The 59,713-nt window shown below is 48.0% G+C and overlaps 1 protein-coding gene and 1 pseudogene across 6 annotated transcripts; both read left to right on the forward strand.

Annotated features, from left to right (window-relative positions):
- Positions 1–31,674: 31,674 nt before the first annotated feature.
- Positions 31,675–32,241, forward strand: LOC124091171 (translationally-controlled tumor protein-like; annotated as a pseudogene).
- Positions 32,242–38,449: 6,208 nt separating this feature from the next.
- P2ry2 (purinergic receptor P2Y2) lies at positions 38,450–50,513 on the forward strand. Of its 6 annotated transcripts, none has more exons than XM_046441899.2 (5): positions 38,450–38,821; positions 44,550–44,704; positions 44,887–45,048; positions 45,773–45,934; positions 48,787–50,513. In XM_046441899.2, the coding sequence occupies exon 5, from the start codon at positions 48,791–48,793 to the stop codon at positions 49,919–49,921; it is 1,131 nt and encodes a 376-aa protein (XP_046297855.1). In that variant the 5' UTR covers positions 38,450–38,821; positions 44,550–44,704; positions 44,887–45,048; positions 45,773–45,934; positions 48,787–48,790; the 3' UTR covers positions 49,922–50,513. The 6 variants fall into 6 exon arrangements, with proteins under 6 accessions (XP_046297855.1, XP_046297856.1, XP_046297854.1 ...); XM_046441900.2 differs by having other exon boundaries at positions 38,450–38,792; XM_046441898.2 differs by lacking the exon at positions 44,550–44,704.
- Positions 50,514–59,713: the final 9,200 nt, after the last annotated feature.

The raw sequence follows: 59,713 nt of genomic DNA on the forward strand, positions 1-59,713 counted from the left end.
AGATTATGAATTCATCAATGGATTAATTCACAAATGAGGTCGGAGCCCTCGGGATCCAATCACACCCCCAAAGCTCCACCTCTGGCCATTGTTACCTTGGGGATAAAGCCTTCAACATTTGAGTCTTTTTTTTTTTTTTATTGGTTGTTCAAAACATTACAAAGCTCATGACATATCATCTTTCATACATTTGACTCAAGTGGGTAACATTTGAGTCTTTAGGGGACGCTCCAGACCCAAATCATAACACTAACTTTAAAAAAAATTATGACCATTCGCATGGGTATGAAGTGGTTTCTATTGTGGTTTTGATTTGCGTTTACCATATGACTAATTATATCAAGCATCTTTTCATGTGTTTATTGCCCATTTATATATCTTTTTCAGAAAACATCTAATCAGATCTTTTACCCATTTAAAAATTGAGTTGTTCATCCTTTTATTATTAAATTTTAATAGTTCTTTATGTGTTTTATTTTATTATTAGTTTTGGTACCAAAGATTGAACCCAGGGATGTTCAACCACTGAACAATATCCTAGTACAGTTTTTATTATTTATTTATTTTAAACATTTTTTTATAACTTTATTTAAATTTTTTTTATGTGGTGCTAAGGATCGAACCAGTGCCTCACATGTGCTAGGCAAGCACTCTACCTCTGAGCCATAACCCCAGCCCCCCAGTTTTTATTTTGAGACAGGGTCCCACTAAGTTGCTCACTAAATTGCTGAGGTTGGCTTTGAACTTGAGATCCTCCTGCCTCAGCCTCCTGAGTCACTGGCATTATAGACATGCACTACCATGCCTGGCTATATATTTTATTTATTTATTCATCTATTTATTTTTTTATTTTGGTACCAAGGATTGAACCCAGGGTTATTAAACCACTGAACCACATCCCCAGCCTTTTTAATTTTTTTTTTTTAATTTTGACACAGGGTCTCACTAAGTTGCTTGGGCCTCACTAAATTGCTGAGGCTGGTCTTGAACCTGAAATCTTCCTGCCTCAGCCTCCCAAGGTACCAAGATTACAGGTATGTGACAGCATGCCTGGCTCTATATATTTTAGGTACAAATCCTTCAGATAAATGATTTTAAATTCTTTCTCCTTTTGTGGGTTGTCTATGTTCCTGATCATATTATTTGAAGCATAAGGGGTTTTTTTATTTTTTATTTTGATGAAGTCCATTTTATATTGTTTTTGTTTTGTTTATTGGGCTTTTGGTGTCCTCAAAATCCACTGTCAAAACCAATGTCATGGAGATTTACCCCTATGTTTTCATCTTCTTCTTTCTTCCTCTTCCTCCCCTCCCCGCTCCTTTTTTAGTACTCAGGATTGAACCCAAGGAACTCTACAAGCTATATCGCCGGCCCTTTTTATTTTGTATTTTGAAACAGGGTCTTGCTAAATTGCTCAGGCTGGGCTGGAAATTGTGATCTTCCATAGCTTCATGAGTAGCTGGGATTATAGGCATGCGCACCATACCCAGTTTCTTTCTTTTTTTCTTATTTATTTGTTTAATTAATTATTTATTTTTTGGTGGTACTCAGGATTGGAACCCAGGACTTTGCTCATTCTAAGCAAATGCTCTACCACGGAGCCCCAGCCCCAGCCCCAGTACTCTTTAATGCCTTTTTGTCTTTCATAGTACTGACATCTTTAAAGAGTTGAGGCTAGTTGTTTTGAAGCATGTTTCTTTTTTTTTCTTTTTCTTTTCTTTTTTTTTTTTTTTTTTGGTACTGGGGCTTGAACTCAGGGGCACTTGACCACTGAGCCATATCCCCAGCCCTATTTTGTATTTTATTTAGAGACAGGCTTTCACTGAGTTGCTTAGCACCTCACCATTGCTGAGGCTGGCTTTGAACTCTCGATCCTCCTGTCTCAGCCTATGTAAGTTAATGCAATAGTTTGATTAATAAAGCTAACACTAAAACTCACAGTAGCAGAGTCCAGTTTTGTGAGGCAGTATATAAGTTAGCATTTGATTATTTTTACTAATCTGTGGCAATCCTTCTGCCTGGGCCTTCTGAGTAGCTGGGATTTACAGACATGTGCCACCACACCCAGCCTCTTCTAAGAGTTTTGTAGTTTTGACTCTTAAATTCAGTTCTTTGATACTATTTTTTTTCATGGTGCTGGGGATTAGAACCCAGGGCCTTGTGCATGCAAGGCAAGCACTCTACCAGCTGACCTATATCCCCAGCCTTCTTTGATCCATTTTGAGTTGCATTTTGTGTATGGCTTAAGGAAAGAGTCCAGCTGCATTATTGTGCATGTGGTTGACAATTGTCCCTGTAACAGGGAGTAGAGAGGATGAGAACTGCTCGTCTCTGCCCCACCCAAGGAGATATTATAGCCTTTGATTGTGAGCTATGAGCAGAAGAATACTGTGTTCCAGCTGAAGTGGAGCTTCCATCATGCCAAGCTGGTGGGCTGGGGCACAAAAATGAGTTGTGGCTCAAATACTGATGACACTGTTCTTACTGAGATTTCATAGATTTTTCTCGAATATTTGCTGAATGCCCTTAGGGCAATTCCAAGGGAACAGACATCCATATAGATATATAAGTATATATGTATAATTTTTAAAATTATAGTTGTTTCTCTCCAGAGAGGGTCTAGTGGGTTTGCAGAGGTCCTCACACTGCCGTTCCAGAAACTGTCTAACAGTTTTTACCAAGTAATATTCTGTTGTGTGTTTCCACCACTTGTTTATTTATTTACCCATTGATGGACATTTGAGTTATTTCCCATCTGGGGCCACTACAAACAAAGTTGCTCTGCACATTTGTGTACAAGTCTTTGTTCAGTCATATTCTCTCATTTGTCTTGAGAAAATACCTAGAAGTGGAAGGGCTGAGTTACATGGTAGGTTTGTGTTTAATTTTTTAAGCAACTCCTAAACTGCTTTTCAAAGTGATTACACTAGTTTACATTCACACTAGCAGCATATATGATTTCTAGTTGCTCTGTATCCTTACCAACACTTGGTATGATAAGTCTTTTTAATTTTAGTCACTCTGATAGATGGGTAGTGGTATTGCTTTGAGGTTTTAATTTTCATTTCCCTAATAGCTAATGATGTGTTTTTCATATGCTCATTTTCTATCCATGTATCTTTTTTGGTTGTTGATGGTCACAATATCTTTTTTAAAAATTGTTTTTAGTTGTAGTTGGACACAATATCTTTATTTTATATATTTATTTTTATATGGTGCTGAGGATCAAACCCAGTGCTTCACATGTGCTAGGCGAGCTCTCTACCACTGAGCCACAACCCTAGTCCCTAGACGCAATATCTTTATTTTTTAATTAATTAATTTATTTTTATGTGATGCTGAGAACCCAGTGCCTCACACATGCTAGGCAAGCGCTCTACCCCTGAGCCATAACCCAGTCCTGAGTGATTTGTTTTCTTATTATTAAATTTTGAGAGGGAAATATAAATTCTTTTATATACGTGAATTGCAAGAGTTTCTCCCAGCTGATGGCTTGTCTTTCTGTTCTCCTAATTATGTCTTTCAAAGGGCACTGTTTGCTGACTTTGATGAGGTCAAATTTATCAATAGCTTTCATTTATAGATCATGTTTCTGATATTTTAATCTATGAAATCTTTGCCTAACTCCAAGTCACAAAGATTTTATTACCTTTTTTCCCCCTTTTCTCTCTCTTCCTTCTTTCTTTCCTTTGTACTGGGGAGTGAACCTATGGGCGCTCTACACTGCACTACAACCCCAGCACCCCACAGTTTTTTGTTTGTTTTGTTTCGAGAGGGAGTACTAGTGATTGAACTCAGGGGCACTCGACCACGGAGCCACATCCCCAGCCCTATTTTGTGTTTTACTTAGAGACAGGATCTGACTGAGTTGCTTCATGCCTTTTGCTGAGGCTGGCTTTGAACTCCCCATCCTCCTGCCTCAGCCTCCTGAGCCACTGGGATTACAGGCATGGACCACCGTGCTTGGCCCCACTTTATTTTGAGATGGGGTCTTGCTAACTTGTGGAGGCTGGCTTGAAATGCTTCTGCCTTGGCCTTCTGAGTCACTGGGATTATAGGCATGTGCTATTGCACCCAGCATAAAAATTTTATTTTTTTGTTTGGTGTTCCCTCTTCCCATTTTTTTTTTTTGGTTTGCATTGTATACATGATTTTATATCTTGCTTCCCTCCAACCCCAAAAAATTCTTTAAAAATCTCAAATCTATGGAAAAAATGATGGCACTATGAACACCCATGTGCCCTTTGCCTTCATACATCAGTTGTTAACATTTTGCCATAATTGCTTTATCTCCTTGGAAACTTATTCCTCAAACATTTAACAGTAAATTGCAGGATTTCGTAACACTGATTTTTTTCCAGGTTTAAGCAAGCTGTCCTGGAAGTGTCCTTTTTTTTTTTTCTTTTAATTTTTTTTTTTTTTTTAGTTGTATATGGACTCAATGCCTTTATTTGTATTTATGTGGCGCTAGGATTGAACCCAGTGCTTCCCACTTGCCAGGCAAGTGCTCTGCCACTGAGCTACAACTCCAGCCCCTGGAAATGTTCTTTAAAAAGTAGTAACAAAACCAGGCACAGTGACACAAACCTATAACCCCGAGTGAGGGAGAAGGATGGCAAGTTTGAGCCCAGCCTTGAAATTTAGAGAGACCCTGTCTCAAAATAAAAAACATAAAAAAGGACTGGGGACATAGTTCAGCGCTAAAGTGTTTGCCTAGCCTGTGTGAGTTCAATGGGTTCAATCTCTAATACTACAAAACAAAACAAAACAAAAAACAAATAAAAACTGTTCCCTTTCCTTATTCCAACCCTCATGACCAAGAGCCATTCGCCTGAGAGGTGGAAAGGGAAGAAACAAGAGTTCAGATGCCCCTGGGAATTTAGGATATGAATCCCTGATTTCCACAACTCCCAGTCCAGGGGTCACTTCCTGCCAAAGAGCCCTCTTCTGGGAAGCTGAGGCCAAGGTCTCGTGGTGATCTTGAGGCAGCTGGGCCTTCTCTGGGTTTAGCTGGTAGAGAACTAATGTGGCTGTTTGGCTTCTCTCCCAAAGACGGTTCATACCTTTCTGGTGGTGACTTCTCTGTTGTGAACAGGCTTGGTGCCCCTCCTTCTGACACCCCAACCCTATTCCAGTGACTTTGGCCTGGAACGTGAGGCATTTCTCTACCAGCCCTCCTTCCTTCAAAGCCTAGTGAGTATTCCTCTACCTCAAGTCTTCCCGCACCCGGTCCTGCCTTTGGAGTCAGGCTTGCCTTCCAGGCAAGGGAGGTCAACAGTGCCATTTCACAGATAAAGACTCATCTTAGTGCACTGGGCAGAGTCAGTGACCCCGAGTTAGGGCAGAGCCAGAGTGGTTCAGACCCCTGTCTCCACCTACCAGGACACATCAGAGCCCTTGTCTGCAACTCTAGCAGCCTGTGTGCACAGAGGTCAGATCTGCTGTCTGCTGTATCTGGGATCTGTATGCCCCCCCAAACCCCATCTCCATGAGTCTAGATCCTCTCTTACTTCAGAGTCCAGACTGCTGTGGAACTGCCTCCTCTAGGAAGCCATCCCGACTGCTACTGAGAGGGACTGCTCTTTTTCTGGATTCCCCCATGCCCTGGAGTCAGGAGCTGGACTCCTCTGCCTGCATTTGGCACCTCACTCCAAGTTCCTAGGCCGTGGTCCTGCACGCTGGTCCTTAATCAGCTTCATGCATTACATTTAGTGTTTTGTGTTAATTTATTTATACTATATTTCTAATAACTTTTTTGTTTTTCCTTTCTCTTCTTTCATAGTATTTTTTTTTCTATTCATGGATGTCCACATTTGTCGAAAACTTAGGGAAGAATAAAAGTCATTAGGGGCTGGAGTTGTTGCTCAGTGGTAGAGCACTTGCCCAGCACGTGTGAGGCACTGGGTTCAATCCTCAGCACCACATACAACTAAATAAACAAAGGTATTGTGTCCACCTACAAACTAAAAAAAAAAAAAAGTCATTAAAATTGCCACATATCATCACATTAACATTTTGATAAATTATGGTTCTTCTTTAAAAAAATATAACAGCAGTTGGATGTGGTGGCACATGCCTGTAATCCCAGGGACTTGGGAGACAGAGGCAGAAAGATCACATGTTGAAGGACAACCCTAACAATTTACCAAGGTCCTAAAAAACCTAGCAAGACCCTGTCTCAAAATAAAAAGGGCTACAGATGTAGGTCAGTGGCAAAGAGAGCCCACTGAACCAGTTCATTCCCCAATACCAAAACAAACAAACAAAAAAACCCAACTAACATTACATCAACGTTATTTTCCCATGTTATTAAAAATTACATGGGACACACACACTTTCTAAGATGGCATGAATCAAAAGGACAGATAATAACAAATATGGCAAAATGGAGCCTTCATACACTGCTGGTGGGGATGTAAAATGAAGCAACCTCTTTATGAAACAGGTTGGCAGTTCCTCAGATAATTAAGCATAGAGTTACCAAAGATCCAGAAATTTCACTGCTAGGTATATATTCAAGAGAAATGAAACAAATATTCACATTAAAACATGTACATGAGCTGGGCACAGTGGTGCCTGTGATCCCAGAGGTTCAGGAGTCTGAGGCAGGAGGATTGAGAGTTCAAGGCCAGCCTCAGTACCTCAGTGATGCCTTAAGCCACTTAGCAAGACCCTGTCTCTAAATAAACTATTAAAAAGGGCTGGGGGGCTGGGGATGTGGCTCAAGCGGTAGCGTGCTTGCCTGGCATGCGTGCGGCCTGGGTTCGATCCTCACCACCACATACAAAGAAAGATGTTTGTCCGCCGAAAACTAAAAAATAAATATTAAAATTCTCTCTCTCTCTCTCTCTCAAAAAAAGTGTGGGGGGGAGCTGGGGACATGGCTCAGTGGTTAAGCACCCCTGGGTTTAACAACAACAACTTGTACATGAAGCTGGGCCCAGTGGTCATGCCTGTAATTCCAGATAACTACTCAGGAGTCTCGGGCAGGGGAATTAAAAGTTCGAGGTCACCTTGGGCAACTTAAGTGAAACCATATAAAATCTAGCAAAAAAAGGACTGAGAGTGTAGCTCAGTGGTAACATGCTACAGGTGTGAGGTTTGGGATTCAATCCTTGGTACTGAAAAAAAAAAAAAGTCAAATGTGAACAGTCATAACAACATTGTTCAACCCAAATGTCCATCAACTAATGTATGAATAAATAAAATGTACATACAATGGGATGTTATTCAATCACAAAAAGGAATGAAGTACTGGCACTGGCTACAACATAGATGAATCTTGAAAATATTATGCCAAGAGGAAAAAAGCCACACATAGAAGATCATATGTGATATGATTCTATTTATATGAAATATCCAGAATAGACAAATATATACAGACAGAAAATAGATTTATGGGTTGTGGATGAGGTTTGGGGACAAATGGAGAGTGACTGACAATGGTTGTAGAGTTTTGTTGGGGACAATGAAAATGCTATAAAATTGATTGTGGTGATGTTTGCAAAACATGGGAAATATAATAAAAACCATTGAGTTGTACACTTTAAATGAGTGAATTATATGGTATGTGAGTTGTATATATCAATAAAGCTGTTATAATTAAGAACAAAAAAACAAAACAAAAAAAAACCAAAAAACACTCCATGTCCCTAAACATTATTCCTTTGCACAACTGCATCATAATTTATTTAGATTTCTATTGTTGGAGTTTTATGTTTTCTATTAGTTCCTTTGTTTCAAACATTTCCAAAATACACAAGAATGACTGGAACACTATAATGAACCCATATACCCATCACCCACTTCTACAATTATGAACACAATTTTTGCTTTTGTAAACATCGATTTAACGATCATTCTTGTGCATAAATCTTTGTCCACACTGTTTCCTTCTATTTATATTGAATTTAATTCCGTTCAAACCATTTCCTCAAATCTTCACAATGCCTTCCCAGCAGGCCCTAGGGGTGTGATGAATCAGATCAGCCCTCCCCATACTGTTGAGGAGTTCCGACTCTGGTGGGAGAGGTAGATATCCCACTGGAGCGACCAGAGGGTTGGAGGCTGTGTAACTGCAGAGGAAGGGAACCTCTTGGAGGAATCAACCCAGCCTGGCCTCCGACTTCTCTACCCCAGCCCTGCCTTTCTCTCATGCTGCCACTAGGGGGCGCCAGAGCCAGTCTTTCACAGACTCTTCTGGAGCTCTCAGCAGCAGGGAGTCTGGGTGGGGTTGGGTTCTCCGGCTCTTTGGGTGCCCCTGACATGGTGGTAGCCCTCTTTTAGCCTCATGTGGAAAATGAAGGAGACGGATCCACCAAAGTGCCAATCCAGATTCCCACCATGAGCCCACTCTCATCTGTGCAGGGTTTTGGGTGGCACTACCCAGCATCTGTTTCTAGAGGGTCCAGGAGATCCTTCCCGGTGCCCTTCCACTCTGTGTCCCAGGAGAAACTATGGTCCACCCAGGCACTTCCCACTTTTTACAGAAGCCTACAAGAGGCAGCTCATTACCTCCTAGAAGTGATTTGGGTAGCAAATTTTTCTGGCAACACATGGCCAAGGGTAAGGATGGGTAAGGAGCCTGCCTAGTGATGCCTCATGGCTGCCCACTCTGGGAGCCAACCAGGTGAGAACAGCCTCAGGGAGACGCGGGTCCAGCAGCAAAGTCAAGACTGTGGGTGGAGGAAGAGCAAATGAATCAACAGGAACTTCCAAAGGCCCAGATTGATATCCGGCACAGCTTTGGTCCCCCAGGGGCAAGGCCTGGAGGACTACGAGTGCTGCTGTGTCCAGCATAGCTGAGGGCTGAGTCAGGGTGTCTGCTTTCCTGAGAGAGCTGCTCCTGAATAGGGGTGTCTCCTGGCTCGCAGCCTCTCCTATTGGCCGAGGCAGGGGGCCGGAGGCCAGGCTCTGTGCTCTGTTCAGAGGGCAGCTCCTGCCTGGGTACTGTCTTAGCTGTGACCCCAACACTACTCTGGGCCTTGTCTTTGCTTGTCCCTGGCCCTGTCCAGGGTGCCTTCTCTTAACCCAGTGAGCTGACTGTAGCCAGCCAGGGCACCAGACACTCCCCAGATGGCAGGTCAGTTAATTCACTTGGGGAAGGAAGGGCCATAAATACACTCAAGCACCTACTGTGTGCCAGGAAGGCCCAGGTGGGGCACTTTGCACCCACCCACCTTCCTTCCTTCCTTCCTTCCTTCCTTCCTTCCTTCCTTCCTCCCCACCCCCATTCTCTCCCTCCCTCCCTTCATTTCTTTCTTTCTTTCTTGACTAAGGCCCGGGTCTGTCTGATTTCTATTTTCTCTTTCTATCTGTGTCTCCTTCCCTCTTCTCACCCATGGAAAGCTCCCATTCTGAATCATCATGTCTGACTCTTAACTCGTCTGCTCTATCCACGCGGCTGCTGTCCTCCTGCATCACCAGAGTTTATGGAATTGCACATATGCTCACAGCTCACATGTACCAAGGTGCATGCACTGATAGATATGGGTGCAAATGTATATCTCAGCTATGACTGCAGCTTATCAGCTGTGTGACCTTGAGCAAATCACTTAGCCTCTCTGAGATTCAATTTTCTCACCTCATTGGAGTTGTTAAAAGAATAAATAAGATATCATGTATAAGGTGGGCATGGTGGCACACACTTGTAATCCCAGTAGCTTGGGAGGCTGAGGCAGGAGGATGGAGAGTTCAAAGCCAGCCTCAGCAAAAGCGAGATGCTAAGCAACGCAGTGAGATCATGTCTCTAAATAAAATACAAAATAGGGATGGGGATGGGGCTCAGTGATTGAGTGTCCCTGAGTTCAATCCCTGGTACCCCTCCCCCTCCCCCAAAAGATATCATGTACAACATTCTTAGAACCTTGCCTAAGCATAGTGCTCAATAAAGATTAGGTAATTTTTGTTTGTTCTTTTAATTCTTACTATGTTTCTTGGTTTAATCTCAGCACTTTCAATTGACTTTTTTTTTTAAGAGAGAGAGAGAGAGAGAGAGAGAGAGAGAGAGAGAGAGAATTTTTTTTTTAATATTTATTGTTTAGTTTTCGGCGGACACAACATCTTTGTTTGTATGTGGTGTTGAGGATCCAACCCAGGCGAGCGCGCTACCTCTTGAGCCACATCCCCAGCCCCAATTGACTTTTTTTTAAGGGCTAGGTATTTTTCAGTTTTATTGATGTTTATTATTATTGTACACCTTGTTTACATTTAACAAACCACATGCAATATATACAGAGGCACAAGGTTGGCATTCACACCTACAAACACCTTGTTTGTGCTTGTGTCTGGTCCAGGCTAGGAAATGAGTTTCCTACTCAAAGTGTGGTCTGCAGACCATTCTGGGCTCTTGTTAGAATTTTTTTTTCCTTTTTCTTTTTTTGGTGGTGTTAAAAATTGAACTCAGGGCTGGGGATGTGGCTCAAGCGGTAGCGCGCTCGCCTGGCATGCGTGCGGCCCGGGTTCGATCCTCAGCACTACATACAAACAAAGATGTTGTGTCCGCCGAGAATTAAAAAATAGATATTAAAAAAAAAAAACTTTCTCTCTCTCTCTCTCTCTCTCTCTCTCTCTCTCTCTCTCTCTCTCTCTCTCCCCCACTCTTTCTTTAAAAAAAAAAAATTGAACTCAGAGCATGCCGGGCAAGTGCTCTGAGGTACATCCCCAGCTCACTTGTTAGAATCTTGAAGAATCCCACCCCCACCCCAGACTTTCTGAATCAGAATCTGCATTTTAATAAGATCCTCAGAGCATCCAGGCAGAGAAGAGGGAAGGGAGCAGAGCTGCCATCCTCAGGTGGCTAGGTGGCCAGGAGGGAGCTGGCTTAGGTCCTGTTCTGGTGTCTCCAACCTGCTCCTGTTCCAGGCTGATACACCTCCCAGCTCCTCCTCCTCCACTCTTGGGAGTTGGTGCTAAGTGCAAGTTCATCCTCCTCCACCTTGGGAGGACAGGTGGTCCCCTCAACCTGTCCTAGGAGGACATAAATAGCAAGGTCACTCCCTGGTCCTTTCCAGGGTTCTGAAGAACTAGGGCTGGGAGCTACCTGAGGGCTCAAGCAACTGGAAGGGTGCCTCTTGCCTGTCATTGGCCCTCTGACATGTGTTTGTACAAGCCGGTGGCTCTCCCCACCCAGCATCATGACAGGTTACCCCAGAACTCTGGCTGACCTCGCCCATCTTGAGTGGGGTGTGGGCTAAGTCCCTTGGGGCTGTGAGAGCCCGAATCCTGGGCCAGATCCTTGCTCCCTTAGCCTTGGGGCTAATTTTAGTGCTGCCTTGACAGCTGCCTTGCCTCGGCCTGGGCCAGTTCCCAGCCACTCAGTACTGGGGTCAGCTGGGGTCTCAGAGGAGTGGGCCAGGCCCGCCTCAGCTTTGGCTGCAGGAGATGAAACTAGAATCCTTGTCCCCCATCCACCCTCCCCACTGTCTGAAGAGTCCTCCCGCAGTGCTGACCAGTGCATTGGGATGGGAACCCGTCCTGCTCCTAGCCTGAAACACTCTCTGAAGACAGACAAGTGCAATCCTCCAGAGATGCCAAAGATCAGAAAGCTTAGGACAGAAAGGGCCCTGGAAATCCTTCCAGCTCAGCACCTTCCCTGAAGAAGGGGAAGGTCAGAGAGACCAAGATGTTGGCCCAGGTAACACAGTGAATGATGGCAGAGCTGGTACTGGACCCTAGGCCTGGTGTCCAGCGGGGCTCTATGCAATGTGCCCTGTGGGTGAGAGTGTAGAAGGCCTGGCATCTCAAACAGCCCAGGAGGGCAAGCTCAGGCTTTGATGGCTGTCTGCCTGGAGGGGCAGAGAAGGGAGGCTCCTCCTCAGGACCCTCCCAGAGGCCAACCCAATGAATGTTTCTTGAACCACCTGGCTGAGCCCTGCCCAGGAACAGGAGCGACACACCTCGGGTAGTTGACAGGGAGGATTTTAGTCTCTGTGGACTCAGAGATGGAAGCTTGCTCTGTCACCCATATTTGGGTCCCTGGTTTCCTCCTCTATGAAATGGGTCTAGAGACGCATGTTCACAGACTGGATAGAAGGGATGGAGGGGAGGAGAGCAGGCTTCCAGCTAGAACTCAGGGTGTGCTATGCCCACGCAGGTGGATATGCTGCCACCTGGCTGGGCCCAGGATCCATTCCATGGAGAACCTAGAACCCTGGCAGCTCCCGTAGTCTTTACCACTTTGCCACTCCCCGGTGATACTGCAGGAGGAAAGAGGAACAGATCTCAAAGCCAACCTGAACAGAGGGAGGGGCAGCACAAGCAGGGGTAGGGGAAGCCATGGTTTGGTTGTCTTTCCCCTCCTCCAGCCTTTGTTCCCACTGATCCCTGTCCAGCCTTTCTCACTGTCCTCTTCTTCCAAATCCTTCCCACCTTCCCATCCCTCATCCTGCCAACTCCAGATGTCCCCTGAGCTACCTCACCTGGGAGGGTGGAGCTGGGTGGAGCATTGAGCGCCAGGCAGTGAGTTTCATTTAATTTTCCAGAGCTTCCTCTCTGTTCCTGTTTTTGTCTCTGTTTCTCTGTCTGTCTGTCTCTATGCAGTACTGGTGATTGAACTCAGGGCCTTGCACACACTAGGAAAGTGTTCTACCACTGAGCTACATCCCCCAGCCCCTTAAAAATTTTATTTTGACCAGATACTAGGGAGGCTGAGGCAGGAGGATCGCAAATTCAAGGTCAGCATGGGCAATTTTAGCAAGACCATGTCTCAAAATTTAAAAAAAGTTTGTAGAGTGCCCTGGGTTCAATCTGCAGTACCAGAAAAACATAAATTATTTTGAGACAGAGCCTCACCAAGTTTCTGAGGCTGGCCTTGAACATCAATCCTTCCTGCCTCAGCCTCTCTCAGCCTCCCAAGTAGCTGGGCCACAAGGCCCAGCCAAAGTCCCCTCTCTTCCAATCACCAGAAACTCCTGAAGGCAGGGCTGTGTTCAGTACTCTGGGGGCAGCCCCTAGAAATTTGAGCTCAGAAAACCCTAGATTTGAACCCCCAACTCCACATCTGTTGGTGTTACCCTGAGCCAGACAGGGTTCTCTCCATATCAGGTACCCTGTCCTAACTCACACGGGCCAAGCCAGGCATGGTGGTACACACTTGTAATCCCAGCATCTTGGGAGGCTGAAGCAGGAGGATTGCAAGTTTGAGGCCAGCCTCAGCAATTTAGCAAGGCTCTAAGCAACTTAGCAAGACCCTGTCTCAAAATAAAAAATAAAAAGGGCTGGGGATGTGTCTCAGTGTTAATTAAAGTGCCCTGAGTTAAATCCCTGGTACTAATAACCAAAAACTAAAAATAACTCATACTGGCCTTTGAAGTCCTTTATGGGATTCCGTGAGTCCCACAGTCCTCATGGTGCCTTGGTCCTGTGCGTGCAAGTGGAACTGTGGATGAGCGTGTGTGTGCACATACCGGGCTCTGCACATGGGTGTCACTCAATAAATATTTAACGGCACACCTCAAATCTTTTTGGAACAAGCCATGAGTACATGATTAAACAATTTTGACTCTCAAAACACATATGGGCACCCTGCAAAGTCTCGTTTGTCTGGCGTCGCTAGGCAACAATATGATTCCCACAGTGAATTCTCCAGATGACTGGGGAATCCTGAAGATTGTCCAGAAGCAGGCATTACAGGTGTGTGTGTGTGTGTGTGTGTGTCTGCCTTGAACCAACATGGGAGCTGGACAGGGTTCAGCCGTCAGCAGAAGGGTGATGTGAGGTGAAATGACAAGGCTGGCAAGGTCCCTGGTCATGAAGACCTTTGGGTGCCAGGTCAAGGAGTTCTAGACTCGATCCTGAGGGCAATGGGGAGCCATGGAAGGGTTTTGAGCCGGGGAATGATGAGGTTGGGTTGGCTGTGGTAGGATCCCTCCCTGCTGCTGCATGAAGTGTGGATGGAAGGCAAAGGGACAGGGGTCAAGAAGCCTGTGCTTCAGAGGTTCAGGTGGAGAAGATGAAATACAAATGGAGGCAAGATTTGGAAGGTGAGCAGGACACAATCTGCAGGACATCACAGGAAGGATCCAGGATTAGTGGAGGACTGGATGGGGGCAGGGAGGGAATGAGGGGAAGCTGGGTGATTCCTGGCCAGGTGATCAGCTGGCTGGAAGTGCTCTTGCTGAGGATGGCAGAAGAGCAGGTCCAGAGAAGATGAAGAGTCTGGCTCTGGACACACCTGGGAGAAGCATTCAAAGGAGATAGCAGGACTGGTTAGGGACTGGGACCAAGTAAGTCAGGACAGATTTGCTCTGATTAACATTCTCTGGATGACTTTATAGTGTCCCAAGGACCCTGAGTATAGCCCCTTAGGCCCTGACCACCTCTGGTCCTCAAGACAGAGAGGACATGAACTTGGGCCCCAGAGAAGGACAGAAAAAAGAGAAAAGGATCTGACCAGGGTGAAAGGAAGGGTCTGGGGCACCACACTCCAGATTGGGGAGGATTGGCTACACAGAGGTCTAGGGATGGAAAGCGAGGAGGAAGAAGCCCCAGCTGGGCTACACTGGTAGTCCTTAGAGACCAGGAGACTCACAGCTGCCATTGTACAGATACAGCCAGTCTCCAGGTGCATGGTGGGAAGCGTGTCTGCGCTGTGGGGACTGGGTATCGGGTAATCAGTCCACACAAGGTGAAAGGTGGTAAGGGCAGCCTCGTTCAACAAGTGCTTATTAAGCCTCTCCTCATGCCAGGCACCGTTCTGTGATCCAGAGATAGTGATGAGGATTATGTTGTATGGAGACGGACAGTCACAAAGCAGTGCCCAATGTGGTATCAAGAGGGGAAAGTGAGGTGGAGAGTCAGAGCAGGCTCGGAGTTGACCATCTCATCAGGGAATGAGGAATGGCACCTGAAGAAAGAGCCCTGCGGGCCTTAGTGGCTGTGAGATTTTGATCCAGCATCTCCCCACCCTGCCTCAGTTTCTCCATAGGGAGTCTGGCTGGACCTTCTCTGAGCACCTCTACAGGCCTGGATCTTAAGGGAGCAGCCCTGCCCTGCCCTGCCCTGCCCTTGGCACCTCCCCAGAGCCCAGTAAAGCAGAAGGAGCACCGGACCTTCTTTTGGCACTGCACCAGATCCACCCCAGCAGGTGCAGGAGGTGACTCACCTGAGGGTGTTAGGATCCGGGAAACAGCTCCAGGTGGGAGCGGGAACCTAGAGACTTCCCGCCTTGCCTCACTCAAAAATGCCCCAAAGTGTTGGCTGGGCAGGCCCTGGCCCTTCCTTAGAAGGCCCCCACTGAGAGTCCTTCTGCTTTCTGGGAGGCCAAAGATGTAGAAGGGCCTTGTGCATGCGAGGCAAGCACTCTGCCAACTGAGCTACATCCCCAGCCCCCAATGCAGATAATTTATTAAGAGGTACCCAAGGACTTGCCGGTGCCAGATCCTTCTGGGCCTCTCCCTCCGAGGGGGTAAACAGAGAGGGATGGGGCTAGAAATCTTCACTATTCCTTGCAGCTCTAATTTGTTGTTCTGGTGAGTAAATTGCAGCAGGCCCACAACCTCAAAGGTTTCCCTGGGGGCTCCAGGCAGGAGTGAGGCAAGATTCTGAAGTGAGGAGTTGGGGGAAGGGTTGCAAGGTTTAGTAAGTGAAAATACAGGATGCTCTGTTAAATTTGAATTTCAGATAAGCTATGAATAATTTTTTAGAAGCATGTCCCAGTTATTACTTATGCAAAGGATTTATTCAGTTTATCTAAAATTCAGATTTCACTGGGTGTCTTTTACTCTAGATGAGGAGGTGATCGGAGCTGAGGAAGGCCCTAGACTCTCAAATAGCATCTTGCCACCTACCTTGCTGCCTTCTGGATCCCTTAACCATGGACTTATCCTATGCTTTGTGGGAAGGTGGGGGAATGAGGGAAAGAGAACTTGGAGTTGGGGACAACAGAGCTGTGCAGACAAGCAGAGAGACCCCAAGGCCCCAGGAGACAGCACCTGAACTGCTCTTCAGGGCATCCAGCTAGCCTCATGGGCTCCTGCCCACCCTTCCAGCAGGGCACTGACTCACACCACTCCACACCCTCCCCAGCCCTGCCCTCCCCTCCCATACAAACTCCAGCCACAGCCTCCTCCAGGAACCCTTCCTTGGCTCTTCATTAAAGTCCTGACTGCCTCCTCTGAGTTCCCAGCATGCCATCAGTCAACCAGTCCTGTCACAGAGCCATACAATTAACTGACCACCACCCGCTTCTATAACGGGCTCTGGACACTCACAACAGTGCTCAGGACTGACCCACCCTGCCCTCATGGAGTGCATAGTCTAGTGGGGAGACAGACATACAATCACAAAGCGGGGAGGTAGCCATCCTTTCACAGGGACTGACTGGCCACGTGACAAGGCCTCACGTGGGTCGGGCGTATTCTGTTTATTCGGGGCCCAGCACAGATCAGGCTTCAGTGACTACTAGCTGAGTAAATGAAAGTTGAGATTGAACACAGCTAGAGGGCTTGCCAGAAAGCTGTCCCCACGAGGGACAGGCACTGAAGAAGAAGGGCCTTCCTGATGGAGAGGGACAGTACAGAAGAAGGCCTGGAGTGTGCTGTGAGAGACAGGGCAGAGGAATGGCTGGCACAGAGGAGGATTCTTGGGGATGAGGCTGAGCAGTCACCATGCAGAGGGCCTGAATTAGGCAGTACTGGCTAGACACGGGGGGCTTGGCCTCCTGGCATACCATTGTTTGTGAGAACCTGGCTGCCCTGCAGATTCTGCATTTCCAGAGGCCAGGGTCTAGATCTTCCTCTCATCCCCACCAGCCCTGGGCTGAGAATTTGATGGGCCGATGGAGAGCCGGTGGACAGGAAGTAACACTGTAGCTGCACTCGAGATACCAGGAGGACCAGTCACACCACATTGTTGTCACTTATGTCTGGATGTTGCTGAGGGCAATTTTATAGGCAATCACAGAAACTCTGCAATATTAGAAAAAGTGAGTGGCTTTCTACTCTATTTGGAAGTCCCTGTGGCTTGAGCATCTGTTTGTCCTGGCCCCTTCACCAGCCATGGTCTGGGACGGTGCAGGGACAGTGACAGGGCCATATCCACCTACCCTTCACTGAGTCTAGGTGATCCAGGTCCACTACAGACACCATCTCTAGTGCCCAAATGAAAGAAAAAACTGAGGCTCAGAGAATTTAGTTTGGGTGTTAAGAAGTGGCTAAGCCAGGATTTTACCCAATTTGTCCAATGTGGGAGTTTCTTCTGTTACCCTGAGATACTCCTATTTTTTTAAAAAGTGATCTCTGAGATATTACTTATTTTCAGCACTTAGAAACTCAACCCAGATTTATCTCATTTTGTTCTTTGTCGCTTCTGTTGCAGATGTCGTTAGAACTGTTACTTGTCTATAAACCTCTGCAGTGGCCTTTGTCCTAAAGCAGTAAACTGTGGAAGGAGGGAAGGAAACAGGAAGACAGGGATAAAGCCAGCTCCTTCTGGACTTCACTGGCACTGTCCCCGGCCTCCCCACCCTTCCTGCAGCCCAACGCCCTGCTCTGAATCATGTGGCTCCTCAGCACTTTGGGGACAGCTGGGACTGCACGCACACACATCATTCCTCTGAAGTCAGGCCCACCCTCCCCCACTCATCACCTCCACCTGGTCCTGGAAGCGCTTCGTTACCTCCAGGTACTCAACAGCCCAGAGCCTAGGCTACCACAAGGCAAGATCCTCCCTGGGCTGGCGGTGTGTCATGTCTCTCTTGCTAGACTGTATCTCAGGATGGGGATCTTCATCCTCTCATTTGTGTGCCAGCTACAGTACTGGGCACCAGGGTACAATTAGGGCATGAGCACATAATGGTATAACTGTAGCTGCTCTGAGTCATCCAAGGACATCACCACACTGGCCTGAGTGAGCCACCCAGGGCTCCTCACAGCTCTTCAACTAAAGGGCTAATGTCTAGCACACCAGAGGCTCCAGGAACTCAGAACACATTGGCCCACATGTTGGGCCTCCTGGACTCCCCTGGCTTCTCTAGATGTATGCCTGGTGCAGGGCAGGTCCTAGTTGGGATGGATATGGGTCATTTTAATTACCTTTGGGTACAGACATGCACAAGACCTTGACAGCCACTCTCTGATAGTCTTCTTACCCATAACCTTCAGTGTCAAGTTTGTCACCTCTTCTTTATCTTCCATTGGTTCCAAGATCCAGCCAGTTCTTTCTCTTGTTTCTGGCTTCTGTGTCTAATAGCCACTAATAGACCTGTGGCTTTGGTGGCAGGTGCTACTTCCCTGAAGTCTGAAGACTTCTCATCAGCTCTGTCCAAGAACCTTGACAGACACCATAAGCCTGTTTAATTCTTGTCCTGGATACAGTCCAAGTTCATTCCCAGTTCTTAGCTCATGGGCAGAGTTGAGATCTTTGGCGTGCCTGGTTCCCAGCTCGGGTTCTCAGGTCTGCCCTCTGTGCAGGGAGCCTCACACATCAAGGATGGTCCTCTAGGGCATGTCCTTGAGTGTTAACAATAGCAAAAACGGGCTGAGGTTGTGGCTCAGTGGTAGAGCGCTTGCCTGGCATATGTGGGGCCCTGGGTTCGATCCTCAGCACCACATATAAATCAATAAACTAAAGGTATTGGGTCCAACTGCAACCAAAAAAATGAATATATAAAAAAAAACAATAGCAAAAACACAGCAACAAGAACAGATGCAAGGGGCTGGAGTTGTGGCTCAGTGGTAGAGCACATGCATGCATGTGTGGGGCAGTGGGTTCAATTCTCAGCACTGCATATAAATACATGAATAAAATAAAAGTCTACCAACATCTAAAGAATATTTTTTTAAAAGAGCTGATGCAAGGGCTGGGGATGTGGCTCAAGCGGTAGCGCGCTTGCCTGGCATGCGTGCGGCCCGGGTTCGATCCTCAGCACCACATACAAACAAAGATGTTGTGTCCGCCGAAAACTAAAAAATAAATATTAAAATTCTCTCTCTCTCTCTCTCAAAAATAAATAAATAAAAGAGCTGATGCAAATGTTTCTCAGAAGAAGGAAGGAAGAGTTTGTACTTCTGGACCATGGCTGGGCAGGGCTATGTATTAAAAGCATGAACTAAGATGATTCAACTTAGGAGACTGAGATAGGAGGATGGCAAGTTCAAGGCCAGCCAGTATAACTTTGTGAGACCCTGTCTCAAAATAAAAAGGATTGAGGATGTAGCTCTGTGGTAGAAAACCCCTGAATTTAATCCCTAGTACTGATAAAATAAATAAAAAATTAGATTATGTGTGGAAACAACTTATTTCAGTAGCTTTTATAAACTCAATAAATTGCAACTACCCAACTATCAGTAAAGGCATTTTGATTTTTTTCCCCACACTTTTTATTGGTACCTCATACTTGTATATAATGATGGCATTTGTTGTTATATACTCATACATGAATATAATCTAATAATATAATTTGGCCACTTCACCCCTCTATTAAAGGCATTTTGAAGAGACCAGGGTTTGTTATGGTGGTCAATGGTATGCAGTAGTTGGTGATTCTTGATATTTACCGAGTTATCACTGACAACAGCAATGAATGTTTTCCTTAACTAGGAAGTGATAGCTCTGGGAATACTCACAGCAGGTGTTATTTAAAGATTCCTTGGCCTCCACCTTAGCTTTGCTACACTTAAGAGAGTCAAGAAGAGGAGGAGGTAGGTCCTATGGGGAATTTACGGTTTAATTATGGAGACCAGATTCAGAGACAAAATGGAATTCCGAAACAAGATCTCCCCTGCTTGATCTGGGAGTCAAGAGCTTGGGGAAGGGGGACCACAGGGTTTAGGGGTAAGAAAGCCAACATGAGTGAGGTTCAGGCCTTCGTGGTCTTTCCCAACTGCTCCAGAAGAGTTTGGGGTTGAACTGCACCCCTGGGCACAAAAGAGCCCACTACTGTGCTGTCAGAGCCACTGCTGGAGATCTCTGAGGATTCACAGAGAATACCAGGAAATGAAGAGCCAGCCTCCAAAATGGTAAGCTAGGAAAACCACAGAGGAGAGGACTTGAGACCCTTCACTCATGTCATTTGCTTGAAGGTTTATGAGCTCCCCAGGAGCTGGAAAAGATGCTGTGAGCAGGAGACACCTGCATGTGCCCAAACAACTTCCTTTGCATTGTTTTATATATATATTTAGTTGTTGCTGGACCTTTATTTTATTTGTTTATTTAGATTCGGTGCTGAGAATCGAACGCATTGCCTCACATGTGTGCTCTACCACTGAGCCACAACCCCAGCCCTTCCTTTCTATTTTAATAGCATCCCTGAGGGGAGCTGTAAACCTTATTTTGGATTATCATATCTGGGTGATTACTTTATGCCAAGTACTGTTCTAAGTACCTTACACAAATTATCTCACTTAATCTTCCAATATTGCTATAAAATAGACATTATTATTATTATTACTATTATTTTATAGTCATGAAAACCAAGGGTTCCAGGTCTTAAGTAAATTAATCAGTGATAGAATCAGGATTTGAAGCCAGTGTTTTCTCTTGCAAACCATTCATCTTAACCACCACACTGCGCTGACCTGTAGGTATATTAAGGAAAGTCCCAGTCAAAGGCATCCGTGATATTCTTACATACCAAATGTAGGAATCTTGCTGGGTAGAGAAGAAAATGATCCCCAATTAGTGGGCGGGAACATCTATGGATATTATGCTGGATTAATATATTCTACTATTGACTTAGGACATACCCACTGGGTGACAGGGCCACATCTCTGGGCAGGTAGTGAAATGACTCATCTAAAGTTCTTCCTGGTAGAAGTTTCAGGCCCAGAAACAGAACTGTTCTGGGGTCCCAGAGCTAAGGAAGACAGACCCTGACTCTCTTGGTCTGGAACTTTAAAGGCATTGGCATTTTTATAAGGGTGCACCCAAGTCAGAAATATGTTGAAAACACGCAGCTCAGGGACTTGAAAGGGAGGGTGGCAAGCAGGCAAAGAGAATGAGACCTTAGACACCCCCCTGTTCAGTGGGTCACATCCTGCTGTTTCCTTCCCCATCTCATTTCTGTTTGAACAGCCTTCTTACAGCCCTTGCAAGAATTTTTAAAGGATGCAGGCTTTAAATATATTTTTAAAGAAACTTTAAAAATAAATAACCTTTTTAAATAACAGGTTATGTTTACAGAAAAGTTGCAAAACAGAGGGTTTTTGCATATCCCCACCCAGCAGCCTCTATTGTTAATGTCTTATAGTCACCACAATGAATGGGCCAACACTAACACATTATTATTAACTAACTGAAGTCCATATTTGATTTGGATTTTCCTAGTTGGTTTTTTAATTTTGGGGGGGAGTTGGGGCAGGACGCTTAATCACTAAACTACATCCCCAGCTCTTTTAAATTTTTTAATTTTAAGACAGGGTCTCACTAAGTTGCTGAGGCTGGCCTCAAACTTAGGATCCTCTCAGCCTCTCGAGTCGCTGGGATCACAGGCATGGACCATCATGTCCAGTTTGGATGTTCTCAGCTTCTTCTTTGAATTTTTAATTTATTTATTCTAATTTATTATACATGATAGCAGAATGCATTTCAATTCACACAAAGAGCACAGTTTTTCATATCTCTGGTTGTACACAAAGTAGAGTCACTCCATTTGTGTCTTCATACATGTACTTAGGGTAATGATATCCATCTCCTTCCACCGTCTTCCTAGCCCCATGCGCCCCCTTCCCCTCCGTCCCCTTTGCCCTATCTAAAGTTCCTCCATTCCTCCCATGCTCCCCCCGGATTTCCTCAGTTTTTACCTAATGTCCTTTTATGTCCCAGAATCCCATCCACAGTGCTGCTTTACATTTACTTATCACGTCTCCTTACCTGTTTTCTGGTCTGGGGCAGCTGCTTGGACTTTCCTGGGTTTTGATGACCTTGACAGTTTTGAGGAGTATTGGTCAGGTCTTTTCTGAACTGTGGCTCAGTTTGGTTTTCCTGATGCTTTCCTCATGACGGGAAGTTGGTTCTGAGTTCCTGGAGGGAGACAAGAGGTTCAGTGCCTTCGTCATCACACTGCATCAAGGCTGCGTGCAGTTGGCATGGCCCATCACTGTTAAAGCTTCATCACGTGGCTGAGGCAGTGATTGTCAGGTGTCCCCAGTCACCGAGAGGGACGGGCAGTGCCCCTGGAAGTCTGCATGGTGATCATAATGGTAACCAGAGAGAACCCACAAGAAAACTAATCTTGGAGGGTAGCCTTCAATTTCTGGCTTCGAGTGCCCCAACTTGACTTCTGAGACTTTGGGCTCTTCTAGCTTCAGTAGAAACCAAGTCTAATTCACTTCAATTGCCCCAGTACCCAGCACAAGGCTACCTGCTGAATGCCTAATTGGACTTTTTTTTTTTTTTTTTTTGAAAATATATATTTTAAATTGAGGTGAAATTCATATAACAGAAAGCTAATCTTTTTTTTAATTTTTATTGTTGGTTGTTCAAAACATTACATAGTTCTTGATATATCATATTTCACACTTTGATTCAGGTGGGTTATGAACTCCCATTTTTACCCCGTATACAGATTGCAGAATCACATCAGTTACACATCCATTGATTCACATATTGCCATACTAGTGAAACCATTTTAAAGTATACAATTCAGTGGCATTTCCTGCACACACAGTGTTGCGTAACTACTACCTCTATCTAGTTCCAAAACATTTTCATCACCACAGCAGAAAACCCCACACCCATTGACAATCATTCCCCTTGTCCTTTTTTTCTCAGCCCCTGGCGCCACCAATCTGCTTTCTGTCTCTGTGAATTATTTATTGTGAATATTGAATGTACATGGACCCATATAATATGTGACCTTTTGTGTCTGGCTTCTTTTACTTGACCTAATGCTTTTGAGGTTCCTGTACACCATAGCATGTACCAGAACTTCATTCAACTAATGCTCCATTGTATGTACACCACATTTTGTTTACTCATTCAACTGTTAATGAACATTTAGGTTATTTCTATCTTTTGGCTCTTGTCAATAGGTGCTGCTGTGAACATTCCTGTAAGAGTTATTTGCTTGAGTATCTGATTTCAACTCTTCAGGTGTCTACTAATGCATGACTGGATTTTTAAAGAAGGTGATATTTCTTCCCAGATTTATTTAACTTAATTTAATTTACTTACTTATTTGGTACCAGGGATTGAACCCAGGGGTGCTTAACCATAGAGCCACACCCCTAGCCCTTTATAAATTTCTGTATTTAGAAATAGGGTCATGTTAGGGGCTGGAGTTGTGGCTCATATGTAGTGCTTGCCTATCATGCGTGAGGCACTGGGTTTGATCCTCAGCACCACATAAAAATAAAATAAAGATATTGTGTCAAAAAAAAGATATTGTGTCGACCTCCAACTAAAAAATAAATATTAAAAAAAAAGAAATAGGATCATGCTAAATTGCTTAGGGCCTCCCTAAGTTGCTGAGGCTGGCTTTGAACTTGCAACCTCCTGCCTCAGCCTACGGGGCCACTGGGATTACAGGCATGTGACACCATACCCGGCTTTTCCCAGATTTTTAGGAAGCTAATTAACCAAGGCTCTGATTATAGACCGATGTCTGGGAAGGGGATTCTGTCTTGGGTCAGGTTCATGTTTAACACCAATAGGTTGGCTAGAGACCTGGTGCACATGTATCAAGTTCATCCATGACAAGAAGCCAGGAAAGAGAGTAAAGATCACAACACAAATTCATAAAGAGGGAAAAGGATCAAGTTTTGCATATGGTTTCTTCAAAAGATTCTTCAAGCACAGAATATGGGAGAACTGGTTTACTAGCAATAACACAAGAAAGGGCTCAGAGTTCAAGCCCAGCACAAGCTCTTCATAAGCCAAGGTGGTGGCTACCGCATAAATGTAGGCTGCATTAACAGAGGCATAGCAGCCAGAACAGAGAAAGGGACTATCCTAATCTTGCTCCACACTCCACCAGACCCACTTGGAGCTCTGGAGCCTCCCTAACATGCTAGGAGATGCTCTGAATCAAGAGATGGTAACCAGGTTACAAAGGTGTGGAAACTAGATCCTGTGACAAGAAGGAGGAGGACCCAAGTGAAAGCAGGGTAGCTGGGACAGGGTCTTTGCTGCCCAGGCCCTGTAGGGCTGTCCCCAGAGAGGAAGACTTTTTTCCCAGCAGGGAGTGATTGTCCTTCCCTTTAGGGTTGGGTGTGTGGCATAAACAGAGGGAAAGACTCTGGAAGAGATCAGGTGGGCCTGTGTGACCCTGGAAGTCATGTGACTGACCTGTGGCTTTTCAATATAAGAAACAGATTTAAAAAAAAATTTTTTTTTAGTTGTTGATTGACCTTTTTTTAAATTTTATTCATTTATTTATATTCAGTGCTGAGGATCAAATCCAGTACCTCACACATGTGAGGCAAGCGCTCTATCACTGAGCCACAGCCCCAGGCCTCTAAGAAACAAATTTTAACTGGAGGGGGAGGAAAGAGAGGCAGAGAGAACCAATGCTCGGTGTTGGTTTTGTCTCCTCCTCCTTCCCCTCCCTCCCACTTCCTCCTCTTCCTCTCCTCTTCCTCTCCTCCTCCTCTCTCCTCTTCCTCTATTCCAGTACCAGCATAATTCTAAGCTTGGAAGACAAAGCCAAATCTCCACAAAGGTTAAGAATTTGTGTAGAATGATAAATTGAAATCAATGGGGTTAGAATTTAACTGGCTGGCTTGTAAAAACCCAGGAAAATTCTTGTGCCATTATGAGGGGGAAAAAAAAAGCCGGACACAAAATTATACATACATTATACCTGGGTTAATATGCATAGAAACCCCGCTTAACATCACTTACCTGTGTAAAGCAGGACGGGTGGGGGCGCATTTTGTTTTCCCTTTTTTCAAATGCTGTACAACAAAGAGGTATTATTTCTAGAGTCAGACAAAAATAAAACACTTTGCTTAATACTTAAGAACTAATGGGGTGTGTGGCACATGCCTGTAATCCCAGGGACTAGGGAGGCTGAGGCAGGAGGATGACAAGCTTGAAGCCAACCTCAGCAACTTAGTGAGATCCTGTCTCAGTGGTAAAGTCCCTTTGGGTTCAAGCCCCCGAACCAAAACAACCAATCAAACAAAAAACCCAAACCAACCAACCAACCAACCTAAAAACAACCCCCACACAACCAAAGCCCCCAAACCAAATAAACTTTGAGGTCTGATTGAGCTGACATAGCTCTGGGCTACCAGGCAAGGCCACCAGGGCACTGTTCCTGGCAGGCACTTGGGAAATTTGGGTAAACACAGAATATCTTGCTTGAAGAGCCATACAAATAAGTGACTGTGGAGCAGGAAGGAGAGCCCTGGCTCTCAGGTAGAAAAGACCTAGAGGGTGGGGAGCCACCAGATGGGGCAGCCAACACAGTTGGGCAATCACCAGGGCAGAGCAGGCGCTCCTCTCCCAGTGGCATGGTGGCCGTCTTTGGCCATCAGCCTGTGTGGCCCCAGCCCTGACAGGGAACACAGGTGGCCTGAAAAGGATCCTGAGGAATTAGGGACGAGGTGTGCTGCATGAAATTGTGCAGAGGAGCCTCCGTGTACCCACTCAGGGATGTAACTATGGGCAGCTGGGCTATGAGCTAAGAATGACATGGGTGTTTGAGTGGCTTCTGGCAGGCTTTCTCCCCCTGAATACGGGGGACACTATCCCTGAAAAGTCAGGGTGTGGTTCTCTCCAAACTAACTCAAGAAGTATTTTCTATTTTGTTCTGGGGGAAATGCTGTCTAGGGTGGGGACACAGAGGGTAATGGCCAGTCCCTGTCCTTGAATGAAGGTAGAGACCCAGACCTGGAAGCTTGATGCTGAGGCAGAGACACAGGAGACACAGGAGCCAGAGGAAGAGCCCCACCTCTGGGGACACATACTCAGGGACATTATTGCAGAGCTGGTTCTTCCTTCCCTACCAGTTCCAGGAAGGCCTCTAATAACCTGTGGGGTCCACGCTGGTGGCCCCAGAACAGCCAGGGACATGCTGAGCCTCCACAGCCCAGGCCCAAACACAGTGAGTCATGGCAGCACAGGGTTGGTTGCTGAGCATCAGGAAAGCCATGGCTGCCTCATGCGTCCTGTTGGGTAACTGGGAAGCAGCTGACAGTTTGTGGGCATTGAGTAACCACTGGACTTCCTGAAACTTCAAGTTTCTTTGTGAACTACTCCCCACCTTCCTCTTTCAAGGTCAGGGTGGGGACTGGGGAGCATCCACAGTTGGGTGACTTCTATTCATTCAATAATTGCTTGCTTACCAATTTCTCTGCTTCTGTCTGCCCTGCCCTGGATGTTGGGAACCCAGAAAGACATAAGTTTTGCCTCCTAGATTCCCACCATCTATTTCCACAGCTGAAACAGAAATCAGCCTGGACTGCCCCTTCACACCCCCTCGAGTGACCCCTCCTGTTCTCCTGTAGTGCCTGGGGCTTCTCCTCTTGTATTTTATTTATCATAAAGGATCCAAGGGCCCGTCTTTTTCTCCAGGCTCAGTGAAAGCAGAAGCTGTACCTATCTTGTTCCCTGCTATATCCCTGGCACCTGGTACAGTGCCTGGTATTTAGATGCTTATTCAACATTGTTGAATGCGAAGTCCCTTTGATTCCATGTCCTTCATGTTCCTGGAATCCATATTCTCCACAACCTTTACTCAGATCGTGTATTCTGCTTGACTATGGAGCAGTCTCAGGACCAAGCAGCCTGTTTCATCTCCACCACTCAATTTATTTTCTACATTTCAGCCATAGTGAACATTCTAAAGGGCCCATCTGCTCTACCCAAAAGCCTTTCTTGGTTCCCCAGGCCTCATAACAAGGAGCTTTTCAGGGTAGAAAAATGACAACCCAATCTGGATACTCTGTGAAAGTGCTCAGGAAGGTGTGCAGAAATGCAAAAACTGGCAGCAATGCTATATAAACAGAGATAAGAGAAAGGCACAGGGCAAAGTACAAGGGAGACATTGCACTAATTGGATGATGGATGGGAATGAACTGGGAAACATTCATGGATAGTACACCACCTCCTCCTCCCCCAAAACAGAACAGCATGGGTCATACTGCCATCCTACCCCCTTTACTACTACTTGTAAGTTCCTTAGGGACAAGGACCATATCTACTTTATCTTGGTATTTTTGACACCTAGCACCAGACTTGGCACAAAATAAGCACACAATAAATATTTCTTAAATGAATAAATCAGAAAATTAAATGAATTAGTAAACGAAGAATCTGTGGTTTCAAAGAAGATCAAACAGACTAGTCCGTACTGCCTACCGCTATCTCAGGGACTCAGGAGCAGCACTGATCAGATGGGCTTTTGGCCAAACACTAATGACATAGGAATGTTTTCCCAGGCCAGCTGGAGTGATGGAGGGCATGGTTTCTGAGACCAGATACTGTAGGTAGAGTCCAGACTTCAGTTAAGGTTATGTGAGCTTGGCAAGTTGTATAACCTCTCTGTACCTTACCCTTGTCATCTGTAAAATGAGGATAGTGAATAGAGGGTTCTATGAGAACTAAATTTTCATATGTGTAAATTTTGAATACATACATTTAGTGTGTGTGTGTATATATATGTATACATATCCATAAATACTAATAGATAAACTTACAAATCTATAGTCCTATTTAAAGGCTAGCTATTCTTGATGACAATGATAAAGATAACGGTGGTATATTTTTTTCCCTGCAGATGCTGGGATCGAACCTAGGACCTTGGGCATGCTGGACAGTGCTCCACCACCGAGCTACACCCCCAGCCCTAATGATAATTCCCCTATGCAATCCTCATCAGCTTCTCTTTTTCTGTGTCTACATTATCTAACAGTGGAATTGAGACATCTGCCGTTATTAAGCAACACAGCATAAAGTTGAGAGGGTCAGGAGGCTTGGCCCGGCTTTATTTTGGCCTGATCAAGGGAAAGTGAACAAAACAACCAAAATGGAACCCGGGGAAAGAGCCGACAGCACAAGGAGGAAGAAAATTGTTCTGAAGGTTCAGATGAAAAGCCTATTTTTTTTTCGGATGTGACTTTTCTATAACAGAATAAAACTCTCCAAGTCATCTGATTGGCATTCTCAAGAACAAACAGACCAGGAAGCTTTGATGTGGTGATTATTTGCTGGGCACTTCCCAAGTGGGCAAGAGATATGAATAGGCTGTTCATAGAAATGGAAATGCAAATGGCTCTCCAACATGTAAGAGGATGCGAGGTCTCACCCATAAGAGAAATGCAAACCACAGCTACAGTGAGGCATGATTTTTCACCTATCAGATTGGCAAAAATCCTAGAGTTTAATATCAAGGGTTGCAAGACCATCGGGATTTTACCTTGAGGTGCTCACCCCTCCCTCACTTTTGGCGATGGCATTCACAGAGATTTCCTCTCTGGAGCTCCCAGGGTGGCCCTGACAGGCTTAAGCCTGCTAAATTTCTCATCACGGTGTGTGTGTGTAGGGGGATGATCAGTAGATATTATGGGGTGACCTTGGAGCAAACCACTTAAGCACTTGGAGCTTTATTTTCCTCATCTGAGAAGCAGACAGTAATAGAGACTCGGGAAAAGCAGCCAGGGCAGCAATAAGTGGCACTTTTTATTGACTTTGGTAATTGGATACATACGAGTTTAAATACATGTGCTTGACTAATCTGAAGATTTAGATAATTACAAACTTGATTTCCACTTTCTAAATCATTCTAGAAGATAATAAACAGGAAAAACCTAGAATGTGTAGCAAAGAACAAAAAAGCAAAGCAATAAGGAAGCAAGAAATTTAAAAAATAGAAAAGTAAAATGAGACTACATTAGTTATGAAATAGATGTAAATAAATTAAGCTATGTTATTGAAAGCAAAGATTCTCATTCTCATGTTTAAAAACAAAATCCAACTACACGATATGTTGCTTAGGAGAAATAACACACTGGGGAGTCTGAGGCAGGAGGCCTGCAAGTTCTGCGCCACACTGGGTCACTTGGCAAGACCCTGTCTCAAAATAGAAAGAAAGACAGACAGACTTAATATAAAATATCCAAATATATTAAAAAAATATACATGTTAAATGGAGACAAAATATAGGAAAGATATCTTGGAGTAGAAAAAGCTCTTCTAACTATGGCTCAAAATTTAGAAGCCATTAAAAAAATGGCAAAGCTGAACCTCAGAAAATAAAAACTTCTGCATTATAAAGTGTGTGTGTGGGGAACCTGTAAGGTGTGATGGCGCCTGCCTATAATTTCAGCAACTTGTGACGATGAGACATGAGGATCATAATTTTGTAGACACCCTGGCCAATTTAGCAAGACCCTGTCTCAAAAATTTAAATAAATAAAGAGAGAGAGAGAGAGAGAGAGAGCAAGCACTGGGGGTGTAACTTGGTGGTAGAGCACCCCTGGGTTCAATTCTCTCAGTACGAGAGAGAGAGAGAGAGAGAGAGAGAGAGAGAGAGAGAGAGAGAGAGACACGGAAGAAGAAGGAGGAGGAGGAGGAGGAGGAAGGGAGGGAGGGAGGGAGGGAGGATGGAAAGAAAGGAAAGAAGGAGGGAAGGAAGGGGAAAGGAGAGTAAAAAACAAGTAAAGCTAAAGACAAATAATAAACTGGGAAAAATCATTTTCAATTCAGGTGGAAGACATAAGGATAGATAATCTTTCTAAAATATAAAAAGCCAATAGGCATCAAGAAAACCAACACCCTAATAGAAAATGACTATAGGATATAATAGAATAGGAAATGCAAATGGATCTTAAATTATTATTATTATGAAAAGATGCACTTATAACAAGAGTGCAAATTACAACTACACTGAGACATGATTTCTCACCTATCAGATTGGCCAAAATCCAATAGTTCCATATCACAGCGTTGGCGAGGCTATGGGGGGACAGGCACTCTCATGTGCTGCCGAAGGGAGGGTAAACTGGAACAAGTCATCAAATCTACAAATGCACGGACCTTTTGATCTACTAATAGTATTTCTGTGCAATTTTCCTACATGTATTTGTACCTGAGCAGAAAGTATGTACAAAGTTATTTATCGCAGCAATTTCTGTACTAGCAAAAAATTGGCAACAACACAAGTGTCCATCAATAAAGGATTGCTCAAATACATAATGGTACATCTATACAATGGGATCTGATGCAGCCCCTAAAAAGAAAATGGAAACTTCAAGTTCAGTGTTCAGTGATAAAATGCAAGTTTATAAGCAACACTTTATGAAAAAAAGAGAGAAGTAGAAATATTGTATTTGCAAAAATAAATTCAGGGGTACACAAGAAACTAATAAAATCACTTTCTAGCTGGATTTTTTGGAGCATGCCTGTAATCCCAACAACCTGGGGAAGCTAAGGCAGGAGGATTGCAAATTCCAGGGCAGCCTGGATAACTTGGTAAGATCCTGTCTCAATGTAAAATTTACAAAGGGCTGGGGATGTAACTCAGGGCTAGAGCACTTGCCTAACATGCAGAAGCCTTGGGTTCAATTCCCAGTACCACACACACAAAAATAATAATAAAAAAGCAAAACAAAGCATTTTCCAGGCTGGGTGAGAGGAAGAATGGAAACTGGGCAGATGAATGGGGGGAGATGGAGGGAGATGTTGGTCTGCATATCTTTTTTTCTTTCTTCTGTTTTAAAAATTTCAGATCATAATAATACATTACTCATTTAAACTTTTAGTGAAAAAGTTAAGTGACATAGGACATTTACATAAAGAGGCACAAACAGAGTTAAGTTAGGTAAAAGCAAATGAAATAAAGTGGGTATGATAATACTGACGTAAGAAATAATAAAAATTGTGTCTGAATACATTAAATGGAACAAAAGAAGGCACTAAACGTACGTAATCTATAGAAAAGAACTTTTATATATTGAATATTAGACTATCAGGATAGATGAAATAGAAAAAAAAAGAAGTTGATATAGATAAAAAATTAGCAGGAGGGGCTGGGGTTGTAGCTCAGTGGTAGTGCCTAGCATGGCTGAGGCCCTGGGTTCGGTTCTATTCTCAGCATATAAATAAATAAAGTAAAGGTCAATTTACAACTAAAAAAATATTTTAAAAAATTAGTGGGTAACACATCACTATCATGAGATGGGTTATACAGGATAAAAGGAAAGGTGGATTTACATTATTTTAAAAATATTATATAGATAGATAGATAGATAGATAGATAGATAGATAGATATATGAATGAGACTAACAGAATAACAAGAGGTAGTTTTTTTTGTTTGTTTGTTTTTGTTTTGTGTGTGTGGTGTGCTGGGGATTGAACCCAGAGCCTATGCATGCAAGGCCAGCACTCTACCAACTGAGCTATATCCCCAGTCCCACAAGAAGTAGATCTTTATAAAAAGAAAACACACATCTTTTAAAATATCCATGGAACCCAAAAAGTAAGTTAAAGAAATAAAATACAGGGGGCTGGAGTTGTGGCTCAGTGGTAGAGCGCTCGCCTAGCATGTGCGAGGCCCTGGGTTCGATCCTCAGCACCACATATAAATAAAGGTATTGTGTATAACTACAACTAAAAAATAAATAAACATTAAAAAAAGAAGTAAAATACACACAAACAATAGATTTCACTCCTTCTTTACAGTCCTTCTTCCCACACGTACCTACATGTTATAACTAGATAGTCGTAACACATTTAAACAATACAAAGGCTTTTTTCCCATCCGGCTCCTTCCACCCTCTGCTGCTTTAGCTATGCTCCCCACTTTGGCTAAACTGGTGCTGCACCCTCAGTTTCCTCCTGCTGTCCTCCCAGTCCTCTACAAGGACCCAGGACCCTGTCAGAGCTCTGAGATATTCTCAGACATTTACAAGATCTGCAAGATCAGGGACCGTTGTGCCTGGAGATCAGTAGGACAGAGGATCACGTTGATGACTGCTCATTGGTGGAAACGCCTTTGCAAGGGCCAAGGTGCAGAAAGCACAGTGATCATTGGGGTTGATAGTCAGGAACTATCACTTGCAGAAAACCAGCTTCACCAAAGAAGCCTATAGGAAGTACATTAAAGATGGCAGGAAATTGGGGCTGGGGGTGTAGCTCAGTTAAATAAAAATCCATGGAATCAATCAAACTTAAATAGACACCCAAAAGAATAAAGGCTTTTGTGATAGTTCTTTATTTGGGAAATCATGAATCGCTCGCTGGACTACTGTGAGGACAGCGTGACCCCATACATGATTTTCTTTGAGGATGGCCTAGAAATGGGAAAATGTCAAAAAACAATCTGGCGATTACTTTGGAACTTTCACCTGTTGTCATAATTGGCTGCACTTTCATCCACACATCACTAGATCACCAGGTCACCAGGACTTAAGACAAATGGAACTAATGTCATCTTGAACTCTTTATTTTAACTGTGATTTATTTGAAATAGAGGAATTGCTTTTGAGGGGAAAAAATGTCCTGTAGACTGTCTAAAAATTAAATTCATTTAAACTGAAAAAAGTAAAATAAAAAGATCTTCCAAACCTAAGTATTTCCCTAAAAAGAGTTTGGGATGGGTCAAAGGGTAATTAAAACTTCAATTACTCACTAGTTATAAAATAATAATAAATAAACCTTTCTATATTCAAATAAATGTAATGCAGCCAAAGCTGAATTCAGAGGGAAATTATAGCCTTAAAAGCTTACATTATTTTAAAAGATTATGTAGATAAATAAAATAGGCATTTGCTTTAATAAACTTGTAGAAAACGAACAGAAAAGCTACCTCAAGGTAACTAAGAGGAAGCAAATAATAAAGATAAAAGCAGAAATTAATTACCTGTAAATCATAGAACTGAGAAATAAATTTGGGTGTGTTTTAAACAAGACATAACAACATTTCCTTAGTATGGCATATAAAAACCCTTCATGACTTGGTTCCTCAGAACCTGTTAACTTTTTATCCCCCTGGCAATGCCCCTGCACACCTGGCTCCTGCCCTTTTGGGCCACTTGCTATCAGTACTCAGGGTCTCGGCTGATTCAGAAAAAAATTTGAGGTAGGGCTGGCAACACTGCTTCTCAGCACTCTTGTTCCTTACTTTCATCTGCCTCCGACTAGCACAGAATGCCTGCCTGCAAAGCCCAGCTCAATGTCCCCTGCCTTCCAGGCCAGCTTTGTGGATCCATAGGACTCCAACAGAAGTCGGCAGCAATGAGCACTGCAGACAGAGGAGCAACACAACATCTGTGGCAGAGTGGATTTTTTTTTGTTGTTGTTGTAGTTGTAGATGGACAGCATGCCTTTATTTTATTTGTTTGTTTATGCAGTGCTAAGGATCAAACCTAGTGCCTCACACACAAGCACTCTGCCGCTGAGCTACAGCCCCAGTCCCTGTGGCAGAGTAGATGAACGTGTTAATGGGTAAAGTAAAATCCAACTGAAGGGGTGGAGGAAAGCTGGCTGGTGGAGGTGGCATTGGACTGGCCTGTGAAGGAGAAATAGGATTTCAGCCCACAATGGATCAGGGGAAAGAGCATCACAGGAAAAAGGAAAAGTATGAACAAACAGAGAGCTGTGTGTGTGTAAGGACGGAGCTGCCAGGTGCAGTGGCACTCGCCTGTAATTCCAGTGGCTTGGGAGGCTGAGACAGGAGGATTGCAAGTTCAAAGCCAGCCTCAGCAATAGCGAGGCACTAAGCAACTCACGGAGCCCCTGTCTCTAAATAAATACAGAAATAGGGCTGGGGATGTGGCTCAGTGGTTGAGTGTCCCTGAGTTCAATCCCCAGTACCAATAAATAAATAAATAAATAAAAGAAGAAGGGAGGAGACATCTGGTGGGATGTCACATGTGACTGTGGTATGGGAGGCTGATGAGTATGGAAAGATCAGGCAGGTCACAAAGAAACCTGAATGACACATCAAGGGATTTATTTGTTATCCCTTGTGGGGGTGATGGGGGAGTGATCAGAAGCAAGATTGTGAGGTTAAGACTTTCAGATGGTCATCCCTGGGGGTGGGGGGTAACAGTGTAAGGCCGAGGCCCTGGAGTTGCTGGGGACAGGTGGGTGTGCAGCACTGGCTCTGGAGGCCTGGGGCAGGGTGTAAAGGGCCCAGCCCTCAGTCTGGTTCTCCTCAGTGACCCATTTCCTGGCTTCTGCATGCCCCCTTTCCCCCCACCCCACACGTACACAGCTAGGGAGGGGCTGGGAGGCAGCTCCTGGCAGCTCCCCTGGTCGCCATGGATAGAGCCACACAGCTCCGTCCATCTGTTTGGCCCAGCCCCTGTGGGGCCTCTGTGGTTAGGTCTTTGTGTTTACACAGTGGCCCTCTTTGTCCTGAGCAGCCTCCCTCCTACCCTCCCACCTCCCTCTTGCCCTTCTCCCTCTCCCTCTCTTCTCTCTCTCTTCTGTGTTACAAGAAGCACCAGCTTTGCTGAGAGACAGGCCAGGGCTCTGACATTGGCTTTCCCTACTGAGTCTCTGCATAACCCTAAGCATCTTGCTTCTCTGAGCCCCTCCCTGGTTAAGTCCATGAAAAGGAGCCATTGTAAGGAATCAAACTTGTGGTGCAAATTGATCCAGTACCCAGGGCTAAGACCCAAACAATAAGTGATGTTCACGAGAACCCCTACCCAACCTTCACTCTGTTCCCTGGACTTTTCTTACTTTTCTACCTCATCCTTACCTTGTCTGGCCAAGAAGCTACCATTCTCCCATTTGACAGATGAGGAAACCAAGGCCTAAGGATAAGGCTGGCTTCACAGGCATACGGCCTATAGAATTACATGGGGTCCAAGCTTGGAAGGGCCTTGAATTTTGTTTAATATTCTGCTGTCACAATTTTGCAATTCTCAATAATTTTTGAAAAAGAGTATCCACATTTTCATTTTGTCCTATGTCCCACAAATTATATAGCTGATTCTGCTTGTAGGGGAAGTAGAGTGGAGGTTTTCCTAGGCCTGGACCAGGCTTCCTATTTCTCAGAGCTGCCTCCTTGGGGGCCTGCATTCTGGCCTGATTGACAGCCAGAGCCACCAGGCTGCAGTCAGCATCCGAGCCCTGGCCCCTGCCTGGAAATCTGAGGAGCTCAGTTCCTGGCCTGCAGGCTGCTGTAGCAGTCCAGGGAGCAAGGAAGGCCAGGTTGCTGGAGCCAACCTAGCCCTGTGTAACTGGAGCCACCAGTGTGAGTCCCAATAGCTTGGTCTAGCCATTTCTATGGGAACTCAGCAGGGCCTTCCTTCCCACAGGGTGCCATTCCAGGGCCAGGAGACTCACTACAGGCTCACTGCATGATTTTGGACTTTTACTTCACCCTCCTTAGCCTCAGTTTCCCTAAAATTAACATGAGAATGATAATATCCATCTCATGGGCAAAGGAGGGGGCTGCCTTAACCATGACTAGCACAAAGAATGTGATCACAAAATGGAATCCTTCCTCCTTCACTCACAACAGATACTCATGGAGGCTGACAATGTGACTGGGACAGTACAGGGTACTGGGCATTTATCTGTGTGCAGGAAGGACCCAGGCCCTACCCTCAAACATGTTCTCAATAAAGGAGGAGATAGGCACTGAGAGAGACAGCAGTGTGGCAAGTGGCAGGGCACCTGAGCTAGGTCTTAGAGGAGCTCTGGCTGGAAGCCAGGAGGAGGTCAAAAGCCGAGAGGAGATGTTGCAGGAAGAGGGAGCAGCAAGTACCAGGCAGGAGGTGAGCAAGGGCTCCGCTCTTTAGCCCAGCTGGCAGAAGGCAAAGCACAGAGGTGGGGCCCATAGTGCCAGTCTGGAGCTGGGCTTTGTCTTGAGGATGTCAGAGCCTCCAAGCAGTGTGAGGCAAGGATGGCAGTGAGGAGTGGCAGAGACACCCCCTTAGTCTGCGACAGGATTAGAACCTGGGCCAAGCAAGGACTCCACCCCAGTATGCAGTTGCAGAAGTTTCTCTCAAGGGAGGTGAGAGAAGTGAAGAGAGGGAAGATGAAAAGGCCCCTGGTGAGCCAAGTGCCTCCACAGGGCTGGAGAGGCAGGAAGCCTCCTAATGCATGGTGGGAGCGGGGAGCCATGCTCTGCTCTGCCCCTCCTGACCCACTGCTGCTAATGGAGCCCTCCCCTGTGCCCCCATGGCTCCATTACCCACCTCGTGGGGACTATTACTGTGCCTGGGCCTTCACCATTAGGCTGCTTGGTTCCAGAGAGACTCTCTTGTTGCTATTCTACCCCTTTAGAAGGCACTTGCTGTGTGACTCACTGGGCCTCAATTTCCTGGTTGGATCAATGGTTGTAAATTCTTTTAGCCATAGAATCATCTATGTATTTTCAACAAATTACCAGGAAATGCAAATAAGTAAAAACACAAAGCACAAATGCATAAGTTGAAGTGGAATGGGAGGGTCCCAGACAGCCCCGGTAAGGGGGACTTTGCTATGGAATGTGAAGCCCATTGGACTTGATGACTTCCAAAATTGCATGAAGTGCCTGGCAAAGTGTCAGGGGATCTCCACCCCCAGCTTTTCTTGGAAAGAATACAAATCCTTGAACTTGGGTGGCTCAGGATGATGGGCAAAACCCTGAAAAAAGAACTTTTAGACAGGCCAGCAAATAAGGTTATTATTAACACTCCATTTTACAGGAGAGGAGACTGAGGCTCAGAGAGAAGTCATAGGAGAAGTGAGGCCAGACAGGAATCTGAACCAGAGGAGGTGGGGTTCAAGGACAGGGCCCTTTACTATATCGCCTGATGAGGGTCAGGTGTCAAAAGTCTCAGGGATGTAGTTCCTTTGGCTGTAGAGTAGGGGAGTTGGACCATAGCAGAGGACGCACAGCCCTGGACTGAGTACTTTGTGGCGTGTCTGCTAGAAGCTGAGGCTGGGCTTGGGCCTTCATCTTGATATCAAAGGGGAAACAGCTGTGACAATAGTTTTGTTGTTGTTGTTGTTGTTTTGTTTTGTTCTGTTTGGGTATTGGGGATTGAACTCAGGGATACTCGACCACTAAGCCATATCCCCAGCCCTATTTTGTATTTTATTTAGACACAGGGTCTCACTGAGTTGCTTAGCACCTCACTTTTGCTGAGGCTGGCTTTGAGCTCACCATCCTCCTGCCTCAGCCTCCTGAGCTGCTGGGATTACAGGTGTGCACCACCACACCTGGCACAATAGAAGTTTTGACAGCTTGAAAGGGAGAAGAGGGAGAGGGGATTGGAAGAGATTACAGTGCCCAAAAGACTTACCCACACTGGGACCCTAAGGCCTCGGCCCAACAAGTTGGGGATGTGGGAAGAGCTAGGCCTCTGGAAACTGAAATGGATCAGCCTGGAAAACAGGCGGAGGAGGAAGGACAAGGGGCCTTTGTGTCTCCCAAGCAAATCCCAGGGGACTGCAGATGCTTCTTAGCCACAGAGCCTTGTATGTCCTCCCTGCTCTTACTCCTGCAGGGATGCAGCCAGCATCCTTTGGGGCCCCTACTGGGCTTGGCAGCCAGGCCCCTGTCAGCTGACCTGCAGCCCAGTCAGGCCCCAGGACCCTGGGCAAACTCCTTGGCCACAGGAAGAAGCCTGTTCTGCACTTGTCCAGCCACTGGACCATCCAAAGAGCCAATAGATGGCCAGTGGTAGGTGGGAGGATGAGTGGGATGGCTCCCTTTCACAGCAAAGAGGCCCTGAGAGGGACTGGAACAGTGGCTGAAAGTCCCTGAGTCAGTGCCAGAATCTACACTCCTGACTTCTAAACCAGAAATGAGGCCGGGTAGGGAGGCTCTCCTTCATTCATACTTACACATAAGCCAGGACACAGCACCTCCCAGGACCTTTAGGATAGCAGTAGGGAGAAGGGCCACCTGGTCCCTGCCCTCCTGAGCTCAGACTGGAGAGGGACAGGAATACGGTCTATGACTACATAAGGCCATCAGAGTGGGGTTGAGGGCAGAGAAGGGAATTAAAGCAGCTAAAGGTGAGAGACCAAAAAGAATGAGGAATCTGGTGACCTGCTGGTGGAATGAAGGAAGGGGAAGGAGAGCACAGGGACAGGGCCTCCCTTCACTGCTAGGGGCTGGAGAGAGAGGCAGAGACCTGAGTGTTCCCTGGGCTTTCCGGTCTCAGCGTGGTGACCTGACTTGGTCCCATCAAGGAGAACAGGTGCTGGGGCAGGAACAGGATAGAGGCTGCGAATCGTCGCAAAGGTCCCTCAATGGGTAATGACAGGAGCCAGGCCAGCTTGCAAACCTAGTAAAACTTTGGCGTCTCTCAGGATCTTTTCTCACAAGCTCCCTGCGCTCCCTGCTCCTCTGAGTGAGTCTGACGGTTTCTTCCTTCTGCCGGGCCAGGTCCTAGGACCGTCTTCCTGCTCTTCCTGCGCAGCCCCCATTGCGGGTGCGCTGACCCCACGACTGTGGGGCTGGGCGGCGTCCCCAGAGTGGTGACGGGTGGCGAGGTGGCGAGGTATCTACTCGGGCGTGTGGGGGCGGTGCCGGGGTCTGTCCAGAGTCCGCTCCGCCCCGGGGGCCAGGCCGCAGGGTAGGGAGCGAGGTGGGGCGGGGCGGGGCGGGGGCCGCGGCGCTCCCAGGCACGTGGGACCCTGCGCAGCGGCAAGACGCCGGCACCGGCACCGGGGAACAGCGGCCACAGCACCTGGGGCGGACGAATTCAGCGTGGAGGCAAGAGACAGGCCGCCTAGTGGGAGATCGGACCCTCGGAGAGGTTGGCGGGCGCTGCCCAGGGACGCTGCCGGTCCGACTGGCGCGGGTGCGGACTCGGCGCTGGGCAAGGAATGGGCCGTGTGTGTCTCACTGCCCGACCAGGGCATGGTTCCGAGCCTGAGTGTGGCGCGTAACTGGACGGCGGGACGCCCCGTGAATCCGTGGTTGATCTTTGTCTTCGCTGGCGCGTAGATCTCAGTGAGTGTGGATAGCCACCGCGGACTAGGGTGTGTATGTCCGCCTATTGGGAAAGTCTGTGTGTCAGTGGGTGCCCCTGGGGAGAGAGTATCTGAACTTGTGTGTGTGTGCGCTCTAAACTGTTGTTTGGTGTAGGAGCCCCTGGAGCAATGGGACGGCCAGAGACTAGGCAATTCCCAAGACCTCTTGCACTCCTGTCCTCCCCCCCAGGATCGCTCTGGGTGGCTCCCACCCACCCCAATCCTGAGCGTTGGTAAAACTGGGAAGGCAGTAGCACGGGCGGAGGAGGGCAGTGGTGAGGAAGAACAGTTAAGACTTTAATCTGTCAGCAGACTTTTAATCTGGCAGGTGGTGCTGTAGAAAGGGTCAGTCAGGAGAAAGGCAGTGCCCCCTCCCACTAGGACAGCCAGTGTCAGACTTGGCCCCCACCCCCCACCCTCCAGGGCATCCAGCCCAAGTACCAGGTCCTGCTAGAAACTAGCTCTGCCAGTTTGGGATTCATGAAGATGGGGGATCTCTATTCCTCTCAGCATAGCATTGCAAGATTCCCTGGGTCCACCGTCTTGCTTTGGAGCTAGGCTAGAATATGATGAGCTTTTGAGGATCGGATTTGAACCCCAGGGAAGTCTCAATTTTCTGTGGTGAGAATAGGAGAAAGGAGGTTCTTTGAGCAGCTACCCTTTAAAAGGACCAGTAAGGTCTTGCATGTGAGAGTGTGGGGTTAGGGAGTGAGGGAGAAGTCCTGGCACAAAAGTCCTGTCACTCTTTCTCCTCTCTGCCTGGGCTGTCCTGGGGCATAGACAGAGGGTTGGGGAGCACTGGGCAACCCTCAGAAATGGCTGTTGAACTTGGCCTAAAGAGTGTGGCTGTGACCTCTCCATTCCTGTCCCCATCTTGCACAGGATGCACAGGGCCCAGTTCCCCCCAAAGACAACTAAGAGAACATAAGGTCATCACCAAGATCTCATGAGCCCAACAAAAGCTTTGATTTCATGGCTGTAACCCATTATGTAATTGTGCCTCTCAAAGTATCAGTTTGCCGCCCATAAATTGGGAATGTTGATCCTTGCCTCTTTGAAGGAGATCAGACCCTTGAAGAGGTTGGTGGGCGCAGCCCAGGGACGCTGCTGGTCCGACTGGCACTGGTGTAGATTCAGAGCTGGGCAAGGAGTGGGCTTAGAGGATTCTTAAGATAGAGGCCAGGAAAGGGCTTGGTGTGTGTGTGTGTGTGTGTGTGTGTGTGTGTGTGTTGTGTGTGTGTATTGTGGATTGAACCCAGGTCTTGTGCATGCTAAGGATGCACTTTACCACTGACCTACACTCCCAGCCCAGTAAAGGGCTTTGTCAACTCAATGCAGTGCATGGGGAGGAGCATGATACTCAAAGGTCTTTTGAAGAGCATAATAGAACACAGGTGCAATCACAAGGGATTGTGTTGGTTATGGGAATTTAATTATTGAATGCCTTCCTCTCCCCATGACCCCCTCTACAAAGATAGCTTGATAGTAACAGTGTTTTTAAAAAACCCTCATTTTATCCTCCAATGGCCCTGTGAGAAAGGAATTATTATCTCCGTGTTGCAGATGAGGAAATAAAGAGGTTTGGGGAGTATCTTCCCTGAGATCACAAAGCCCAGTGAAATCTGGGCCTCCTGCCTACCTGCCCCATCCAAGACAGAAGCCCCATCAAGGCAAGGCAAGTCCTCTACCTTCAAAGCCGAAAGGAGTTTGAATCCTCTCCTGGGAACCTGTTTTCATGGCTTACCCAGCTGCTGACAAGATAAGGCCAGCTCAGTTCTGCTCATAGGGCCAGGGGAGGCTTGCAGATCTGGTGAGGGGAGGCAGAGGTGCCCCTGATGGAATCCTTCTTCTCCTCTAACTACATTCTATAAGCCTTTTATCTCACACCTTCCTCTTGGACTGCCCTTGGAATCTCAGGCCTGTTCTGTCCCTACCACTGGGTACTGATGGAGGAAAGCTGATGGAGGGAAGCTGGCTATGGGACTCTCCTTGACCTCTGTACCCATCCCTGAGAGAGGCCAGTTGCAGGTCGAGGCTGAGTCATCCCTGCTTTCTTACCCTGTCCCTATCACCTGGCACACAGAGGGTGTCCTTGAACAGAAGAGTTCTTATACTTCTTCATCACCCAGTCTCCTAGGCCTGGGTCATGTGTGTCCTGGGATAAATAGCAGGAATCCCTAGTGGGAGGGTGAGCAGCCCAAGCCCTTCTGGGCAGCTCTTGATCTTCCATCCTGGTACCCTGTCACTGTCACTGCAGTTCCTCAGAGAAGAGGTCTGTGCACTGGGGGCCTCCCTTAGACTTGTATTCCTATGGCTTCCTGGTGAGTGTCCAGCCTCCCAGCCCACTTTGTAGGAGGAAGACTTACCATGGGTGGGTTGGGGTGCTGAGGAAGGATGCTACCCATCTAGCAGAGAGTCCAGGGTCAAAGAACAGTTCTTCTTACCATATTCTTATATGTCTCCTCCCTCATCTCCCTCCCGCCAGACCCCCTAGTTCTGTCTATACCTTACATGTGGCACCATCTTTGTAAAGGTCAACTCTGACCATGACCTTCCCCTTTTAAGCCAGAATAGTGGCCCAGCTCCTCAACCTGGTCTTTGAGCTCTTTTATATGAGTTCCTCGGGCCCCTACACATTCCATGCCACCTAACGGTGCATGCCAGCCACACACAACCTGTGTTTCCTTAACAGGCTATACTCTTGCCTGCTGAGTCTCAGCACTTACATCCTCTGCCTTCTGTGTCCTCTCACCTCTATGTCCACCTGACAAACTCCTAATCATCTACCAAGTGCCAGTTCTTCTGGGAAGTTCTCCCTGAGCACCTCTGGCTGGCTGGGAGTTCCTCTGGGCTCCATGGCCCCTTGATTGTGTCTTCATCACCCAGGTGAACTGGGTCCATGTCAATGTCTCTTCCCTAGCCAGAATGGGCATTCCTCAAGGGCCCTATAGAGCATGACATGAGGCTGAGTTCACAGGATCCCTGTAAAGCAGGGCACACAAGGGCACTGGTGCGTGCTTGCTGGGACTTCATGGCTCCTGGGAATGTGACTTGTGATTACTCTTGAGTGCAGACTCCTGTAGTTCTGAGGATCTCAAACCAAAGCCCATCAGAACCATAAGTAACAAGACTGAAGAAACAGCACTCACTCTGAGAAGAGCTGGACTCTGAGAACAATGAACTTGGAATCCTGGAGCTGAGACCATCTCAGACATACAGCCTCGCATAGATCCCATTCTATGCTTTTGTCCCTTTTTCACTTGGGGTCTCCCATCTCCTTTCCTGCCAAGCTGGACCCTTCCTGCTCACCTTCAAACCTGATCATAGCTCCTCTTCCAGGACCCTCACTGTTCTGACCATGACTTCTGCCCCTCCGGGGGCACTAGAGAGGGACCCAGTTGAGAAGTAGCACCGGCTTCTGGAATTCGGTGTCTCCACTATGATGGGCAGATGCAGCCTCCACACTAGGACAATTTGCCAGCACCATGGAATGCCCACCTGCCTCTTGTCTTACTTGTTTCTCATGAGCTATTCCATGGAGCAGTGATTCTCCCCATTTGATCATCAAAGAGCCCAAAGCTCAGAAAGGGAGACTGACTTGACCAAGAATGCACAGCATAGATGTTTCCAAGTTGGAGCCCAAACACAGGGTCTTGCCTCTTGAGTCTGACTGGCAGAGTTTTGGGGTGATGGATAGGAGAGGAGCCCAGGGCATTGTGTTTCTGAACCGTTCAATTCAGGAGCTGGTTTCTATAGCCCTATGCAGGGCAGTGCTGGGCCTGGGTGGGAGGGGTGGTTTGGTCCCAGCCTGGTTGAAGAAGGCTCTGCCTCTTTAGCATCTCAGTTTCCTGATCTGTTCGCCTGGCTGATCTGAAACCCGCCCACTCACAAGCTCTGACCTCAGCCTCTGTGCAAGGTCCCCACACTCTGTGGGGGTTCCCAAGAGGGCAAGAGTTTCAAGAGAGGTTTACAGAGCTCAGGGGAGGCTTTCTACTGCACCCTGGGTCACCTGGGTCATCTGGGTCACCCATCATCTGTGTCCCCAGGCCAGCTCCTCCTACTGCAACATGCCAGGCAAGGTTGAGGAGCCTGCTGAACATTGACCCCTTGGAGGACATTTGGAAGGGTACAGGATGACTTCTTATCTCCTAATCCCATGCAGCCCAGCCTTGTCCTCCACTGTTCCCAAACTACAAGGATGATGAACAGTTCTTGTCGTCTTTGCCCTGGTTTCTGCTCACTCTCTTCCACTCTGTCTAACCACCTGATTCCTACTTATCTTGTAAAATGCAGGTAAGGGTCCTCGCCTCCAGGAAGCCTTCCCTGACCATCCTTTCTTCCCTGCTAGGGGAAGCTTCTATTCTTCTATCAAGAGGAGGTTGAGGAGCTGGGACTGGGGCTCAGTGGCAGAGCGCTTGCCTAGCATTGGGTTCGATCCTTAGCACCACATTAAAAAAAAAAAATAAAGTGATTATTAAATTATTTTTTAAAAAAGGAAGTTGAGATTTGGGTTTTGGAATTGCAAGACTTGTCCAGGACCTACAACTGGGAATGGCAGGATTTCCCATCTGCCCAGTACTCCCTCCTGCCCCCTTGATGCCATTCTAGGCCCATTGATTGTGTCTTCATCACAGCATCCCGCCCCTGGCAGTGACTGGCAGCGGGGGTCTTCAGAGTAGTGACAGGACATTCTCCCCTGCCAGGCTGGACAGGGTCCACCAGTCAGGCGGGTGGCACATTCCAGAGCCACCCTAGTGGAGGAACTGGAATGTCGTCTAACCACCCTGGAAATTCCGCAGCCAGCCTGGGAACTGCCTCTGTCCCTCCTCCTGGCTTTGGGCTCACTAGCCTAGGACCACAGAAAGACCCAGATTAGAGTAGGGACAGAGCCAGGTCAGGAAGTAGGCTTACCCCCTTAGGCTTGGCTTGGCTCTTTACTTCCTGGTGACCTTGGCCAAGACCTTCAATTACTCCTTTCTGGTCTTAGTTTTTCTATGTGTGAGATGGGTGCAGTAACCATCTGGCCACTTCACACTAGGGAAGTACTAAGAGGAGGAAACATCAGTTGGGCACTCCTCTGCTGGAGACCTGACCAGACAGAGCCATGGGGCTCAAAGAGGGGTGGTGGGCTTCCTGTAGATAGGGCCTGGACCTTGCCGGATAGGAGGCCATGGTCAGAGACACAGTTTCTGAAGTCAGATCAGAGTTTTCTGCCATTGCTAGCTTTGTAAACCTGGGGGGAGGGGTGTTATTTAGCCCTTCTAAGTCTCAGGATTAAATGAGAAGAGGTATATGAACTGTCTAACACAGAACTTGACACAGACAGCACTTCACTTGTGTTACAATAGAGTTGTTAGAAGATAAAGAAGGCTGTTCCCAAGCAAGATATGCCATATGACTGCTTTTGCTGTGCTGAGACTAGAGGATGAGGGTAGAGTTTTCTGGAGGGATGGCAGGAACCAGATCAGCCAGGTCCTTAAGTGCCAGGTTAAGGAGCTTGGACATTATCCTGAAGGACTTAGGGAGCTATGGAAGGATTTTGAGCTTCATAGCACATGGTCAGATTTGAGTTTTAGGAAACTCATGTGATTGCAGCATCAAGGCTGGACAGAGGGTCAGGGGTGGAGGCAAGGAGTCCTGTGAAGAGGCTGGTGGGGTCTGGAAGAGAAGCACAGGGCTGTGGGTGTGCACAAAACACACAAGGCTTATCTGGAGGACTCTCTTGCTTGACTGACAGGACTTGGTGAGTGATGGGCTTCCAGTGGGATGAGGAGAGCGAAGGTGAATCCTGAAAGGCTGGTGGAGGCCCTCCTCAGAAATGGGGGAATGACCTTGAAGAAGTGCTGTGCTCCTCCGCTGACTGAGTGGAGGCATTTCCTCAAAAGGAGAGAGGTGTGTGCCTGGGAGGAGTGGGGTGAAGAGATGAAGCTCTTCATCTTGTCACTGGATTCTAGAGCAGACAGGCAGATAATAACCAGCCTGCTGGCCCATGTCACACAGTGCCCAGAGGCACTTCCCTTGGCTCCCTCCTGGCCCTACACCTGTAGCCACTCACCTCTCCACCTCCATTCTAGGGAAATGAAGCAGATGGGAAGAGATCTTTCCAGAAAGGCACATTCTTCTGCTGTGTCGTGTCTGAGGTCATGGGTGCTGGGACTTGCCCATACAGAGGAGTTCCTCCACTGCCAACCATCCCCTCCTGGAAGCCCGGGGTTTGGTGTGTATGAGGCTCCCAGGTGAGACAAGAAGGCCCAGGTTCTAATCTCAACTCTGTCCTTGATTTACCCTGAGGCCTTGGGACTGTTTCCTCCTCATCAAAAACAGGTTTGGGGACTGGAGTTGTGGCTCAATGGTAGAACACTTGCCTGGCATGTATGAGGCCCTGGATTTGATCCTCAGCACCGCATATAAATAAATAAATATAAAAGATCCACTGACAACTAAAAAATATATTTTTTTAAAAAGTGGATTTGCACACCTCCATGTATCTCTGTGTCTGTGCCTGTGTGTTCAGATGGACCGTATGTGTGTGTAACACCCATGAGATATGACTAGAGGCATGAGTGGGGAGTTGAGCTACTTAGAGACCCAGCTTAGGCAAAAATGTGCTGGCAGAAGTTCCACAGAGTGTGTACTAGGCAAGGAGAGTATTGACCATTTCCTGTCTAAAGCACAAAACCCAGATGGAGGGAGGGGACGATGGAGGCCTGGCTCAGCCCTGCAGGACATGGAAAGAGGTCTTCCATCCTGTGAAAGGGGGTCCCTGGGAAGGGGGCTGCAGACATGCTCCCTGGAGCGTGTGAGCTGGGGCTAGATAATGGGATGTGTGTGGATGTGCATCCAGGATAAGCACATCCGATCACTTCTCTGTCTTTTGGGGTCCAAATTTAGAACAGAGGAGGGAGCCCTAGGGGTACTTGGCCTGGTTGGCTTCCCTTGTCCAACTCTGTGTGTCTGCAGGAGCCCCTGCTGTAGCTGTCTGCCCTGAAAAATGCTGGAGGCTGGGCAAGGCCAGAGGCCGGGGAACCAGTTTATCCTGTTTGCCAGAAGAGCTCCCTGCGGCAGATCCAGGCCTGTGCATTCATGAGTGAGGAACCTGAGCAGCCTCTGAGCATCCTGAAGGTGAGAGCAGGGCCTGGTCAGGTACAGGTGTGTGAGGTGGGTCTGCTGGCTGGGAGGCTGGGCAGGTGCTGACATGTTGTCTAAGTGAATGAACTAAACCCGGGTTAGACTGAGGGAATCCTAAGGCCGGTGCCTTGCCCTGCTTCTTTGTTCCAGGGTGTGATGAATTCAGGCTTCGGTGTTGAGATTCAGCCCTTGGTGTTGAGATTAGTTTTTCCAATTCCTGGCAGTGTGACCTTGAATAAACAGCTTAACTTCTATGGCAGTATCTACCAAGGGGTGGGAGTGAGGGATTCGTGAAGATGCTTAATGGAAGCTGCTCGGCCTTGACTGGCTACAACAGAGCAAGAAGAATAGCAGAGGGGACTCCAGGATGGGAAACTATGAATCAGAGATGGGCCAGGTAAAAGCATGTGACTCACCTTAGACAGCTGACCCATCTGTAGGATGCCTTCCTGCCCTGTCCAGAGAAGGGCAAGGTCTTCTGGGCTCCTGCAGCTATTGAAGGAGGGATAGTCCAGGGGCAGGAGAAGGCCCTGGGCAGGGTGGGCCACCAGAAGGGCCACACTGACCCCTGACCACCAAAGAGAAATCTTTATGTATCACTGTCCTCCTATAGGCCCTATGAGGAGAGAGAGAAAGGAGAGGCACCTCCATCAATCTCAGCTCCTCGGGGCTCTCACAACCTGTTGTGTTTCTTTAACTCATTGGCTCATTCATTCTCTTTCCTGCAGTAGCTGCTGTGATCAGGTCTCTTGCTGGGTCATAGGGACAGAAATCAGCCCTCAAAGAGCACCTAGCATGTATTGAGGTAGAGCTGGAAGGACCAATTAATTACTAACAAGACCTGAGGAACAGCCTGAGGAGGTGCCTGAGAAGGGCAGAGCTTTAATCATGTGGTGACATTAGAAGAACCTGGAGCATTGGGTAGGATGGGTGCAGTGTGTGTGGGTTCTGGAAAGAATTTCTAGACAGAAAGTACAGCATGAATAAAGTCAGGGAAGCCTGGGAGGGCCCTCAAACAGCTCACATCTCTTTCCAGAATGGGAGCTCCTCAGGGTTGGGCCAGCCAGAACTGGGCACAGTGGAGCCAATGAGTGGTGAGAGGGACCAGTGACAAAAGTCTGGTGGAACAGTCCCTACAGAGCTCAGGGTGAGGGTCCAGGGCAGCAGGGATCAGGAGAGGCAAAGGGGAGGCCTGAGGGAAAGGGCTGGGGACATAGCTATCTTCCTAAAGTAGGGACTGGAGGCTAGGAAGATGGTCTCACAGTTGGTGAGTCAGCCTGTGGAGGGAGAGGGTGGGAAAGGTCAGTCTGGACCAGGGCCACAGTGATGGAGTCGCCAGCTGGCCTGGAGGGTGGAGGCCAGGATGTCTTAAAGCAGGTGGAAGGGGCAGCTCCCTCCGTTCACTGGGAGACAGGGAAGTCTCCACCCCTCCTCTCAGTGTCAGAGATTCCACCATTAGTTTCCAGCAGGAAATTTGGTGCAGGGCAATGGGCTGTTGACTAGGAAGGGATGCTGAGGGCCCTGACCCTGCCTCTGAGGGGAGACAAGGCGGTCAGCACTGGAGCAGGAGCAGAACAGCAGCATGGGAAGGACCAGGGCGAGGAGGGAAGTTTGGAGGCTGTATTTCTCCAAGGCTGGGGGATTTGACCCATGAGAGGGCTGAGGTTCAGGAGGGTCTTCCCATCAGGGGGCTCCTGCGATGATTTCCATCCTGCCTTCTGGGACTTTGGGGGGCATATCTTTGCCTTTCGGACCAGGATATCTGTCCACTGCCTCCCAGCTGAGGGAGCTCTTACTGGTTACAGGGTGGGGTGGGGGGGGCGGAAAGAGGAGGAAAGTGGCATCTGCCCTCCAGGCAAGTGGAGCTCAGACCCCATGGGTGTGACCCACACCCACAAGGGACAGGGTAGGGGAATGTCAGGATTGTGATGGTATGTAAAGAGAAACTAGCTGTGCCCAGAAGAGGCTAGATTTGTTCCATGAAAAAAGTTCCATTCTCTATCCCCATCTCTTCCCTGGACTCTTTAGGAAGGTCACTGTCCCATCTGGTAGCCCCACAGGCTGGGGATCAGGACTGCTGGGTATAGATGTCGAAAGTGCCAGAATATAGGAATACCTAAAAAATATGTTGAATGAGAAGTGAATGATTGAGGAAGGAAATATGTCGGCCTCCCCAGAGACTGGGAAGATGAACCTAAGGAAGCCCTGGGATGCCTCCAAAGGAGCTGGGCTGCCCTGGCCAGAGACCCCTGAGCAGGCAGAGGGCACTTGGTGTGCACTGGATCCATACCGCCTTGAAGGCCCCTTCCCATGTACATGAAATTATCCCCCTCTGCAACCCCAGATCCTCATGTTCCAAAGCTCAGAATCCTAGGTTTCAAACCCTCTGATCTGGAGCTTGCAGAGCAGGAACAACACTTTTTTTTTTTTTTTTTAAGACATATGGCCTTTGTCACACCCACTCAACTCTGTAAACAGATGGGTATTGTTGTGTTCCAATAAAGCTAAAACTCTACTTCCAAAAAAAAAAAAAAAAGAAGAACGGTGGGCTACAGGCCATTTGCCAACTTCTGTTGTGAGTTTTAGAATTACATGAGGCTGATATCCATGGATCTGAAGCATTCTTGAGGTTTCAGGGTTTGGAGATTTGGAGTCCAGGGAGAGCTGCTAACCAGATAGAAAAAAAAAGAAAAAAGAAAGCCCTTGAACCTAGGCAAATCTTAACAAGGGAATCTGTGAGCCCTCTGTGTCTGTCCTGGCCCTGGTCAGGGGCGCCAGTCAGGCATTTCCACAGAGCCCGAACCCTGACCCTGATGGCGGTCCTCTCAACCCTCCCTTCCTCGCAGGGTGATGGAGGTGGGCCTGGACCTCTGGAATGACACCATCAATAGCACCTGGGATGGGGATGAGCTGGGCTACAGGTGCCGCTTCAACGAGGACTTCAAATACGTGCTGCTGCCTGTGTCCTACGGCGTAGTGTGCGTGCTCGGGCTATGTCTGAATGTCGTGGCGCTGTACATCTTCTTGTGCCGCCTCAAGACCTGGAACGCCTCCACCACGTACATGTTCCACCTGGCTGTGTCCGACGCTCTGTACGCGGCTTCCCTGCCGCTGCTGGTTTATTACTACGCCCGCGGCGATCACTGGCCCTTCAGCACGGTGCTCTGCAAGCTGGTGCGCTTTCTCTTCTACACCAACCTCTACTGCAGCATCCTCTTCCTCACCTGCATCAGCATTCACCGGTGCTTGGGGGTCCTGCGCCCTCTACGCTCCCTGCGCTGGGGCCGGGCCCGCTACGCCCGCCGGGTGGCAGCGCTGGTGTGGGTGTTGGTGCTGGCCTGCCAGGCACCCGTGCTCTACTTTGTCACCACCAGCGCACGTGGGAGCCGCATCACCTGCCATGACACCTCGGCCCCTGAGCTCTTTAGCCACTTTGTGGCCTACAGCTCGGTCATGCTAGGTGTGCTCTTCGCCGTGCCCTTTGCCACCATCCTGGTCTGTTACGTGCTCATGGCACGGCGGCTGCTTCAACCAGCTTATGGGAGCACAGGAGGCCTGCCGCGGGCCAAGCGCAAGTCGGTGCGCACCATTGCCCTGGTGCTGGCTGTCTTCGCCCTCTGCTTCCTGCCTTTCCACGTCACCCGCACCCTCTACTACTCCTTCCGCTCGCTTGATCTCAGCTGCCACACCCTCAATGCCATCAACATGGCATATAAGATTACCCGGCCGCTGGCCAGCGCCAACAGCTGCCTTGACCCTGTGCTCTACTTCCTGGCCGGGCAGAGGCTTGTCCGCTTTGCCCGAGATGCGAAGCCACCCACAGACCCCAACCCTACCACCCGGGCTCGGCGCAGGCTGGGCCTGCACAGGTCTGGCAGAACTGATGCCAAGAGGACAGATTTGGCAGCCAGCAGTGAGGACTCCAGGCGGACAGAGTCCACACCAGCTGGGAACGAGAACACTAAGGACATCCGGCTCTAGGACCTGACCCCTGAGGCCTGTGCAAGTTTATATGGGGGGAGCTGTAAGGGACCAGGGCTTGTTCAAATGGGACAGTGTACCCAGAAATTGACCATCTGTGACTGTCACTTGGCAGGGCCTCAGGATACTTTCCTTACGGTCCAGACAGTCAATTGCCATCATTTGTATGTGTGAGTTAGGTAATAAGATTTCAAAACAGACACATGTTTAGGGCCAGTGCCACCTGACTCCCATGCAGATAGCTGGCTGATCCTGTCAAGGTATCTAGACTGGAATCCAGCCTGATCAAATCAAATGGAGAAGGCCCTGAGAGGAAGGAGATGTACCAGGGTCAAACAGCAGTCTAGACCTGAGCTAGCTACAGTGGAGCAGAGTCACAGGTTAATCAGAGGGCCCTGGTGAGTAGTCAGGGTTGAGCTCCCACAGCAGTCTTGGGTGGGACTAGGTGCTTAGTGGACTCAGCTTAGAGGAGTACTCCTAGCCCGAGAGATGAACATCTGGGAACTGATGTGATAAACCCATCTGGAGGCTCCCAGCCTGCAGCCTACAGTTAGAGGCTGTAACTGAAACTAAAGATTATGCTGCTTGTTGAGCTGTGCTCTGTTGTTTGGTCAGAGGATGGGGATGCTGTCTGGGAGGGTTTCAACACCCCTTAAAAGACTTTCTCCAGCCTGTTCTCTTCTGCCATCTGCCTCCCACTGGCTGCTTCAGGGGAGTTTCACATCAGGGATCCCTCTGTAGGCCTCAGGTGCTCTCCCACTTTAAAGCCAGTTGGTTTCTGTGCCAAGAGTCAGGTGGGGTTCCAGTCCTTGGAGTTCCCCAATTTAGGTAACAACCAGTCATATGCTGGTTATTGTTAAACCTTTTAAGTGGATCTCTGGCAGCAGGGAACCCCTTATTTGTAGCATTGCCAATGATACAAATATTCCTACCATGCACAATTTCAAATTACCAAAGCAATGGGAACCTCTTTGCAAAATTCCTGAAAATTTGACTGTTGACAGGTACAAGTTGCTCCAGCATATCTTGGGATGATGCTGAGTGGTTGGGGCTGTGGGCCAGCAGGTCAGGGAATGCTGGAGTGGTGGGTGCTCCTGAGCTGTGGCTTCTGAGAAAGCAGTTCACTGAAACATCCAGGTACCAGACACATCCTAAGCAAAGATGTGCAGGTAGAGGGTGGGTGTGCAGGGACCATAGCAGGTTGGCAGGTGGCTCTCAGGCTCAAGAGAGAGATAAGGCCAGGGGCCAGATCACAAGGAGGCTGAGCCAGTCTTCCTTCTTTTTCCGACCACGAAGCTTCCTTTACACTGGCTAAGTGAGAGAGAGAGTCACGTCTCTTCCCATGTAGGCCTTGGCCTTCTGGGAAAATCCCAGCTACAGCTGATGGTTGGTGTTCAAGCTGGGTTAACATAGGGGGTGGGTCTCACTTGTGACGAGTGTTGGGTCCACTCTGAGCTGATTTATGGAGCTCAACTAGCCAGGGCCAGGGCCAGGGAAGAACAACAGGCTTCACTCTTGACCTCCAGGACAGGAGCTCAGTTGTCTCCCTCTAGGAGAACCCTTGCCCTGTGAGCCCACTCTGCCCAAGAGAAGGGCCCTTTTTCTCACCCCACCTCTACCACCCTTTCCACTCTGCTTTGTCAAAGGCAGGGCATCCCCGGGGGTTGCTCTGTTTATGTTTGTTGTTTTGAGAGTCTCGCTACATTGCCCAGGCTGGCCTCAAACTCCTGGACTCAAGTGATCCTCCTGCCTCAGCTTTTGGAGTAGCTGGTACCATAGGCATGGGGTTGTTTTACTTAGAGCCCCATTCGACACCTCCCTCAGGTGACAGGGACTGGTTACAGGCCACGACCCAAGTGATTACTTTGCATTGTGCAATTCTGGGTGACCTGCTCAGAAGAGTGTGAGATGTTCACCTGCCACATTCTAGGTTCTATATTTTTGTTAATGTAGCCAGAGCTTCTTGGAGCTTTTTTGGTTACCACCTCACACAGACCATCCTGGGTCTTTTTGGTAGGCCAGAGCCTATCTTTTCCTACTCACTGCTGTGCAGGCTGAACCCCATCAGTGTTTATATGGAGTCCCTCCGAGGCGAGAAGCTCTGATGGCCAAGAGTGTGAAGGCTGACTCTGACCCTCACCCCTCCTGAGACCTACAGATGGGGAGTTGCACATCATGACTTTGGGACACTTTACTGTGCATCTGTGGTTGGCTGCCAGGGCCCTGGATTCTCCTAGTCCCCATTCCTCTCATGTCCTGCCCACCCACCCCTCCTGCAGCTTCCCTAGAGACCCTGAGAGCCCAGTGCCCCAAGTGGAAGCAGGCAACGCTGTGGTTTGGCCCTAGGAAGCTTTCCTTGAACAATTGCTTGCAGATTTCTAAGGGTCTAGGACTGGAGGGATGGGTGGCTCACCCACCATCTATTCCTGTGGCAGGCATGAGTGGGGTGAGAAATGGAGCCCCTAGGGGACCCAAGGACAGGACCCAGGGTCACATCTCCAGACCCCAACCAGACTGTCTGGCCCTCTATATGGACATCTGGCCTTGCTGCTCAGTGCCCAGTCCACACGCCTGGTGGCTGAGGTTCCTCTGATTCCTGTGCTATTTTCAGCCCAAGTAAGACCAAGATTTTCCACTCCTGGCCCCAGACCATTGTCCAACAGTGACGTGGGGTGACCTGCCTATCCTTAAAATATCTCCCCTAACCTCTGGACCTCCCTGCCCTTTCCCTTTCTCCCCACCCTGACATCACTTCCTAGGGCTGTTGACTACTAAAGGACACTGTGAAAGGCCACATGAGTCGCCCAGCCAGCTAACAGGACCCCAGGGATTTTCCAGCCTAGCCACAGGCCTCAAGGCCAGAAAGGGGCGGGGCCTTGTCCAAGGTCACTGAGCAGGTCAGCGTGGCGCCTGGATGTGGGCCAGAGGCTCAGACTCCTCCTGCGGCTGTGCCACCCAGTCTGGAGCAGATCAGTGCCTGTGTAGGAATCCTGTGTCACCCACACTGCACAGCTCTTTCCCAGAGCCAAGGGGCAGAGGCCAGGGACATAGGCAGGGGGCCGGAAGGAGTGAGGTGAGAGTCAGGCTTGCTGGCCTCTCTGCAGCTGCTTTTTCAGTGACCTCTGTGTGACAGTGCATGGCCCCTGGCACATGGGAGTCTCTCCCCTGGGTGGCAGGCATCCCCTGACTCAGGGGGATCCACAGGACAGTCCCACCTCCAAGATTAAGAAAGACCCTCGATGACATGCTCCCCCACATGGCTGTTCCAGTCTAGTTCCCGGTCAAGCCACCAAAGCTGCCTTTCTGTCCACATCATCTTGGCAGATTTGGGCTGGTCTGTTTCACATCAGGCACACGGGGGAATGGGGTGGGGCTGGGGACTCAGGTATTGACCCATGTCCCAAGCACCATGCAAGACTTTCCCAGGCATCATGTTGTTTATCCTCCATGCCCACCCCGAGCAGTGGATATTAGCCTCTGCATTTAGCAGTGAGGACAGAGGAGAGGGGAGCCAAGGGCTTGCTCCAGATGACACACACACAGCAGGTGAGACCAGGGCCCCCTGGTGCTCCCATGATTCCCTTCCCAGTGTCCCACACCACTCAACCTCTGCAGGGCAGGAGGGTCTGGATGCCACCCTTGGCATGACTCAGAACCAGGAAGCCCGTCCAGCAGGGATGGGGTTAGGAGCCCAGATTCTGCACCAAGACCCACCTAGGTTGCAATGTCACCTTCCATTTTCCAGCCATGGCACCTTGGGTGAGTTAATCCTGTAGTGCCTCGATTTCCTTATTTAAATGAGATGCTACCTTCCTTGTAGGGCTTTAGGAAGCTCACCTGAGTGACCCACGAAGCGCTTAGTGCAGTGCCTGGCATGTGGTATTTCCACACCTGACGCTGAACTAGGGGCCATGGAGGCAAGTGAGGGTGGGACGGTGGGGGGGCTGCCTTCCCGAGGTTGATGTAATTTAATAAATACACACACTGAGATAAATGTTTGAAGAAGAAGACAGTGTGCCTGGCCAGCGAGCAGCCCCTGGGGGCCTGATGCCCAGTACCCCTGAGGCTCAGGTTTCCCCAGGCTGTGGGAGGAGGGAAGCAGGAACATCCTGGTTGAGGTGTGGCCCTCCCTCTGCCCTGCCTGGCCCTGGTGGCTTTCAGGCACACAAGCCTGTATATATTTCCAGAACTTTTTCCAGGTGCCTATCTGGAGGGCAACAGAGAGGGGACAGTGGAAGGCGGAAGCAACCGAGGAAAGTACCCCTAATTCAAGCTGCAGGAGCCAGCCCCTTTGGGGTAGAGAGCTCTGGCCCACTTGGCAGCAGGCTTAGGTATTCCTTTCTCGCTGGCAGTGCCCACCATGGTGGTCTGCAGCCACACCTTGGTTCAACAAAGATCCAGGATGGGAGGAGTGGCCTGGAGTTGGTCTAGAGGGGGCAATGACTGGGCAGCTTTTGCTGTGTGACCTGAAACCACCTGCCTCTCTCTCTGGGCTGCCGCTTCCCAATTCCAGTTTTCCCCACCTCAGGGAAGGCAACCACTGCTGCCTACACCTTCAGGGTCACGAACAACCAAGCCCACTGGGCTCTCAATTCAGGGGACTGGCAGTGAGCCCTCCCAGGCTCAAGTGACCAGAGAGACGGAGTGATCATGGCCACCACACAGTGCCACACTGTAGAAAGCTGGGCTGCTCCTGCCTCCAGTGAGCGGAGGGCGGAGCTGGATCAGGAGTGACTGGGCTACAGGGCGGGGGTTGTGTTGGGGTGAGGGGAAGTGTGGGAATCAAGCCCCCCAGGAAAATTCCTACCCTCCTCTGCCCTGCTGCTCTGTGCCTGGGCATGCCACTTCTCCTCTCCGGGCCTCAGGTGCCCATCCTGGATCACACTGGACTCTGCTCAGCTACTCTTCCTTCTGGAAGGGCTTTCTGGGCTTGCCTATGTTGGATCCAGCTCAGCCAGGTGTCTGTCTCGGCCCTGTCCCAACCAGGAACAATGGGCCAGGCGGGGACAGTCACTCTTCGGTAGAACCATGTTCCATCCACTCCCCTAGACTATTTTCAGCCTTTGTAGAGGGAGTCAGAAAAGGATTTTCCACTCCCAGCACAATGACCGCCCTGGACCATTGTCCGGCATTGAGTGGGTGATCCACCAGCCCCAAAATATCCCCTACTCTACCCTCTGGACCTCCCTACCCTGGTGCTCATCCTGACATCATTTCCTTGAACTGTTAACTCCTGAAGGCTACTATGGAACAGCAGGTGAGAACTCTGAGGCACATGACCAGTTGAAATTAGTTTCTTTCCTGGCAGGGACCCCAGGGATTGTTTGGCTGCTGAGTGAGACTATAGGTTCAAAGAGGGCTTTGCCTCATCCAAGGTCACATAGCAGTCAGGATGGAGCCTAGTATGAGCCCAGGGCTCTATGACTGCTCCTGCTTCCTCATTAACTCCAGTCTGTGTCCAGAGGAATTGAGTGCTTTCACCTTCGAAGGTCTAGGATGTGCCTCCAGGGAATAAACCTGAGTGGTATGGGTAGCAGGGCTACTTCTTGGGTTCTGACAGTGGAACAATGAATTCAGTGCAGGGACCTGAGTTTAAAGTCTGTTATTCCCCATTTTGGTCTCATTTTTACCAAAAGTAGGTATTAAGGAGTAAATGCGTCCTTCACCTGTTGAAATCCAAATTGGCAAGGTGATGGTTTTAGGAGGTGGGGGCCTTGAGAAGTTAAATTAGGTCAAGAGAGTATAGTGCTCACAAATGGGATTAATGTCTGTGTTGGTCAACTTTCTATTACTGTAACAAAATACCTGAGATAACCAATTTGTAGGGGAAAAAAAGGTTTATTTTGACTCACAGTTTTAGAGGTTTCAATCTATGATCTGTTGGTTTTGTAGTTCGGGCACTGCAGTGGTACATCATGGCAGGAATGCCTGGTGGAGCAAAACCATTTGCCTCATGTCAGGGAAACAAAGGAGTGGAAGGGGAAGGGGGTGCCACCCCCTTCAAAGATACACCCTCAGTAACCTATAATCTCCCAATAGGTCCCACCTCTTTTTTAATATTTATTTTTTAGTTTTAATTGGACACAATATCTTTATTTTATTTTTATGTGGTGCTGAGGATCAAACCCTGTGCCTCATGCATGCTAGGCGATGCTGTACCATGAGCAACAACCCATACCGAGGTCCTACCTCTTAAAGATTTCAGCACTTCCCAGTAGCACCACACTGGGGACCGAGCTTTAACACACAGGCTTTAGGGGACATTCTGGATCCAAATAATAGTAGAGCCCTTAGAAAGGGACCCTGGGAGCTCTCTTACCTTATTCCACCATATGAGCTTACTGCAAGAATTTGGCAGCTTGCAACCTGGAAGAGGGCCCACACCAGAATCCAACCATGCAGACACCCCGATCTCGGATTTCCAGCCTCCAAAGCTGTCAGAAATAAATGTCTGTTGTTCATAAACCACCTGGTGTTTTGTTACTGCAGCCTGAAAGAAGATGGCAGCTTTGGCTGGTACTGAGTTCAGAGTTCAAGTGTATTCAGCTCTGGGGAAAGAGGAGGGTGAGACACATTGGATATCTGAGGCAGGAGGCAGGGTCAGGCCCAGGTCTGCTATGACTACTCCTGTGGCAACAAACCGAGTTTTTCCTTCTGTCAGATGGCATGAAGCCCTTTGCCCAGGTTACCAAACAGGAGGGACACAGTAAGGCTCCGACACACAGCTGCTGTTTCCTCCCATCCTGCCGCCTGCAATGGTGATGGGAGTTTCCCCTTCCCATCCTTAAACTGAGCATTTGGCAAACTCCAGCATTTTGAGTCACTTGGGGTAACAAACAGAGTTCAGCTGAGTTTAAATTTTCGATCCGTACTTGACTTAATGATCACCCTCTTCCCTGTGCCAGGAGGCCCTCCTCACTCCGGCTCTGGTCCCTCTCTCCTCCCATGTGGGAAGAACAAAGACTGCATGTCTTCTCTGGTATTGCCACCACCCTCTCTCCCAGTCCCTGTCTGGCCATGACAACCTGGACAGTGATGCCCGGTGACATAGAGCCCTTCAAATACCAGCCCACCCGCCCCCGCCTTGTAAAAAAAGTCTCCAACTATTTCGGAGTGACTTGATTTGAGTGTGCCACGTCTTTCCTACTGCGAGCCAGACTGATACCCCCAGTCTCCCTGAGGGGTTTTCCTAGAGCACTCCCAATTGGCTTGAGGTAGGAAAGCCCTCATCCTCTTCTCACCCCACCCTCCCCACCAGGCTGAGACCTCAAAAGTGCAACGATATCTTCAAATCCACAGAACCCAACGTCCAGCATGGAGAGTGGATGTGGAGGAGTATAGGAGGGTGAGGTAATGAACTCCAGGAAGGTGTCAAACCCACTTGTTTTCAGGCTTCATTAGAAAGTGGGGTACTTCAGGGCTGGGATTGTGGCTCAGCAGTAGTGCGCTCACCTAGCACGGGCGGGACCCGGGTTCTATCCTCAGCACCACATAAAAATAAAAGCATTGTGTTGTGTCCATCTACACCTAAAAAAATATATTTTTTAAAAAAGAAAGTGGGGTACTTCACACAAACGTGTCTTCAGATATAGGTCCTGGGGTTAAATTTCAAATCAGCAGCTGCACCCCCTCATGGGATTAAACTGGTAGACCAGCTTTTATGCGCAAAGCAATTGAAATGCAAGGGAGGAATCTAAAAGCTGCCGCATGGGTGGACACTGTGTGCTGTTGGGTGTGAGTGAGGGCATCAGTGTTTCTGGGTGTGCCGAGTGGGCACATCTGTGATGAAGAACGGAGAGGGGGTGGGGCAGTCCTGACAGGTACCAAGTAGATACCTAGAGACCCAAGGGCACCGGTGGGCAGCCAGCCTGTGGGAGGCTGGAGGGGCTGCCTGGAAGTCAAACTGAAATCCAGAGAGGAAAGAAGACAGGTTTAGGGAGGGCAGGGAGAGATGGGGAGTTGCAGAGAAAATCTGTGGAGCCCTCCCTTATCTCTCCCCACTCCTCACTTCCTCTTACTTACCATCCCCTGGGCCCAGAATTTCTGGGGCCAAAGGGAAGAGGAAGGGGGCAGCCCAGAGTTTCAACCCACCTGGTTCTTGGCGGGGGCTTCGAACCTTCCCTGGTTGTGCTGAGGTCTGTCCCAGGTTGGTTGATGCTGCACTGCTGCCCCCTGGTGGTTATAACTGGCTTCAGCGGCAGGAGATGAAAAAGAAAATGATCCTGGTGGCAGCCAGGCTGTGGCTGGGAAAGGGATAGATTCAGGGACCAAGGATTGGAACAGAGAACACAGTGTGCACACTGTGACTTGCCAACATATCCCAACTTGACAAACGGGCAACCATGCTTAACTGAACCATGTCTGTCTCCTGGGTACCCCCAAACTTAGTTGGGGAGGGAGATCATTCTGTCCTGGGCAATCCCTTTCCTATGGGAGACCCTCTTCACAGCTTAGCTTTAGGACTCCTCAGCCCATGGTAGCCGTGCAAGGGTACGACCAGGACCCTTCTCTGGGCTCAGCACCCCAGGTCCCTTGCCCCACTCCGGAAACCCCATCCTCTCTATGCCCCCAGAAGTCCTTGTCCTCAAACAGTGTGGCCTCTGAAGCTGCACTCCATTCCCTGAAAAGCGTGACCAGCACAGTGATCTCCTAGAAGCCCTCTGACTGCATCCAGGCAGACGTTAGGGCTTATCCACCATCCATGAACTGCTTGTAATATGGACCCCATCAGCACGTGGATAGGTCAAATATATCTGACTCATATGGAGGGGAAGGCCCAAGTGTTGGTCCCTTGGAGTGAAGCTAAAAGCACAAAGATGAGGGGTGCATCAGTTGATGCTCCAGGCCCACCTCACTTGAGATCTGCACACTTCTCACCCACAAGCTTGTACTCCACCTAAAGCTAGCCGCCTCATCCACAACCCACAGAGAGCACCAAAGCCCTGGGGGTCAATGGCATTCAAACCCCAGCTCTCACATCAAAGCCATTTCTCTTTTGGGATCAAAAGCTTTCAGGTACCTCACTAATCAGATAACCTTGGGCTTCTAAGTTTCCTCAAGCTGAGGAATCATTACAAAAGGAGTAATTATATACATATCATATTCGATTTTTAAATTTGTTATTTGTTTATTTCATTTTTTATTTTCACCATCTGTCTTCTCCTGCAATAATGAGCATTCCCAGGAAGAACAGGAGTCTCTGCTTTAATCTCTGTGACGAGCACAGTACCCACACATAGTAGGCACAATTACCTGCTGAATGAATGAATGAATACAGTTTGTAGTGAGGAATAAATGAGGTAGACTATATAAACACTTTTGCATAAAATCCAGTACCAATGGGTACTGATTATATGTTAATTCCTTTCCTTACCAAGCAAATTGTTAAAGATTTCATATAAGCCTCACAGTGGCCTTTTGAGGCAGAAACATTATTATGATCCATTCATTCATTTATTTGACAAACATTTAATAAGTGTCTACTATGGAGCAGATATGATTTGATATACTTGGTAAATAAATCATTGGTGAATTAAAAAGTCAAAGAAAGAAGTAATAAACAATAGACAAAATAAAATGTAACTATACAATGTGTTGAAAGGTGACAAGTGCCATGGGGGAAAACAGCAGAAAGGACTGGAGGCAGGGAGGTTGCTGTTTTAAAGAGAATGTTCAGTAAAGCCTCAGGAGCCAGCGAATCTAAGAGGGCATCTGAGGGAACACTTGAAGGGGGGGTGGGAGTTAGCCAAGGAGGAAAAGCCTTCCCAAAAAATGGACCAGCAAGTGCAACAA

This window comes from Marmota monax, unplaced genomic scaffold (assembly GCF_021218885.2).
Source record: "Marmota monax isolate L192 unplaced genomic scaffold, Marmota_monax_Labrador192_F-V1.1 WCK01_AAM20220418_F8-fsc00068, whole genome shotgun sequence".
NCBI lineage: Eukaryota > Metazoa > Chordata > Mammalia > Rodentia > Sciuridae > Marmota > Marmota monax.

What these genes read in the sequence shown, in the direction of transcription:
- P2ry2 (XM_046441899.2), top strand. Translation starts at nt 48,791, where the DNA reads ATGGAGGTGGGCCTGGACCTCTGGAATGACACCATCAATAGCACCTGG.